This window comes from Vanessa tameamea, chromosome 13, assembly GCF_037043105.1.
Source record: "Vanessa tameamea isolate UH-Manoa-2023 chromosome 13, ilVanTame1 primary haplotype, whole genome shotgun sequence".
Classification (NCBI taxonomy): domain Eukaryota; kingdom Metazoa; phylum Arthropoda; class Insecta; order Lepidoptera; family Nymphalidae; genus Vanessa; species Vanessa tameamea.
In genome coordinates, this window is record NC_087321.1 from 5,317,965 (window position 1) to 5,390,053 (window position 72,089).

Sequence of the window (72,089 nt, forward strand, 5' to 3'; positions counted from 1 at the left end):
ATAAAATTCCTTATCATATTTGAGTTGAACCTTTTTTGAAGTGCAGTGACCTTTGCACGAGAATGGCAAAATTGAATTTTATTTTAGTTATAAGTTATAAATCAATTTCATCAACCAAATGCAATGTATAAGAGCGTTGTAGTAGAATATCAGAGTATAATAATAAGAGTACCAGAATTTCTTTCGATTTAATCCAAATTGCTTATAATCATCTTGTGCTGAAAGGAAAAGTGTTGAAAGGAAACTTTGTGTGCATGTGTGGGATGAAAATCGGCCACGTGGTTATACACAATCCGCTTTGGAACAGCGTGATTTTGGTAGCTTTAGCCTAACAGCGGGAAATCTACAGGCTGTTGCTGAATAACAGTAATAAATAATTTATAAATGGAGATTTTTATAATTCTAAAAAATAATGTATTTTGATGTCGTCTACAAGAGTAGTTTACTTGCTGGTAGTGCAAGCCCGCCTGAGTCCATCCCATATCAGATATTTTACCGCCTAAAAGCAATACTTAGAATTGTTTGAACAGTAAATGAGCAAATTTAAGGCCAATTGCAGGCACAAGGGATATAACAACTTAGCTCCCAAGGTTGGTGTTGCATCGTAATGAATGGTTCATATTTTTTACAGCATCGGTATCTAGCGGCGGTGATGACCACTTACCAGCAGGCTCATAGCTCATTATCCGTCCGGCTACCAAGCGATCAGAAGTAAATAGTATCGTTGTGTTACATTTGGAAGCGTGAGTAAACCACTGTAACTACAGGCAAAAGCTAATTAGACAACACAATGTATTTACTTCTTAACTACCTTTAAGTGCATTATATTAATATTATATTTTTTGTGCTGTGTAATAAAATATTAAATAAATATATTGTATCAATATTAAAGAAATCTCGTTATTGGAATGAAGCTCTTATACGCGGATTACAGTATAGTGAATTGGCAGAAATCGTCACGTAAGGAAAAAGCTTTATACTCCAAGCAACCTTTCCCAATCTTTTTCTCTATATTATATACGGTTTTATATAATATCATTTGGACTTATTTTTGTTCTTTTTTAATTCACACGATATTTTTAGTAAACAATTAATTTCTTGACATTGAATTATTCCCAAGCGTTCGCGTTGTCCATTTATTTCATTAAAAATATAACGAAAGCAACTTCGTTCCAACCGGGTGTCCAACGATACCTCTCTTTTTTTTCTCAATAATGTACTCGTATATTTCGCTTGGTTCAGTTTGTAACTGGGACTAATTAAATCGTACGGATCGATATCATTCAAAAGCCAAGCCGAGCACAAAATTAATTACAATTAAAACAAAAGTTAAACACGTAGAAACTAAGTTATTCTTGGAATAGAATGGAACCTATAGCCTATATATTCCAATCGAGGAACGAATAAAGATAAACAATCTTGGTTAGTAGTTAGTGTTTTTATAAACCGGTGCTACTAACATAACTTTATTATGAAGCTAAAACGCCTTAACTGTGTTTAAATAATGAAAACAAATCTGATATCATTGTAGTCAATTAATATTTTGTATTCATAAATTGTATCTCTGTATTCCTATCGACTTGGATTAAAATATTCGTTTCTGTAGTTACTTACTTATGTTAGAGTTTATTTTTGTTAAAATTTGTATTTATTTAGTTAATTTAATTATATGTTTAATTGAAACTCACTTTTTAATTCTGTCGATAAATCATTAATTATTTTTAATGCAATGGGCTATACTATTGCATAGTTTGAGAATAGTTTTAGTTATTTGTATAAGTTCAACTGTAAGACTCTCTCGTTGGTCTAGTGGCTAGGTTATAAGACTACAGACATCGAGGTCATTGGTTAAAACCGGTCAGGCTGAAACAAACAAAGACAAAGTTATTGAGTTTGCTGACAAATTCTTAGTTAGACTCAAATTTTTCGGAAAACACGTAAAACCGTTTATCCTACATCTGAAATATCTGCGATGGTATCGATGGTATCGAGGTATTTGGAGTACCGATCGGTATCGAATGAGGACTATGTTGTGAGGAAGGTCTTAAGCATGGACATGGATGGATATAGAGGAAGATGACGACCAAAGAAACGGCAGATGGATTGTGTGAACTAATATCGTCTTTCGACTGGAACGAAAGTTACTTGTGAGAAGACGTCAGACAGAGAAGTATGGAAGAAGAAGACACGCTACGTCGACTCCAAATAAAATTGGGATAAGGGCAGGAGGAGGATGGTATCGAATTTGCATAGTAAGTGCAACAGTGCGGAAACTCCTTGCACTATATTATCTCGCAATAGGATAATTTCGTTAAGATTGTCTGTCGTGAACCATTTCGGAGAGGTTACCTTTATTTAAATATATTAATTTATAGCTGCGATGGTTCGCTGGATTTCCTTATTATAACAAATATATAAATTATTAAATAGTTATACTCTAATGCAAGACAATGATAAATAATTTAAAATATTATTTTCAAAAATTTTATTAATTTTTTTAACATATGTTTTTTTGTTTAGAGTTCATTTATACTAAAAAAACGGAGACATCTATTAAATTACATATAAAGTGTATGAACAATAGATTTAATTTATTTAAAAATCGCATAAAACCAAAACGAAGCCTTCTGCTACATTGACCTTTGTATGTTTCAAGAACATTAATAAATTCAAAGGGCATATTAAAATTGACAACGTACTCACCTCAGTTTTCAGGGTTATTAAATAGATACGACATTGTTGCTAGAGGGTTACGTAAGACAATAATAAACAATTAATTATTATGATAGTAAAATAAAAAAAAGGAAATATCAAATTTAAATTGAGATGCATCGTAGACTGCTTATGTCATTTAATATGGTCGATATTTATCAATTTTAAATAATTACCTATCTAATTTATGAGGGATGATTGAATGAGTTTTTTAAAATAGATTTATTTGACATGGATGTAGGTCATTTGTACCTAAGGCGTTGTTAAGAACGTACACATTAAAAATTAAAAACTGTTACAAAGATAATTTGTGAATTTAGGGTGAATTAATAATTATTTTATTTATTTTTGTATGTATTTTTGCTTTCTATTAAGCTTTCCCACAAGGTTATAGTCCCATCCCATTTACACGTGGAATAAGGATGGTGGTAAAGCAGGCAATTAGGGAAAATTCCCTTCATTTCCAAGATTTAATAGTCAAGGCAAATATTTAATCACTTTGTAATATTATGAAAATGATCCTTGTAATTTTTTTAGAAAATTAAAGAAAATTTTTGTTTTTAAGTTAACCTGGTTTAATTAATCTAAAGCAAAAAACAATTACATAACAATTATACCGCTGTATTTTTTTGGACTTTTACTGGCAAAAGGTAGTTACTAAAAAAACGCGTCATCATAGGCAGGGCTGGATTATCCAAGTCAGCTCATTTAGGAAATTATCGGGTCCCTTTTGGCTATTAAGAAATTAGATTTACGTGTATTAGTAATTTATTAATTCATATTACTACTTCTAGTGGTAGTGCCACACTGCATACCTTCGGGTTGCAGCCGAATGGGCCGGCACGCCCGGGGAATTACCACTCTCTCACTCAAAATAGGCGTAAAGTGGTAGCTACGCTACCGCGTTTCGTCTGGTATGTGAGAGTCCCGGAGGCCCGACCCCCTCCCCCCAAAACATAATGGTTGTGCAGAATTTGGTTTTTACCACCCAGGAGAGTACCATCAGCGACTGTGGTGGAGAATATCTCTCTGGGCATCCATGCTCAGGACGTACACCACCTGAGCAGGGATGCCCAGGCTACCCTCCGAATTCTGGGGGGGGGGGGGGCAATTTTGCGTTCGCCACTGTTCGGGGCAAGCCGAGCAGGCGTCATAAGGCAACCCCTACCACCCTTACTGTGGACTTCTGCAACATAAGGGGACTCAACACCAACTTGAACGATGTTCACTGACACCTTGAGACGGCGAAGCCGGCCTTGCTCTTTCTTACCGAGACCCAGATATCCTCTCCTGCCGATACGACTTTTCTCTCTTACCCCGGGTACAAATTGGAACATTCCTTTGAACCACGAGCTGGGGTGTGCGTTTACGTCAGAGATGATATCAGCTCTCGACGCCTCGGCAGCCTTGAAGGGCAGGACCTATCGATTATCTGGTTGCGTGTAGACTGCGACGACCATCCGCGAATCTAAGCGTGCCTTTATTGGTCCCATAGCGGTAATGCCGAAACTGACCGACTGGTTGAGCACGTCCAAATGGCTACAGATTCCTTGCTGCAGCAGTTCCCATCCGCAGAGATAGTAATTCTTGGCGATTTTAATGCTTACCATGCCGAATGGCTTGGATCACGCACTACCGATCATGCGGGTAGATCTGTTCTCGACTTCGCTTTAGCATATGATTTGACACAACTGGTCACCTCGCCAACGCGAATACAAGACGTGGATCATACACCTTCCCTGTTGTACCTTCTGCTGACTTTCCATCCGGATGGCTACTAGGTTATCGTCGATCCCCCTCTGGGCTCGTCGGACCATTATCTCGTCCGGAGTACAGTGCCGGTTGCGCGGTACTCACGACCTCGTTTCGTGGGCTGCCACCGAGTGTTGCACTACAAGTCAGCAGATTGGGATGGGATGCGGTCCTTCTTTGCATCCTACCCATTGGGGCAGATTTGTTTCTCGCCGGATGATCCGAGCATTGTTGCTGACTCTGTCGCCGATGTGGTACTTCAGGGCATGGAACTGTTCATTCCGTATTTTGCGGTCCCCATCGGTGGCAAGTCCCAGCCCTGGTTTGGCCGAGAATGGGAACGCTACCAAGACTGAGCTAACGCATCGGCGTCTCGTGATGTAAATACCAGCGCATTCAGAAAGAAATATAAATCTGCCTCTAGGTCCTTCAAAAACGTGATTGCTAAGGCGAAGACGGAGTACATTGGCAGAATTGGCGAGAGACTGGTGTGCCTCCCTTCAGGAACACGTGCGTTCTGGTCTCTCGCTAAGGCTGTCTTAGGGAATTTCTGTCAGCCCTCTTTTCCATCTTTGCACAGAGACGGTGAGTCATTGGCCCATACCGCGAGGGAAAAAGCTGATCTTTTAGGCTCTCTCTTCGCGGCGAACTCGACTCTGGATGACCAAGGAAAGTCACCATCAACAATCCCGCGGTGTGATATCACGATGCCGGAGTTTAAATTCCGGCAAAGTGCAGTTCGTAAAGCACTTCTTTACTTGGATATTCATAAGTCGAATGGAACCGATGGCATCCCTCCGATCGTGCTACGGATTTGTGCTCCCGAGTTGGCGCCGGTCTTAACGCGTCTTTTCCGTCCCGAATTCCTGGAAGACTGCTTTGGTGCATCCGATCCCTAAAAAGGGCAATCGCTCAGACCCGTCCATTGGTCTATATGATGGTTATAGGCCAGATTATAGGCCTATAGCCATCACCTCCTTGTTCTTCTTCCATTATAAACTGCCAGCTCCTGCGGTACCTGGAGGAGTACCAGCTGATTAGCAATCAGTCAGCCAGTACGGTTTCCTTCGGGGTCGCTCAACCGATGATCTTCTAATTTACCTTACTCACAGATAGGCGGAAGCAGTTGAGAGGAAGGGGGAGGCATTAGGAGCCAGTCTGGACATAGCGAAGGCCTTCGATCGCGTGTGGCACAAAGCGCTTCTTTCGAAGCTTCCTTCCTTTGCTTCCCGGGAAATTATGCAATTGGATTACCAGTTTTTTGGCAGATCGGAGCATCAAGGTCGTTGTCGACGGTGCATGCTCCGACTTAAAATTCGTCCATGCTGGTGTTCCACAAGGCTGCGTTCTATCACCCACTCTGTTTCTTCTGCATATCAATGACTTGTTGCAAATAAGTAACATTCACTGCTATGCAGACGACAACACCGTAAACACCTCATACACCGGCCGTGCTAATATTTCTCGGGAAAACGTCGAAAAAAACCGGAACAAACTTGTGTCTGAAATCGAGTCTTCGTTAAACAAAGTCTCGAACTGGGGTCGGCTAAACCTAGTCCATTTCAACCCCAAAAAGACGAAAGTTTACGCGTTAACTGCTAAAAAAACACCATTTGTCGTATCTCCACGATTCGAGAACATTCCGTTAGCTGCCACAGCTAGTATCGGAATACTTGGCGTCGATTTTTCGTGCCTCGTTCAGTTCCGCGGTCAATTGGAAGGCAAAGCCAAACTGGCATCAAAAAAGCTCGGTGTGCTCAGCAAAGCAAGACAGTATTTCACGTCGGCCCATCGTCTAAGACTATACAAAGCGCAAATTCGGCCTCACATGGAATACTGCTCTCACCTCTGGGCGGGTGCTCCCCAGTACCAGCTTCTTCCATTTGACGGTATCCAACGTAGAGCGGCTCGAATTATCGACGATCAAGCCCTTTCCGATCTGCTTGATCCTTTGGCTTTGCGTAGAGATGTTGGATCGCTCTGCATCTTCTACAGAATTTTTCCCGGGAATGTTCCGAGGAATTGTTCGGATTAATCCCGGGTGCTGAATTTCACCTTCGGACATCTCGTCAAAATTCCAAATATCACCCGCACCACCTAGATGTCCGAAAATCCACAACAGCGCGATTTTTAAGACATATTCTGCCTCGCACAACCACTCTGTGGAACCAGCTTTCGCCGGCGGTTTTTTCGAACCGATACGACTTGGGAACCTTAAAGAAAAGAACATACTCCTTCCTGAAAGGCCGGCAACGCACCTGCAAGCCCCCCGGTGTTGCAGATGTCCATGGGCGGTGGTAGTCACTTTCCATCAGGTGAGCCTCCTGCTCGTTTGCCACATATAACATAAAAAAAATAATACTAATTAGTATATATTCTTTTTATATTGAATACTTATCGAATAGTTTTATAAACCGAAAATTTAATAATACATAAAAGAATGTAATACAAAAGATTTGAGTCGTGAAAATAATATTTAAACGTCAAAGGAACGTTTATAATCTGCGTAGATTATGTTTCAATTAGTTCTTTCAAAGCGAATCACATCAACCGTGCAGTGTGGCTTGTTAAAGTTTCCGACAATATTGCAAACTTAGAATCGTTATACATTTTCATATTATACCGTAGTTTAATAAGCTGTCGCTCGTGGAAATGTTATATTGTACATTTGTATTGTTTGAGTTAGAAAATAAATCCTTTTTCAAATAAATTCACGTTGTTTCAAATAAATCCGAAGTTTATATAATGAATAGTTAGACAAAAAAGGAATCGTTTTATTTTAATTTTAAAAGGCAACATTTATACTAGCAAATATATATTTAGAATATTATTAAAACGTAAATTGACTAATAACTATCGGACTGCCTAATTGTTTGAATGATAAGAATTAAACAATATAATACAGTTAAGTAGTACTAAACATAGTAAACCTCGCGTCTTGTATTGAAAAATACACATCTCAAAGCAAGCCTTCCTTATAAGCGCTTAGATTAAAAAATATTGTAATTTTTCTAAAGTTCTGGGTCAAATTGGAAACAAAAAGTGGCAATTTGTATACTTAACTATTTTGAATAGGATTAATACAATTTGGTTTACCGAATGGTATTTATTACTACTTGTTTCGTTTTTAATTTTTCTTATAGGTATATTACTACTATGTTTAATATGTATACGGAATATTGCTATAAATAAATGTAAATTTCTCTAGAAGTTTTGGAGATCTAGGAATAGCTTACATATAAAGTATTTTGGTCTCCAATGGTTTCGGCACTTGGAAAGCACCACAACCAACAATTTACCCTTGGACTCTCGGTCTATGTTCATTTAATAACTACATTTAAATAAATATACAATATAAATATATTTATGATAATATAATGTTTATACAGAAGAATATACAAAAGTATTCCATAAAAGCTGATATACATACTATTAATACAAGAAATAAGAATAAACTTGTAACCCCTACTTTCCGTTTGCATACGGTAATGAGAACGTTTTTGGGCAATGGTATACGCATATATAATAAGATACTGGGAAATGTAACCAATTTACCATTTACGAAATTTAAAAAGTTTATTAAGATTAAATTAATAAATAAGTCTTATTATTCATTAAAAGAGCACTTTTTAGAAAAAAAGCCTGGATTTAGGCTCGGGTTCCATTACAGGACACTAATTATTGTAAAAAAATAGCATTGTTGATCTGTTTATTTGAAAAGAGCAACTATGCGAGTTTCTTTCCGTTTCTTCTCGCTGGAGGCTGCTTTCCGAAACGGTGGTAGTATTTTAATATTGACGATTCAAAAACGCTTCGTTGTGAAGTTTACTTGAATAAACTTGATTTGATTTGATTAAACAGACAGTTACTTTCACATTAATAATATTAGTATAGATTAAATAATAATAAAAAAAATATATCCTAAGTTTAAAATAAATTTTGCGACCTCAAAATTATCTTTCCAATTTGTATAGCTGAGCACAATAAATAGAAAAAAAATATTCTATTTTTTTTTAGTTTCATAATCTTATAATTTTAATTAAAATTATCCTGGACCTGCAATACAAGTAAAATTGTTGTATTTATTTTATTTTTAAGCGATTTGTGTTTTGTATGTTATATTGTAACGCAATAGTATAATATTTGAATACTGGAAGACTTCCAAATTTCAGTGCAACATTTGCTGCGATTGGCAATATGTTCTGTATAATATATATGCCATTACAGAGCATAGCATTGAAGGCTATAGAATATACTCGTTCATAGTATAGTGGAAATGGAAATGTACCAACAGCAATAAAAAATAACTGCTCGGTTACAAGAGTTCTTGGAATTGCGATAAATTGATCTTTATAAAGTATAAATGAGATAAGTATCAATTTAAAAAAATATATTCTAAAGTTCTTTTTCATTTTGAAGTCCGTTAAGGACTTTATTGTAAATATAATTTCGTTAAGTCTCATAAAAAAAATGAATCAAAAAAAAACCACTCAATTTTTTAACATTATGTACTTCTAATGTAGAGTAAAATACATCTTTTGTGTATTTAATATTAAATAATAAAATTGATTATTTTTTTTCATATTTTTTTTAGGAAATGAGCCGAGATGACCCTGTGTGTTGAACATCTGCATGTTAGCCGTAGATTGTGAGTTCAGACCCGGGTAAGCACCACTGAGTTTTCACTTGCTTAATTTGTATAATTGATCTCGTACATATTCAATGGTAAAGCAAAATATTGTGAGGCAATCTGGATGTACTAGATGGAAACCTATAACACGTATGTATTCCACCAATTCGCATTAGAGCTGTATTGTGGATCAAGCTCTTAACCTCCTAAAATGGAGTGCATGCCTTAGCCCAGAAGTGGAGTATTAACAGACTCTTACTCTACCTTTTTAGTTAACACAAAAAAGCGAAAATTAATAGCACGCGCACTTAGTTACAACGAATAGTTAAAGTACAAGCATATTGAATTACATTATATTCAATTTTTACATTTTTCAACACAATATTTTGTATGCAAGGCTTGCAAGTCCATAATGACGCTCGTACGAGTCACACGTGTATTCAAATGCGTCTACTCTTATCAGGTGCAACTAAGTTGATTAAGAGGAATAGGATGAATGACGTTTGTTCAAATGTGGTGAATTGATAACATTCACATCTATAGACATGCGACCTTTAGACAGCACTACAAAGTACTGTTGTGTTCCGGTTTGAAGGGTGAGTGAGCCAGTGTAACTACAGAAACTTGGGTACAACATCTTACTCTCAGTTAGAAATTGGCGGCGTATTGGTTATGTAAGGAGTGATTACTGTTTCTTACGGCGCCAGTGGCTATGGGTGTCGGTGACCAGTTACCATCAGGTAGCTGATCTTCCAAACCGGAACATTCGCGTTAGAATATGTGATGAGTACCACGATGAGGTACCTCGAGGGCTCATGTATTTGTGAATATATATATTTTGCGTTAGGTTTTCGTAGTTATGATGTTTTTGATAAACATTACAAATAAAAACCAAGTGTTAGCGAACCTCTAATTAATTTTAACACATATATTAATTCAATATCATTAAGATATATAGAAACACGATGATATAAATTGATTTTTACTAAAAAGTCCTTTTTATCGAATATTATATTTTTCTTGAAAAGAACTATTTACTTGATTATGTTTTTATATTCATGTGCTACAAACGACAGTTTTAAATATATTCGATCTTGCCTAAGGTAATTCCGAGTATCAAGTAATTAATAATTGCTATTTGTAATTTAGTAAATTTTATTTGATAAAACTTTTAAAATGTTATCAAGGTTAAATGAGCTGAATAATTTGAACGCGATAAACCTAATAAAAATCGAATACAATAATAGATAACAATTATAAAGTACCCATATGTTGCAGGAGTGTATTTCATTTCAATAATAAAATTCCACAGACATATTAAATATGCCATTTATTTCATAAATTCAAATCATTTGTCAAAAATACAAATATATTGGTAAAGAAGGCTTATTATTCAATACAAGGTTATACAGATGATAAAAAAGTTAATACTTGTTGACTTCCATGCAGGATTTATTACATACACTTATAATTGTATTTAACTCACATGACTGTATCTTTGCAAAAAAATAGTAACTACTGAGTTTCTTGTCGGTTCTTCTCGGTACAGTCTACATTTGGAACCAGTGGTAGCTTCACTTAATATAGTTGTTAAATGACGATTCAAAAGTGCTGGTAAAAGCCTACTTGTATAAAGTATATTATGATTTTGATTGAAATACTATGAATATGTTATATTTTAAAATTTAAATAAATTCAGAAAAAAATAAATTTACCGGATGTTAGAAGATAATGGCTTTGAATTTTAGTAATCAATTGTTATTCATTCAACTTTAAAACATTTTCATAAAAAAAGATTATCCTTAAGATTATCCTTGTCCTGAATTTCCTTACGATCTTATTACAACCGTATAAATAGGGTTTTTTTTTTATTGAAACGGGTTTATTGAAAATAAAAAAGAATAATGATGTTGATAATGTACAAAAAGCTAAAAGTATTTCCATAGTCGTTACACCTCTTTCCGCATCAATCTAGGCCATTGATCAGACTCAAAATTAAAAACGTGAGGCGTATCGAATCCGATAAACTTTTGTAAAACCGTTTAAATTAAAATTAAAATTTGACTTTGTTTTTCTCATTCTATTTAGTTCATTTAGTGTCTCATTATAAAAAAGGTTACTTTTAATAACAATATTAATAATATTTAGGTTATATGAAATCCACCATTTAGTGCCACATGGCAGCCATCTTAGATTTGTAATTATTTTGTGGTTAGCCATCTTGGCTTTACAATTATACTGAATAATGCATAGGTACATTAAATTTGATTGGCATCAGATGTAAATTACCAAGTATTAGATAAATCAGAAGTTAATATTAAAATTATTAAATTTGACCCAAACAACAAACACGGCAAGCTAAATAAAACCGCTCAAAAACGATAAAGTCAAATAAATATTAATTAGTCACATAGAACATCGCGCTTTTATTTTATAATCTGATGCTTTATCTATAAATATTTAAGAGAGTGATTAGTTAAACAATGTTGTGTCTTTTTCATTCTAATGTCAAATGAATTGTGACAGAAAGAGATAATTGTGTGTTCAACCAAACCCATTAAAAAGTCCCGTATAGGTTTTAGTTCTAAGAAAACATGTATTTGACATGTCTTAACATTATTTATATACTTTATAGTATAGATACAATAAAGATAATTCCAAAATCCGAAGGTCTAATTAAAACTTGCGTTATACAAGTGGCAGTCCTATCGCTAATTAGCCATCTCTTTTAGATAACTCAATTTGAATGAGGTTTAATTACATAATCTGTGTGGGTGGTACAGCTTACATAAAAATATTTACAAAGTAATACATAAACAAAAAAATTAAATACACACTATTAAGATTTAAGTAAAATAATTATTGTGATTAAAAAAAATATACAGAGTGAGTCATTGAGTACGCAATATCAGAACTGTCAAGAAAACTTTAAGCAAGAGCTTAATGCTTAGTTCCCAAAGATCGGAGGGATAATTAACAGCTCGATTGCACACCAATGACTGCTGAGTTCTTGGAATGAAATAAATATCAATAAAATTTTCATTGATTTAGTCATTGGTGGCTAAAATAAAAACATACGCGTCATCATGTACATACTTTCGGGTACGTGAAGTAAATTGGCCAATTTATTGAAAACCCTTAATCTTTATAATTTAAGCAGTGTCATGGACAATTAAGAAATTTACATGTAAATTTATTTATTTATTAAACTGCTAATAAGACTCAGCAGCTATCAACATATCATTACTTTTGTCTCAAGACCAATTTATAGCTCACTAGCATATTGGCAAAGTTTAGTTATGTATAATAGAATCACCATATTAATATTCTATTCAGGGTATTCACAAATCATAAATTTTTGATCTCATCTTTAAATTAATATATAATACTTTAATTAATTCCATACTTATATATATTATTATTTATATATATATTTATTTATATATATAGCATAGTTAAGATACTAAAATGTTATCTGTTTGTGTGATTTACGATTTAATAAACTATTTTATTAATGCGTAAATCAAATAGTTTATGTAGTAATCAACAGTTAATGAAATATAATTTATGTAGGTCTGTTTAATAGCTATTATAATTGTATTGCAGATTTTCGATTTTAAGGACGAGTCATTGAAATTATAGGCAAAAAGAAAGTAATAGCTATAGGAGGTTGCGGAGTATTGTATGTGTCAAGAGTGATTGGTATTTCTTTAACTGCGAGTGTACAGACACTGGACGAAGAAATTGTAATTGTTATCAACACTCAAATTATACAGCTGGCAACACCATATTGAAATAATAATAAAAGTATTGGATTTTATATCATAGCGGAACTTTCTTTTAGGTGATTTATTTCGTCTTATCTAAATATTTGGTCACCTCTTGTCAATGTCAGCTTTCTCTGATCCCTACGACGCTAATCTAAAAAGAGGAAAACTTTTTGCTTAATTATATATTTATTAGTCAACAATATATGGTTGACTAATAAATATATGGTTAAATTGAAATGTATGAATTAAATTGATCAACTGCAAATGATTACCGATTAAATTTATTTTCATTGTCAGTATTTGTATGCTTTATATTTGGCTTAACCATTCGATACTGTACATTTTACCTACGAGAAGACTTAATTATTTTATTTTTAGACTTATATAGGTATAGGTTATATTTGGGGTACATGTCAGTCACCTCCTCGTGGTGTACCCTGGGCAACGGGGCCGGCTTGAGCTTGCTCCTCGGCCGCGGCTAAGACTGGCGGGAGGGATGCCGCGGGGTCGCTCCTGGTACGTCCCTGATCGGCGTCAGGGCGGACCATGCGAGTGGCCTCGTTGGCTAGGAGGGAGTGGGAGGGCTCGCTACTCGAGCCTCCCAGGTGTTTTATACCGGCGGTCAGCGGCGGAGCCTACCATCTTATCCGCCGCAGGGCGTCAGCTTCGTTGACGCCCAGCCTCCAGTGGCGGACTCGGGGGAGTTCGCCACATTCCCACGTGGAGGATGAGGGGGAAGGCGCGCACTAGGCGCGCTTTCCATGAATATTCAGCCGCCTTACGGCGGCTGCCGCTGGTGGGGTCGCGGTTGCATGCCCTTGGCGATCCCGTTGCCTCACCACTCGGCGGCATGGTGGAAACCCGAGGATGGTTTTAGTGGGTAGGACAGGGCATTAGCATCAGCGTGCCCTGGCACGGGGCATTAGGCCCCGGTTGAGTCCCACATACCCGTCCCGGTCCCCCGACCGGGCGGCATGCGTAAATGCATTTCCTCCTCGTTAAACAAAAAAAAAAAAAGGTATAGGTTATATTTACAACATGATACACAAAATGTGGTAAGTTTATTCACCGGTCAAACACAAATAAGTTTTCCTTTTTAATCTGTGGTAAGTGGTAGTTCGGAACGTAAGCAAGGCGAAGAAATTTTACGTTACTAATGAACGATGTATATGTATAGTTATAGATTTATTAACTCACGAAGGCGCGCTCCTCCCGTGTGCTTTGTCCTCGTCTTTCAAATTTCGAATTACTAATGACAGAAAGAGAGAAATCGGTGAGTATCTATTCATCCACTAAAGTAGTTTATTAATACGACCGTTAGTACATCAATGTTATTTAACAACTAATGGTAATATTTCCTGAATTCCTCGAAATGTTTTAACGAACGAGGTCTAACAATAGGTAATGTTTATTTACCATGCAGGTTATTTAAACATAGAAGCTAGTTATAATAATAATGATTTATCTTTCAATGATTCATTCACTTTGTACGAGATCTATACCTACTAATATTATGAATGCAAAAGTAATTATTACTTCCGTCTATTTTGTTAAATGATAAAATCTTAACAACTGAAATCTTAATAGTGAAATTCTATATAGAAGTAGCTTTGTTATTTCTGATCATTCTTGAAACGCTTCCCTGTATTTACGTAGAGTGGGACAGTATTTGGAACTCACCGCACTGACTGTACCGGATCACCGCCGCCTATCCCGTGCTGATACTTACCAAAACAGCAATGTAAGCAGCAGTAAGCAGACCGGCCTGTACGTGAGTGGCCACTTCTTCTCGCTACCCAGTGACGGATATTGAGATAGCCTGGGATATAAATTAGTAGCCATAGGCATATAAACTAGTAGATTTAAGGGAAAATATGTGCGGGGAACACATAGTTTGAAAATCATATACAATAGTATATGATTTTCATTATAACAAGGCTTTAAGTGACCTAAAAGTCAAAGGATTATTATATTTTGAAGGGTACCAGAGTAAGTACCATACATAACTGGACGTTAATGTCCAGCTGCTGGATAAAGGTCTTCTCACTTCTTGAGGAGAAGGCTTGGAGCTTATTCCACATTTGTGGAAACACACAGGTGACCGAATCAAAATCCAAAGAGGCAATCTCGACTATGTAGTGTAGTGAGTAGAATTTTATGTTAGTCGAGTTTTTTTATAGTTAGTAGTTTTTTAATCACTTGGCACTTCAGCTCTCTAGTGATAAAAAATCTTTAATTAAATTATCTAACTACTGCTTCGGAATTATTAGTCGCAAATGTGTTCATCTTAATTATTTGGCTCTACAACAAGTATGCTATTTGCGCTCCCATTAAGTGCTATTTAAATTTTAAATACGTCTCCATCTAATAGTTGAAAGAGTATATATAGGTCAAGACGAAATAAGAGTATATTATTTTGTTATTTCAACATTTTTTTTCTACTAGAAAAATATCAACCAAATAATACTTCTGTTTATAAAACATTATTACCACTTGGCCTATTCGTTTATACCTACTCGGTACATTTATACATACTTCTTGAGTTCTTCTTTTGAGTTTAAAAATAATTTACTGTTCTATTAATTAATCGAAACCCTAAAAGTGTCTTTAAAAGTAAATATTTTAAACTTAATTCAAATGAAAAAATAATCCGTTTATATGTTACTAGTTGTCGTTCACGGTTTAGGTTTTGGTTGTCAGGTGTTAAGCATAAAAAATAGCCTATATCCTTCTATGGAGTTCAAGCTTGCTTCATACCAAGTGTCATCAAATTCGATCGAATGGTTTGGCCGTGAACGAACAACTGACAAACACAGACAGAATTACTTCCACATTTATAGACTATATAACATCAGCACTGCAATAGCCCTTGAATCTGAAAATTATCTAATTCAACTTTGGTTTGTTATACGACACTCTCAAAACAGAGCCACCATTTTTTATTTGAAAAATACAATCAATAAGGTTGGCTCAATTATAGTAAGTTGTTAAAAAATAAGCAAACTATTAATTATTATTTTTATATAAGTGTGTGTGGAAAATTTAAGCATAAATTTGCGACTTAGAATTTTGTCATAAAATTCGTCCACATACTAACAGGTATACGTTATGCTACGTGCATTACGATAGGTATTATTATTAGGTAATGTTACGAAATAACCTAAAAATAAAACTCGAGATGTATAAATTAAATAGTCGTATTCTACATTTTATGAAGCCACCCATTTTTTTTGTAGCTTTTTCTTTTGAACAAGTTTTTAATCAACGTTCATTTTTAAGGGCTTTCGAGATTACAGCACAAATTTAAATTAAACGATTGCGTCCAGACTCTTTAAATTAAAAACTAATTGTGAACAAGCTTCAAGCGTGTTTGATAATGAATAAATGAAATGAAATAAAAAATTAAAGAAATATATCTCAACACTTATAAAACAACATAGTATTATTGAATAACAAATAAACATATAATTATAAATCAAAATAATAACAGACATAACTTAAGTAATAACCAACCATCCATATAATAACCACTAACAACATACATATATACCTAACTAATAACTAATCTTGCAATTTGCAAACTATTAAAAATTGCGCACATTCATAGCTAGTTGATGTTTGAAATATATTCAAGGACATAAAACCATTCATAGACTACCTGCAGGATAATTGGTACCGAATGCATGTGTTTGTTATTTATTTAATTCATAATAATATTTGATAATCATGTTGATTTAATATTTCGAACAATTTCACCGACGAACATTCGACGGAAAATATCCAACTGCGTTGGATGTAATATGCTCTAGTGTGTGGGCACACACAGGCGTACCAATATTTTTCTCTTTATCTCATAATTCGATTATAGATATAAACAAATACAAGACATATATAATGTAAAGTATTATCCATACTTTAATAACTAAGAGTGTTCTTAACATTGTCATGTTATGTGAATGAGTGCTTTAATTAAACGTAGAATAATTATATATATCGCGCTCATAGATAATAGCAGCTGTTTCAACGAACATATCGGTTTATATAAATAAATAAACTACTGACCTGTCCTAACGTTGTTCATGATGTAATGATAGCAAGCTTGCATGGTTTCCTCGTCACGGTCATAGCAGTGGATAATTCAGTTTTATATTGTTATAGCTGGTAACGACAAGCGTTAATGACTGTTATGTTTTTATACATATAAGCGATATAATGATGTGTGCGATTTATAAAGATTTATTCTCGTCGAATGATATTGTAACGCTAGGCATATTAGTGAAATGTGTAAATCCACTGGTATTCAATTATTTTTAGTATCAAATACATAATTGTCGTTTGTTGCATATCTGCCTCATTTGTTATTTACTGATCCGGAATTCGAGTTCAATTTGCGGAGACCGTACAGTATCGTCTCTATTCCTAAGACGTGATCCGCCTTATGTAATGGCTTAATCAGGTTTGAGTCAAAGGTTAGTGGAATATCTGGGGGTCCTTGCCAATAACCTGGTGACGGTAAAGGCAACATATCCACAATTTGATCGGATGAATAGGTGACACAACACTGTCACTTTTAGGCAAGCAAGCAGATAGGTTTGAATTGATTGGTAGGTTCGTCTCGGAGATCCTGTACGGCCTACAATGTCTGGATAAGACCAACGCATTGAGTCACTTCCCGGCTTACACATATAATGACTGGTCATGGTTTCTTTAAAGAATATCTGTTTAAGATCTGATGTGAAGCGACGACAATGCGTTACCGGTGTGGCGCAAACCGTGAACCTCACATCATACGCTTAAGGGGTATGCCGTGTGGAACGCAGAGAGGCAGATCATGGTCTGCGAAATCGAAAAACCTCTCTTTGAGAGTAATCGTTTCAATGGCTTCAAAGGATAGGTCCGACAGCGCATTGCGCGCGTACTGATTCTTGAAACCTCGAATCTTATCGCTTCAATGTCTCGATTAAACTCGGAGAGGGCGGAAGACGCATAACTGCTAATAGATTTTTAAATCCATATCCATCAGAATGCTTAATGGCGGAAAGTGCGTTAGGACCTTATAGGATACAATGGGATATCTTCGCATTATGCGGATAGCCACTCTCCGCTACGGACTTATGTTTCTAGTTCTGCAGCGGCGGATGCCTCTGTGACCAAATGGTACTTTAATCACCATCGATGGCACAACACCGTCATAGAGACTTCCTCCCTCGGTCCCCTGAGATTAGTCAGCAATCTATGAATGTCACCCGACAATTTCTCGATCCGTGGGACTAGGCGCTCGTATTGCTTTTCGAAGCCCCAGCGACCATCCAGGACGAGGCCCAGGTATATCATGTACCTGATCACGTGGCCGTTTGAGTCACGACGATTGCCTAAGCCAAGTTATCAATAGAACCTGCGAAAATCGTATCGTTAAGCAGTCCAAATAATATTGACTTATTAGGCCATGCTCTATGATAAACAAGAAAATATGTTTTAATTCGATTCATATTTCCTTCGTAATCTTTTCAATGCACGTGTCACAAGTCAATCTTGGAAATATAACATAATGTCAAAGTAATTGTGAACTACATTGGTTCGACTTACGCATGCCGCAGATCTAATTTGAGAGAGCGTATATCTGTATGTTTTTAGTATCACGAAATTGGTCCAATTTAACCAGTATTGTGTATTTTGAGGTACGATCAATTACGTCTAATATCAATTCGATCTATTCTTTATGTATTTAAAAATATTTAATATTAAGCAAAGTAAACAGAGCGCAGAATGTGTATCTCAATACAAAAATATTTTCATTTGTGATTATTCATAAAATATACTATTTTAAATATGTAGGCTTTGATTAGTTTTAAACGATAAAAATAGGTACTCCAAATTAAAAACAAAAAATACTACTGGCCAGTAACAAATGGAAACTATGTTATGAATGATTTTCACGTTACAACAGGCATGCTTCATAAACAATTGTTAATGTTTCTCAAATATTCAGAGTGTTAGGCACACTACAAGCCAAATAATTAAAAAAAAACTTTTTTTTAATTTATTTTGTTTATAATATTTGGCTTACTAACATTATTTTATTTTAATTAATATAAAGTACAATTATCTACTGGGTATAAATAAATTGAGATGTAGATAGTGAAAAATTTATTTCCTTGTCGCATTCAAGTCTTAATAAATAGTATTTATATAATACTCAGTAAATGCGGAAAAAATATCTAAGACGTTTCACATTTTAAATCGTTAAAAATTGTAAATGATCGAAAGAGTGTAATACTGTTCCGTCTTCTTAACATCGGCCTACTAGACAGATATTTTTGTCTGAAAAATCCAACAACATTTTACTGACACGGGATTTGAACCCGGGACTCTTTTCCGCTGCTTTAGAAACGAGACTAGAACTACTAGACATATTTTGAAGATCGCAGTGACAGCACACGCCTAGCAGTTTAATGAATACATTTTTTATTGTTTGCGAAAGTACATGGGCTTTTGTTTTATTTACAATGTCAACTCATGTCTATTTGTAACTCGAACAATATGTCATAAAGTGTAAAAAAAAACCACATTTATGATAGTATTTTAGATATTGATAATATGATATCATTTGATTCGTTTTCTTTCTTAAATAATCTCAAGTTAAGATTAATCTATTTTATTTATTGGATAGTTTTATACAACAGGATTAGGTAAACGAATTACAGAGTAAAAATTAGGCTATTAAAATATTTTTATTTAAAATATTTGTAACACAATATCATAATGTAAAGCGTAGCACAGCCTGCTTCGGTTTGTATGACCTGTAATGAGAAACCAGTAAATAGTAATCTATGACATGGATTATTGCTATGACAAGGACAACAAACTAGTGTATAGTGTTTGCGGTTAGTAGGAAACAATAAACATTTACATAATCTTTACAATATATACATTTTTTATCTTTATCTTTATCTTTACATAGTATAAAACAAAGTCGCTTTCTCTGTCCCTATGTCCCTTTGTACGCTTAAATCTTTAAAACTACGCAACGGATTTTGATTCGGTTTTTTTAAATAGATAGAGTGATTCGAGAGGAAGGTTTTTGTATATAATAATACATAGACAATATAGTTAAGTAACACTAATAAATTTAAAAGTTTCTAATGTGATGTCGTAAATTTATAATTTTTTTGCGCTTACATTGTAAACGCTGACTGAACCCTACTAGATAGATCAAAATAATGTACTACAGAATTGTACACCTCAAAAATGTCTACAAAAAAGTCCGCGATGGTAGGTTAGGTTAGTCTATCTGTAAGTGATAACCCACAATAACATTTTTTTGTTATTTATTTTTTACCACAAATATTGGCTAATTTTCGAAGCGATTTTAACCTATACAGCATTAATCCTTATACAATGAAATACCTTAAATACATTGTTGATTTAATATTGATCTATATGACCCTTTACAGCATATGATTTAAATGAATATTTTCGAAGATATTACAGATTTAAAAATTGCGGAATATAGCGTTTGCGGTGGTACCGGCCGGCCGGGGCGGCGGGAGCGTGCTATAGGCTCGTCGGGGGCCGCGGTGCTCCCTGTAGCACTTTGAATTTAGCAGCGATCGGACGCGGTTATTATCGGAGCTCTCTAGCGATTGAAATAACAATCCAACCTTCTATACTAATATTATAAATGCGAAAGTAACTTTGTCTGTCTGTCTGTCTGTCTGTCTCGCTTCACGCCAAAACTACTGGACCGATTTAAATGAAATTTGGTACACAAATAGTCTAGAGCCTGAGAAAGGACACAGGCTTTTTATTTGGAAAAAAAGTTCTGTAAAGGGTTGAAAAGGGGGATGAAAGGTTGTAAGTTGTTGAAAGTATTGTCATGTTTAGAATTTTTAGAACTAGAAGCATAAAACTTATATTTTAGGCTGTACATTTATAAAATAACATGTCATGACACCCACTCGGGAGGGAATTTTGGATATTCTACCCCTAAATGGGTGAAATAGGGGTTGAACGTTCGTATGGATTTTTTTAAGTTAGAAACATGAAACTTTATTTTTGGGATACTGATTAAAAAGGAGTAGATACTTATTTAAGCGTTTCTAGATAATCTACCATTAAGGGGGTAAAATAAGGGTTGAAAGTTTTTATGGGAGTCAGCCATTTTTTAAGTAACAAACATGAAACTTTATTTTTGGGATACTGATTAAAAATGAGTAAATACGTATTTAAGTGTTTTTTGATATTCTACCTCTAAGGGGTTTAATAGGGGTAGGACATTTTTTATATAGGTTAGTCTGGAAATCCGTCATTTTTTAAGTTAGAAGCATGAAACTTTATTTATGGGCTACTGATTAAAAATGAATAGATACGTATTTAAGCGTTTCTTGATATTCTACCTCTGAGGGGAGAAATAGGGTTAACATTCCGTATACAGGTTAGTCTGGAAGTCTGTAATTTTTGAAGTTAGAAGCATGAAACTTTATTTTTGCGCCACTGATTAAAAATGAGTTGATACGTATTTAAGCGTTTCTGGATATTTTACGCCTAAGGGGAGAAATAGAGTTTGACATTTCTTATACAGGTTAGTCTGGAAGTCCGTCATTTTGAAGTTAGAAGCATGAAATTTTATTTTTGAGCTACCAATTAAAAATGATTTGATACGTATTTAAGCGTTTCTGGATATTTTACGCCAAAGGGGACAAATAGAGTTTGACATTTCGTATATAGGATAGTTTGGAAGACCGTCATTTTTGAAGTTAGAAGCATGAAACTTTATTTTTGAGCTACTGATTAAAAATGAGTAGATACTTATTTAAGCGTTTCTTGATATTTTAGGCCTAAAGGGCAAAATAGTTGTTAACATTTCGTATTCAGATTAGTCTGGAAGTCTGTCATTTTGTAGAATGTCGAAATTTAATTTTTGGGCTACCAGTTAAATATGAGTTGATTTGCATTTAAGCGTTTCTGGACATTCTACCCTAAGGGCTGAAATACACACCAATGTGGTATACAAAGAGGTATTACATTAACGTAACATTTTAAGTTAATTTGTAAATATATTCATATTCTACGCGGGCGAAGCCGCGGTTAACAGCTAATATCTTATAAATACGAACAATGGACCATCTGATTTAAGTACGTAACAAGTCGCCTCTGTCCCATGGTCCAACCTTACATGTTTTATTTTTGTCCTAAAATTGATATAAGGTCAGTTCGGCAATGACCGGCATACTTTATTAAAATTTTAATTTTTTGATCATATTAAGCCACCTTTACAATATTTGAGACAAATTTTACTTCGGGATGATTAAACATTTAGTTGACAATTAAACACAACTGAAAAAATTAATAAACAATCATTCGTTTATGAAAAAATCATTACTTTTGAAAAACCCCCAAGTGATGGATTTTTCTGTCACATCGGGTAAGTCCGGCTACTGGAAAAAAAATGTATAAACAGACAGTTTACATGATTGTACATATTGGCTATGTGTGTGTTTTTAAATATCAGTTTAAAATATCCCGCCAAATTTTAAATAAATGGTTCCTGGCGGCTTTTACGTCAAAAAAAGTATTTGTCGGATAAGTCCGGTATGCATCATCATTCAGAGTTAAAAAACAATTTTATTACTCAAATATTTTTATTTTTTCTACAATATCAATCTTTATTATTTCTTAAGTAGGTAATTAAATAGAAATAAAAAAAACAGCACACTCAAAAATATTATGACTTTAAAAGATATTATAAAAACTCAAAAGTAGATCGAATTTTCATCACAATTTACAAAAAAATAGGTTAATGTTTCAAGATTTTGTATTAAATCAACTTTTTTTACTATAGATAAGGCAGGAACATCATCACGATCGATTTTTTTTGTCATTTTAAATGTTAGCTTAGGTTTTTTTATTGTTTTATAAAATATTATAGAATACAATGGTTCTTCATTTTCATCCATCGTTTTAATAATATTTTCTATGCGCCCCACGTAGTATGTCCATTTTTGTCTAGTGTAGTATCTCACTAAAACGTCGTCCCCAGTACGGTATGTTGAGACTTCTTCGTCATCATGGTTCGATATTAAATCCATTAGGTCTGAATCGCTATAGCAGCTGATTGAACCAGAAACACTGGTAGTCGTAGAAGATCGTCGTTTACGTATGCTTTTACAGAGTCCCGATGGACCTGGTTTGGGGTTGGAAAAAATTGTGTCTTTAACATTTTTTTTATTATTTATTGATTCTTTATGTGACTGTTGAATAACATTATTGAAATATTTATTTTCTTTCTCTGATAATTTGGCATTCTTATGTTTTTGTTTTCTTTCTTTGACTTTCTCTTTTTCAATATCAGGTTTTTTTATTTGTACATTCGAAATAATATTAATTGGTGTCCGTAAACAAAAAGGGAGGTCACTTAGATTTTTTGCTATAAATGGTTGCAATTGACAATTACTTTTAGACATATTTGATATATTAATAACATCATCTGTAATTGGGGTTTTTGAGCTTGCATCCGTTTTTAACTTCTTATCGATTATTATTTTTTCGTATTTTGTTTGTTCTTCCCTTTTCTTCTGCAAAACATCCTTGTGAGTTATTACTTCAGCACCTGGTGCTACCTTTCGGCGTCGTGGTTTTGGTGAGCTGTCACCACGTTTTAGCTTTTGTAGTAGTAGTTCTTCGAATGTTATATTAAGATTCATTGAAATATTTGTTTTCTCTAAAATAGTCGGTATCTGACGTATTGCAATATCGTTGAAAAATTTTAGTGTTAATGTCAACAAGCTTTTTGGGTTTTTCTTTATATCTTGGTCCATATGCGAAACATCCCGAGTACTTTCATATGCTCTCCAATGTTTTAGTTTTAAGCTATCAAACTGATTTTCATTTATTTCTTCGCGATTTACAGGATTTATACCCGCTTTTCTAAATCCATTACGAAGCATCTGAGAATCTATCCCAGCCCATACTTGTCCAATCAATCTCGCAAACTCAGTTTTTGGCATAACGCTTCCGATGTTCAACCTCTGCCACTGAACCAATAAAGCATCCCACCGATCTTTAAATGGTTTCATTACTGCAATGTCTAAAGGTTGTAAAACGTGACTGGTGTGTGGTGGCAATTTTAAAATTGTTATATTTGCCTTACGGGCCTCTTCAATAATATTCAATCCAACATGTGTGGAGTGTCCATCGTATATAAGAAGCACAGGGCATTTATCTTTGACAATGGGTAAGAAAGTTTTTTTAAAAAATGATTCAAAAACCTCTGTCTCCATCCATCCATTTTTTGTTGCAGCATAAGACGTACCTGGATAGGCTTCAGCAGAGGTCCAAGTGTCCCACACATTTTTGCCTTTATATACTATAAGAGGTGGTAATTTTTCACCCGAAGCGCTGGCACCAAGTAATACAGTCGTGTTGTCTTTTCCAGCAGTTGAGATAACCCTAGTCGCCGCATGGCCTTTAGCACCAACTATCTTCGTTTTCGCAGGGTCCTTAGAGAAGCTCGTTTCATCGACGTTCCATATGGACGACGGTTTGTACTTTAAGTTTAAATCATTTATAGTCTTCTCTAATAGGTCAAAATATGAATATATTATAAAGGGATCTACAGCTTTTTTTCGTGAGTATTCAACTGCTTGTGGTTTTTTAATGGATAGCCCATGGCGTTCTTTAAATGCCAAAAACCAGTCTTTTCCGGGTATACCATTTTTAAATGGTGTAATCAGATTGTTTTTGTTGATATAATCTCCAACTAATTGCAAAACTTCTTTTCTGCTAAGCCCAAAGCCATATTTCTCCATAAAATGGAGATTTGTCGCCAATCTAAATTCATTCTCCGCAGACAGAGCTGTGTTTCGTCCAAGTGTTGTTGATTTAGTTCTTCTTTTATTTACATGATCCATAACAGTCATACGAGGTATTTGGTATATTTTTGAAGCCTTGTAGCCACTCATCCTGCCACTTTCAACCTCTTGTACAGCTTCTCTTAATTTCTCCTTAGAGTATAATCCTCTGTTAGATTTTCTGTTATACTTTCCCATTGTGTATTATCTAAATTACCTGAAAAAAATATTTACGATATTTACACTCTGTGAAGTTATATACGTTTGCAAACAAATAAGGTGAGGCATTAAGTCAGCTTAAGCCTACGTCAAATAAAAACACTCATATTATACAACAGATATTAGTTAGTACAAAAAAAATTGCTTAGGCAGAAAATGTTTACAAAATCTGGAAACGGCGAAGATCGGCGTAAGCCGGTCTTTGCCCTAAACGACTAGACGGACTTCGCCTCTAAACTATTTTAAGGTTATAATGGTTTCATTACAAGTAATTTCTTAAAATATGAGTTTTATTCAATTCTGATATCATAATTAGGTAAATAAATAGATCATTAATGTACTTACTTGCACAGATCCGTATATCACTACATTTAAACACTCACAAAATATTTTTTTTAACAATACGATGTCCTCTCGATGAACGTTGTGAGATAGACTAAATTTAAAATTAAGTTTTTTCTCTCTGGATCGTAACTAATGCCATCTATTTTAATTTTTTAATATTAAAACAGTAAACCATTTTTGTAAATCATGCTGCTATCTGTAGGGCTATTAAGAATTGGTAGTATTCCTGACTATACGGCCTTACCCGCCGGACGGTCTTCCCCGAATTGACCTTACTAATATTATAAATGCAAAAATATCTTCGTCTTAGCAGACGAAAGTTCGTTACCTCGTCATGACTTCTGACCGATCGTAATTGTTATCTATCTATACTTCTATAATGTTCTATATATATAAAAGTGAAATACCACTCACGGATTCATTACGAAATCTCAGAACCTATAACACCTACAAACTTGAAATTTGGCAGGTAGGCTCCTTATAGCGGGTGTACACATCCGCTAAGAATGGATTTTAAGAAATTCTACCCCTCAACGGGTAAAACGGGGTTGGAAGTTCTTCAGTTTGTTGCTCTTTCACGGCCAAACCATTGAACTCAATTTGATGAAATATTAGTAAGAAGCAAGCTTGAGCTCCAAGGAAAAGAAGCCGCGGTTGATTATAGTTAAATATATATTTTACATATATTTTTTTGAAATATAAATATCACTTTATATATACTTACTAACCTGCCCATTACGACTTGGTGTGGGTAAAATTCATATAAAGTTATTTAACATACGGAAAAGAGACCAATTTAATATTTTTTCAATTAAGTGTACAGCGAGCTTATACTTTATTAATATACATTGCAAATCTCTGGAATGTCTAATACAATGTTGCTGGGCGATGGAACATACTCATATGCCGTTATTATTAATAAACTTATTGATTCATATGATTTATTACAATAAGGACATAAATAATATGTATATATAAATTAAAATCGATGAGTCGAGATGGTCCAGTGGTTAAAACACGTGAATCCTAACCGACGCGCGACGTTTTCGTTTTATACCGAGGTAAGCTAAAAGCGATTTAATGTACTTAATTTGTGCTTATAATAATTCAGTCTTACTCGGTGGTGGTAAACATCCTGACGAAACTAGTCCCATACGTTGCATGATGAAATAAGTTCGAAACCTTCCCTTCAAATAGAGAGCATTAGTCCAGTGGGACTAACTATAATCAAAATTATTTTAAAACAACTGCTTCAAGAAGAATGAATTATACCTTCTGTTAACAGTAGATACCACTCATTGCAAGAGTAAAGCCAAATAAACAATTATGACAATGAATTGAAATTATATCTTGGGTAATATTCTATGGTATAAATTGTAGATTCGTGAATAAATGGCGCTTTGAATGTTGGCGTAACTGTTATCGATACTTTTAAAAATAATGTAAATAAATATATATTATTCAAGTACTGTTTTATGTGCATAATAAAGCAAATGTATAATTAGCAAAACGCTTGGAATATGTAAATTTAAAGATTATATATATGATATTTTCTTTGCTCCTTTTGCGATTTTAAGGTCTTTGCGTTTCATCGATCTTTTGCAATGTCCTAGTGCAAATGTTTTTAATATAGAAAAAGCTATTAAGTACTTAATGTAATGAATTTTCATGTAGCGGGTTCAAATTAATCAATCACGCCGGAACGGATGAATGAATCTGGATTCAAATTGGCACAGATACTTGTGAAATTCACCATCTTCATGGCGTCTGATGAACTGAATAATACGTCTGAAGAAGAAGAATAGTTTAATATTTTTTTACTATTATAGGACATTTTTTAATATTACAGGACTTTTCTTTTTATCCGGACGATAACAAATAAAATGACTGGTATTACAATGTTTACGCGGCCGCCTACGTACCACACTACTAGTGTCAGTAGATATGAGTCTTTCGCGGGTTGTTTTTTAAATATAAAATAAATTCAATGTTAACGGTAATTTTGAATCGAACAGCATTTTGGTGCTACTTTTGGAGTGACTAATGAGCGGGAAAAAAAGAAACAGTATAGACGGTGAATTGAGACGTAAAAGGGGCTTCTTGGAAAAAATTGGATTTGTCAAAAAAAATTTAAAAATATTTTTTTATACTATTTAATTAAAATCATAGGATAGATCCTAGGATAGATTTTTTGGTAAATTATTTGACACGTTCTATAACTGCTGGCTATGCTTTTTTTTATATAATCCCTACAGATTACGTCCGGCTCTTGTTTAACTATAATGGATTGCTGGATTTTGTTTTTTGTTTTGTTTGCTTATAATTTATATTTAATTATAAAAATAACATGAATTTTTCCTTTTATTTTATATTGTTGAGTGAAAATAAATACCTCCTTTTTGTGAAGGTAAATCAGAGAAACCTCTAGCTTAATTCCCGCTTCAACCCTCTTACGTTCCTTTTGAAATATCACCCCTGTTAACGGTCTCACGTCTAACTTTAATAACAATAGACAAATATATGTGAACTTTATTTAATTCCAATAATAATTTTAAATTCAATAAAGTTAAAAGGAAATTACATGTTTTATAGATTGAAAATTTTAAATTCGCCGTTAATCACCATAGCTCCCCAATACGGTTTGGTAGATATACATGTTACATGCGGATTTACATCCGATTCCTACAGGTAGTTCCATCATCGTCGAGCACAATTATAAAGTCAAATTTAACATATGAAAATTGAGATTATGAGAACAATATGATATTTGAACCACTGGCTAATTTTCATAAGAAAGTTTTGTATGGGTATTTTAATCTTTATTTTCCCGATTCTGATATGATAGGGTAGATGTACTATAGCTTACACCAGTATGGATTCCACGTGACGTCTGCAACGCTGCACGGACGAATCACATTAGATTAAAATAATTATCCTATTTATAGTAAAAAGATTATGTTTAGATGATATGTACAATAATCTAATTAGGTAGAACAGCTAAATGTACAAGCATGATGTGGATTCACATAGATAAAATTCAACGATAAATAAAATAAGCATAGGATGTGGATTCGCTACCGTCGTCTCGTATTGAAAAAAAAAGTTACAGTTTAATAATTATATATCTAATAAATGAAATACCTTTACCTGAAATACTTTATCTTATTCGTTGTGGACAATATTTGATAGTATGAGCGTTGTCACCTGTGGCGCCACAACGGCGACAGGAGAAGGCCCGCAAAATGGGACATCGCACCCGACCTTTTCCGTCTTTTAAGGCGTGGGTTGTATACCAGACTTCTGGTTGTCCATTATTCTTGCAGAACCCACACTCCTAAAAAAACAAGTTTAACAAAAAAAAATGTAATGATCTCAAGCATTCTTAATAAGTCTTCTATTAAACGTAAATTTAACTTAATTCATTCGGTATCGACGTGATGGTTTTTCGCTTCCATTAAAATACTTTAACATACAAGTTATGTATATGTATATAGGTTGAACTAACGCAGGATAGGTCATAAAGGCCAAAACTCATAAGCAAGGCGTTAAATTAAGTATCATAGTGTTAATTTAAAGAAATTTCCATTTTAAAAATGAGGCTCAATTTTTTGTTGTATTCATAATTTTCAAGACTATGAATTTAGATACAACATCGGTGAACAGTTGCGAACGATAGTTATTGATTTTACAATACAACCGTGACATTGTTAACTGTATAAAGAGGAGACTGAGCAAAATCTATATTAACATTATAAATGTGAAAGTAACTCTGTCTCTCTGTCTGTCTGTCACTCTTTTACTGCCAAACCAATGAACCAAATTTGATGAAATTTGGTATGAAGCAAACTTGAAATCCAAGGAAGGACATAAGCTTTTTTTGCCCGACTCATTACAACCAAGCACCTTATAGTAATAAATAAATAAATATATTTGACAAAACTTAGATATTAAATACGAAATACTTTGTAATTTTGAAAATTAACCTTTATATATATGATATACTAGCTATAAATGCTCGGCATGCGTCGGAATGCCTTTTTAAGGTTTGTAAACTATTATCCGATATGACTTGCGGTAAGTTAATCTACGTGTTTAAATGTACCTACTACTTTACTACTTGTCATGGCCATCGGTTGAGCTATGTTGAACATAACAACTTCTATTTATATGACCATTGAGCGAATACTTGTATCGTTAAGTGGTCAAATTTCAAACATAATTAATATTGATAATATTTAAGGAAAACATAGGTACATCAGTACATGTGGTCGAACATATTTTTTTACTCTATTTATGTTTCCAGCATTTTTAATAACATTATAAAAGCTAAAAATACATAAAAAGCGCTGGATTAATTATTGTCTTTATCTATTTATATATAGATATTAGGTATATATATATTTATTATATAGGTAAGTAGACGAGTAAAAGATGGAAGGTGGTCACCACCGCCCATTGACTTTAAGCGCTGTAAGATATGTAACCCTTTCCAACATCGCCAATACTCTACCAATCTTGGGAGCTAAGACATTATGTATCTTGTGCCTGTAGTTATACTCAAACCGGATTGCTGTTTGGCGGTAGAATATCTAATAAGTGGGTAGTACCTACCCAGACATACTTGCACAAAGCCCTACCACCAATTAAATATATACAATTGTCTGACTATGTTTCTTCTACCTTCAAATATCCTCACCAAATATTTTTGTAATGAAACCCGTTGCTGGCGGAGTGTGTCGGCGTATTTCATTAAAAGATTGAATTGGTTTGACGACAAGGAGAATAGAGCAGCTCGTTGCAAGCACATGGCCTTTTCAAATTCCGATTGATGCTTGGACTCTGCAATTTAAATAATAATTATAACAATAAAACATATGACAATTGTAAGCCGACTTTTATTTAATGTTTTAAATTATTATTTTTCAATTGATTTTTATATTTTTATTAACAATAAAATATTATTGACTGCCGGTAATTATATTTTGTGAATGGCAACAAAATGTGTGCGGGGAAGGAGGATACGGTAATTTGATTCGTTCGGTTTTGAGCGTTGAAGGAAAAACAAAAGAAATGAAAAAAAGAGAAAAATGTAAAGTCAAGGGAAAGATAAAGTAAGTGATTGTGATCATTACGGAGTTTCATTTTGGACATATTTTATTAAGATTACACATTTTTATTCTGTTTCAATGTGTAATTTTAAAACATCAAATTACAAGAGATGTAGAGCTCTTTTGAATATATTTAAGCCCTCTGTCACATCCACGTTATAGTATTAGCAAAAAGATTTTATGTACACAATACGTTTTATTTATCATCTATTTCATGAAGGCTCATTGTTAATACGTTTGAAGACCTTTGTTTAAAAAAGAATATAGAGTCATCAAAAATGTAAATAAAACATTCCACTGAGTTTCTGTTGCCGGTTCTTCTCAGTTCTGAGGTAGTAGAGTAACAGGTAGTAGATAAAAATGAATAAGCAAGTGAAACACTCCTATGAAGTATAAATATTTTAACTTGATTTTTTGTCAAGTTACTTGACAATACATGAACAAGTCAACACTATTCTCACCATTGAGTAGATATTTGATTCGAATTTTATATGGATTTATTACACAGATTTTTTTCCCATACTTTCCTAGTTAAAAATGTGATAAGTTAAAACCATCTTATATTTTTTTTATTTGTTCCTCTTGAAAAGTCGTATCTTGTTCCTACGCTCTGTGTAATCAAAGGTATCGATATTACATATTCTGGTGATATTCACACCGGATCGTGAAAAGGAGAAATAGTGCCTTTATTATCTTCAGATTTTATTTAATGTCAATATTTTGGTAATCGAAGCTAGATATCTCCGCGAGGAGTCAATAAAATGACGTCAAATAACGATAATACATTATATAAGAGTAACATTAATTACATAAGAAAGAAAATCAAGTTCAATGAACGGAGCAAAATAAAACAAAAAGAAAGACAACAAACAAACACTCGAAAAATGGTATGGACACCAAAGAAAGAAGATATAAATTAAAAAAAGATAGTTATATCTCTTGTGAAGCTACTAAAAGCTCAATTCGTTTCGCCGCTTCGATGTAGATTGGATGAAAAAAAAAAATTGTGTACGTATGTATATAACGTTCTCCTCCTGTTTGCTTTAATCAATTTAAAAAGAGGAAGTTTATCATCTGTATGTACTTCACTATATAAAACAATAAAATTATAAATAAATAAGCCTAAAATTACGACTAGAGTCACAGCGCTTAATTTGTTTTATTACTATATTTCCCTCACTACTGGTACGAGTTGAATTATAATCAGTAGGATTTAGGACAGTCGTGGTGCCTACCTAGATTTAATAATGGGATATAGCTAGGTATTCTATTCCCATAGTTATCATAGGTTTTAAACAATATTTTTTTACAATATAGGTTTATTTTTAATTTGACATCTGTAGGTAGACGGGTGAAAGACCCCCTGATGGTAATTAGTCAGCACAGATTATAGATATTGGTTCATTAAGATATATTAACTATACATAAAATTTCGAAATCTCCACGTTCTTTGTAGCCAGTGTAAGTACAGCCTGTACTTACATTGTCTCACTCACCCTTCAAATTGGAACATAATATTACTATCTATTGCTGTTAGGCGGTAGAATATGTTGGTGGTAATGGTGGCACCTACTCGGACGGGCTTGCACAAAGGCCTACCACTAAGTTTAACATTAACATACCGTCTTTCTTATTCATATTCTGCATCTTGTCAGTATAATTTCGTTCATAACCAACATTTTCACCGTTATCAATAGTCACTTGAGCTTCTAATATTGCAGGATCCAATTTAACAGCCAATAAAACATCTGCAAGAAGGCACGTAATTATAAAAGCTAAAAAATGTTCTTATTTCTTTAATCACCTTTTGTTCTCTTGATACTTATTCCTCTTTGTTATAAATAAATTGAATACCGATTATTTACTTGAAGGGTGCTGTAGCTCCACCAGTGGAGTCTGCGCGTAGTATGTCAGTCCGTCAATTTTAAATTTTTATTACGTGTAACGAGAAGGGAATAACATTACGAAAGATTATTGTAGTCATGAAATAAATGAATGCGTGTATTTCAAGAAGCGTTCCTAAGCAAGTAGAAATAAATAAGTCAAAGAACAATAACCATTATATTATTTCCAAGTTCGAATTGCAATATAGAGTGAATAATAAATAATTGTTACTATTGCAATTATTATTGTCCTTGTTGTATATCTAAGGAAAAATCTTGATTCAAAAGTGATTAGAGAATTTCTTTTAATATAATTATTTATAATTGATTGCAGGATAAATACATTTAATTGTAAATAATTAGATATTATGTAAGGGGGTATGTTCTTTAATTAGTAGAGTAAAAAAGTATCACGCAAGCTACTGAATTTCTTTCCGGTTCTCTTTGGGTGAATGTGGTGATTTGAATGTTTGATTTTTTAATTAAGACTCCATTTGAATAACGTATCATATATATATAATGTATTTTGTTAAATTCGTATATCGGCTGATATAAATTCGTTAAATTTTATTTATCAATAATAAATTGTGAGAGGAAAGCAGGATTACGACGGGAATTGAAACCTTGGCCCAGTTTACATATATAATATAATAGTACGTGGATAGAATTTGTTTGAAAGAAAGCTTATTTAACACAAAAACAAATCGCATAATAATTATATTACAGAGTAATTATAATTGATGTTCAAATGCAATTTTTTTATACCAACTTTATGATTGTTGAAATTGAATTGTATTCCGATCCATTTAAAAATAGGTATTAAAAATAGATTATGCACATAAAGTAAAAAAATACTATATTAAATGGCTTGCTAAACTATATGTAAATATGACTTCAAACAGTTGAACTTAGAAGGGTAAAAACGTATAGCACAGAACAATATACACAGAGATGTGCTAATCCTTTCTCTTTTATTTCTTATAAATTTAATAAGCATGCAATATCAATTATACGTATAATTCAGTTATAAAATACTGTCTACAATATTTAAGACTATTTTATTTTTAGGTAGTTATTAATAAGCGGCAATGTAAAGAGTATGTTAAATTGAATTGGCCCATTTGTTAAAAGAGCTTATAATTACTCTTTTAAAACCATCACTGAAAGTAAAAAAATATTAAGTCGTAATCTTACCGGAATGAAGGTTAGATTTCTCTCGAACTAAAGCAATATTGGGAATAGAGGTCTGAAATATAAAAATGACAAATATTCATTATATTTTATACTTTGTTATATTTATTTTACAGGAGGATTATAACAGACCCGAGGAACAGATGGCTCACACATTGTTTAAACACATTAGCTTGTATCTCCGTATCGATAATGTCCGGCAGAGTTAATTCAATTATTGTTGCGCGGACGCTTTTTACAGTGAATAAATTATTAATGATACTTTTACACTTAGAATCGCCTCTAAATCTGTCATACCAAGACTATTTCTATTATTAACTGGTTTTTCTAAAATCAATAATTGTATTTTACAAATTAAATTAAAAAAAGCAGTTAATTTAATCATATCTTGAAATACGTATACAAATCAAGGAACGTTATTATTTTAAGTACATACATAATATGATATCAATATTTGAAAATCATGAAACACTTGTCCAAATAATATTTAAAACATACCTTATAGGATATTGGCAATATTTCTTTATATATACGTCCTTCTTTGAGAGATTCGTTGCAAATTGTTGTAACATCCATTATTATATAGGTTTTTTTTTAAAGCAAGTTGTAACGAAAGGTAACAATATGAAGAAAATGATTGGTAACTACTTATACATATTATGTATATAATATAAATATTAATTACAACCGTATTCGTTACAATATGTCTACCCTCTTTTTTAACATTTTAACCACGTAATAATAATAAACTAGTTTCTTCAAAGATTATTCAAAAATGTGCTAAGTGTGAATTAATTTATAATTATGTAAATCAAAATTACTACTAGGCGAATTAAGTCTTATTATAATTTTGTCATTTGTTATTAAACAAAGATGAACGTTAACGCCATCTATAAAATTGAAATCACACTATCTATGTGTTTCATTTGGTTTCAGTTAACCTATAACAGTTGTTGTTAGGATATAACAGATGGCGTTGTTAGGATATAGCAGATTTAAACAAATAATTATGAATATTATTTTATATGATAAAATTGGTTTTTTATTAATAATAACTATTTAGATAGTTATATATATTTTGGTAACAATTATATTTGTTTTTGACCAAAGCTATATAAAGAAATAAAAGTATTAAAACATTTGTTAGGAAAATTTGGAAACATTTTAATTCTACTAAACTTTTCTTTTATACACACTTAACATTTTAAAATGAAAATAAAAATGGGCAAAACAAAGCATTTTCGTGTTTATTAAGTATGGTTTAATGGCTAGCGTAGATACTAGAGTCGTGCGCTTGCGATCACGACATTTCCGAGCGCGCTACACGGTTAATGTAATCGTCACTTCGATGTAACCAAGTGCGGTCGTGTCTCTACAGGGCTCATTGTAGTTCGCACGAAAGCCCTTTAATAGTGCCTATTCAAATGTAGTCCCCTTGCTGTGACCTAAGTCAAAGGCTACCAGAATTTCGAGAGGAAAATCGATGCAAACGTAAGTTTCATTTTTATAATTTTTCATTAGTCATAGTGGACATATTGCACAACTTTCAATACAAAGGTTTTAATGGAAATAGGTCAAATAGAGTACTAAACTCGTATTATTTTACGGTTTGTCATTATTCAAATTTCACAACATTCTCGTTCATTACTTACCTACACTTTCTCCGCGGCATCCGTTACATCCACGGATATTAACTTGTGGTCTTTATAGAGCTTCTAAGCAAGACTTTTCCTCGTAAATCGTGCTAAATAATCTGTGTTAAACTATAAATTGATCATTACTTCACAGCCAAGTATTCAGGGGGTGTCTTTAAGATTTCAAACCAATGGTCATTTTTCGATGGGTTACTACCGTCTAGACTCTAGACGTGAGGCACTTGACCCCAATCGGATGGAATCGGGTTCCGAACAATGTCCCCACGTACTATTAAGAACACGTGGTGTTATATTTAGAACGCGTTGCGAAGCAAACCTACCTACTCATATAGTACATATATATTTATTTAAAAAAATCCTTTAATAAAAAAATACTTTATGCTTATATAACGGGACAAACTTGGTCCAGCCGCTACAAAAAACAATTGCTTATTTCAAGAAATTGTTATCTTTGTAGTCTACCTTGAAATATTGGAATTTTCACAACTGACGTAGTTCTAGTTGTTACCTGTAATTCTCATGTACGTAATAATTGCACTAACAAATAACTTGCCAAGGCTTAATCATTATCAATGGGTTTTGTTAACGTTATCTGTGGTAAAACTGTGTGCGTAAGATAAGACTTCATGGCTATATAAAGTTATGGAAATGTGTACCTACCTATTGTATTTTTCCATAGTTTAATATAGCAACCATTTAAATGTTATAATGATACTAATATATAATATGAAATTGTTATATATTATTTTATTTACCAAACTTTACAATTATATTATATGCTTACAAAAAAATTAAAAAATATGATGTAACAATAAACAAATTGACAAAAACATTATTTCAATAATTCCACACGGTATGTTGGAGACCGGTTTTTAAAAATTGCTCCTGAACTTGATAATATTTTTAGTCACTGGCAATATTGGCAATTCATTTTTTAAGAATATTACAATTCAACGCCAAGGCATAATAAATTAGGTACATGTTACGTTACAAAATAATGGAAAGTCTTCACTATTATGCTAGGTGTCACTCTCAGAAAACAATAAGATTTCACTGCTCTACAAATCTTAGACATATGATATTGTCCGAACTTTCGCTGGAAAATATGTAATTGTATAAAAACCCTTGAACTAATTTTAACGAAGCTGCTAAAATGATGACGTTTAACTAGACGCGTATATATAATTCATACCAAATAGAAATATTTTCTGTTTTAAGAAGTAAGTAAAAATGCATCCAATAAGTAAACAAGTAAAAAATGGCATACGTACTTTTTAGTTTTTAAAATGTAATCATACTAATTCATTAGAAATTAAGTATTGAGTATATTCTTAATAAATAGAATGCAAAAATTCTGTGTTCAGAAAGTAAAAGTAAAGAAAAAACATTTATACGTACATATACTCGTGCATACTAGAAATCAATATTTAATTTTGCTCTACATATCAAATTCCGGAAATTACTTTTCTGTTTTGAGTATTTTATCAACCTATAGAATACCGCTATTACACGATTCAATAATCTTTCCTTGAATCACAACCTATTTATATTTTTTTTTCTTATTTGTATCCAATATGATACTGACTACAAAACTGTTTACAATTCTGTCGACATTAAATGCAATTATTTACAAGGAAAACAGCTAGATGTAGTTTATGTTTTAGAACATATTTATGTTTAATTATCGTTACAGCAGTAAGTTTCCTGATTTCTTTACAAATAGTAAAGAAATTAATATTGCTGTACTAAAAATTGTGTATATATAACGATAATCGATAATTAGTTCACTCTTTTAATATTTATTATCAATTATTTGAAAGGAATTAATTAAAATTCCTTTTAAGGAAGATCATATTTTATTTATGTCCTTGTTGCATTTTTTTTCTCAGTTAGTGCGACCGTTATTATATACAAATTATGTTTGCTATAAGGCGACACGATGTTTTTATAAGATAGACATCACTAAGTATAGTCTAAATTCATCTCTGGCATGAGACGTACAAAGATTTTGCCACGTAGTCAATTAAATATCATTTTTCTTAAACAAATTTTCTCAGCAGTACGTCTGCTGTACCCTGTTCAAGTTAGCTTAATCTTTTTGACAAGCGGGCTAGTGATGAGAAACAGAAAATATAACATATATAACAGTCGATGTAATGATGGAATGCGTAATTCAAATTAGAATTCAATTTTTTTCAACTTATTTTTCTAAAAAGAGTTATAACAGCTAAAGAGATCCCAACCAAAAGGACCCCCGTTCGTAACAATAACTTAACAATGATCTTTAATAAGGATTTTTGTAATCGATATTTGTAGCAGTTCCTGCCTGTTATTCGCGTACCTACCGTCCGACCGATGTAACATTGTACAAGCGTCTATTATTTTCAGTGTTTCTATTGAAATTTTATTTTGAAGCAATAATATATAATAGAAAAAGTCTTAAAATTTTCGATTAACGCTTGAATCTTTAGGAACTTTTGTATCATATGAATTTTTTAAAAATATTTTTACAATTTTTAAAATCATTAAATTAAGAAAATAATATGTCATTGCAAAGTTATGTCGATCAGAAAAATTTACATCTGTCAAAAAGATCAAGCTATCTTGTACAGGGTATAGCACTGAATTTATTTCAAGTGTAATAATTATTTTCGGGCCTTAAAATACATAATATAAAAAGCTCGTTACAGTGATTTATATAGACACAATAAATACTTACTACAATACTAGGTGCCACTAATTATCTAATTAGTACGGTTAATTCTTATGCGTACACAAAAATATTGCGATAGGTACGCTTTATTCAAATATTATTTATATAAATATAATTTTTTTTTCCATTGTTTATCTTTTATAATGAATATACTCAACAATCAGTTATGCTTTACTTTTTGCATATAAAGAGGTTTCAGAAATGAGTTGTCCATTACAGAAGAAACCTCCGGTATTCACTGGTAATTACTTATATTTATTATAATTATAATATTCATTAGAATTCATTGTTAAATTTAAAAATACTATTACTCATCACTTTTCTGCTTTTGATATGTTGACGCTCAATTTATAAAAAAATCCTGGTAATTATTTCCCACAAATAATTTATTTTATCTGAATAATTATTTGCTTGGTTAAAATTTTTAAATAATTTAATAGGTAATTTCTTAAAATAACTATTTTATTTTTAAATATGTTAGTGTGAATCATTATTTCGATAACTCTATAAATACATAAAAACTTTTTTAATCTGTCACTACCAACTTTTAGATTTTAGTTAATGTTTGATGGATAACGAATGAATAATATAAGTATACTTAGTTCCTATATGTTGGCAGGGGGAAATCATTATTTTATTACTTTTTTTTTGCTATTTTAATTGCTCATGTTGTTGTTGTATCTAGTTTTTTTTTATAATTTAAAATTATTGTATCTTTTAAAAAAAGAGTATCTTTTTTTATACTTCCTGTTTAGTTATACATTGCTCGTTTAAAAAAAAACCGCTGTTCATCCTGCGTTTCCTTTTAAATTCATATAAAATTATTTAGTTATCTTAGTGGCATATTATATGTTGTATGGTATATATATTGTAGATTTTTAACTTAATAAATGTTAGCACAATATTTATTATTTTAATTGATCTTGATTGACTATAGAGTCTTTATATACAATATGACGTTACTGTAGGTATTCAGTATTTAAATTTCACAAAATTTCGCTGAGTTACGAATTTGTTAGGGATTTTGGGCTTTATTGACTGGATTAATTGTTTTAAGATAATTCTTATTCAAAAGTGTGTTGAGTTACACGTTATGATTCACGTCAGAGCCGAAGATAGTTGTTGTCCGAATCAATCAATTTTGAGACTTATGGCGTTAAGTAGTACTATCACATGAGATGGAGAAAACACGAAAAGCAGTTTTGCAAAATCATAGAAGTTATGACAACTGACAAGTCACACAAATTTAATTTGTACAATCCTTTTTATTTCGATATGTCTCCAAATCCTGCTAAGGTTTCATATCGAAATATTTTTATACAAAGTAATATCATATAATATTTAATAAAATAATGATTATCTTTGTCCTACACCGCATTCTCACAAGTTTTTTTCTATAGTAGTATTTATATTGGTAGCTTACCTATTTGCCAAGAAAAAATGTATGAGTAAACTTTTAATGTGCATTAATTATAACTAGTGAGTCACACGCGAGACTTCGCATTTTATCAATCGATTCAATCAAAATCCATCTTTAATTTGAAGCTATCGTCCCATAATCACTGGGACAAAACGTTTTTTGTCTCAGTGAGGCGTAAGGCGATCGTAAGAGCGTAAGGCGATCCTTACGCTATTAATATATAAGATTATTATTATATTCATTGCAATACAAAATATGATACAGATAATAAATAAAATAAAATTACCTCTACAGATAATTTACATATTTTTAAAATATTAATTTACGTATAGACCAAAGGCATTAAAGACTATGTTTTTGTTTACAAAACTAAATTGAAACTGATTGCCGATCTTAAGGTGAAACTAGGGTATGCAAGGCCGGGGTACATGTCAGTCACCTCCTCGTGGTGTACCCTGGGCAACGGGGCCGGCTTGAGCTTGCTCGTCGGCCACGGCTAAGACTGGCGGGAGGGAAGCCGCGGGGCCGCTCCTGGTACGTCCCTGATCGGCGTCGGGGCGGACCATGTGAGTGGCCTCGTTGGCTAGGAGGGAGTGGGAGGGCTCGCTACTCGAGCCTCCCAGGTGTTTTACACCGGCGGTCAGCGGCGGAGCCTACCATCTTATCCGCCGCAGGGCGTCAGCTTCGTTGACGCCCAGCCTCCAGTGGCGGACTCGGGGGAGTTCGTCACATTCACACGTGGAGGATGAGGGGGAAGGCGCGCACTAGGCGCGCTTTCCATGTATATTCAGCCGCCTTACGGCGGCTGCCGCTGGTGGGGTCGCGGTTGCATGCCCTTGGCGATCCCGTTGCCTCACCACTCGGCGGCATGGTGGAAACCCGAGGATGGTTTTAGTGGGTAGGACAGGGCATTAGCATCAGCGTGCCCTGGCACGGGGCATTAGGCCCCGGTTGAGTCCCACATACCCGTCCCGGTCCCCCGACCGGGCGGCATGCGTAAATGCATTTCCTCCTCGTTAAACAAAAAAAAAAAAAAAAAGGGTATGCAAGGCCAAGATATTGCAAAATGCTTTTGGCATTGTTATCATTTCGGTAGATACACGTGAAAAACGTAAAAAATATATAATCTTGTAGTCGTTGTTCCATCAAAACAATTGAAAATTCCGCTGTAGATGTGAGACGTGTAAGAAATTTTAAACAGTAAGACCCAACAATTCTAAAAGTTTTTTCAGAGAGAACCTTGGCCTTCATTTGAAAATCTTTATTTAATAAATGTAGAATCGTTACAATTATCTATACGATTCCCTATTATTTACCTTATCAATTAAACAAAAAGCTTATACTAGGACGACAATAACCCACAGGGACAGTATGAGAAACTTGGCCCACTGGTGCGCTACTAACGCTTAAGTTTTTAACATATGTATAATAACACTCTTCAAGTGTTCTTTTTCATTTCTCTACAAATTATAATATTGTTTTCTAATAGTTTGAAAACATTTAGAATTTCCAAAGTAAATTCTTATCATAGATACAAGGATGACATCTATTCATACGAATCGATTTTAGTTAAACATTCGTTTTGTTACTAATAAACGAATATAAATATATATTTTTTTAATTGAAAAATATTCTACAATAGTTGAAAGATGACAATCTTATTTGCTATGTTCATATTTGTTGTTTCGAATTGATTACAAGTTCACATAAATTGTTTCTGATTTAATTTAATTGATCATTACATTACACTTTTAATCTTAAAAAATTTCTCACTGATGCAATGTCATTATATGTTTTTCTCTATATTTAAAAAAAGTATATTGTGGTTCTAAAATTTCATTAACTCAATTAAAAAATATGTATAAACATGGTCTTGTTTTAATTTTATTCTAATGACCAAAATACTGACCTTTGTTATTTTGTTTGTATTACCTGCTGATTTGATAGAATATACGAGAACTAAGACCATATCGTTTAAAAGACGACCACCTTGGCGCGGGCCGAAAATCGACCACCTTATCGCTCAGTCTAAATGCTTGCAGGCGATCATATTGTTCATTAAATTATAAGGTTACGAATTACCGCCCAGTTTTAAAGTACTCACATAATACCTAATTTCTTGAATCTATATTAATTTTAATGGATAGCGCCAACGAATTTCTTATAGTACAAGAAAATAAAGCGTATTAAGACGCAATTAAAAATAAGACGAATTTCGGCGTTGGAAATATGAAAACTTGCAATACAGTAAAGTTCAGATATCCGCAACAATTCAATGGTAAATAATATAAGATTTATTTTGTTATTAGACTGGTAATACCTTAATAATATCTCATTTAGATGAATCATTTAGAAAAATCCAGGTAGAAACTAGTGGATTTGTTACTTTTGTGTATAACCTATCCTAGTGTAATTGATTTTAATGATTCTATTTTATTGACAAGATGTTTTTATTAAATAACTTTTTAAATAAAACAACACAATTAACACACACACACAAGTTATCCGTCTTTGTTTTAATTTATATATTGTTTAATTATATTAATTCGCGAAGTATTTATTCCCATTACGGTTGCTATAGTGCTCAAAATATATGAAATAACAGTTTGTTGCTAAGATGTACCTATTATTAATATAGAAACACTAAAATAATATGATAAAACGGATTCTTTAGTATATTTTATTTGTTGGTGAGCAGAGGTCTTCTTATTAAGTGCTTTTTTATTGGATGTCACACTTTAGCTTAGTTTGGTCCAAACATCTTGAATAAGCAATACCGTGTACTTACTTGTCATCAACACGTATAAACCAACTATCAAAGTAAGGTCTTTAGATACAATGTTATATATAAGTTAGAAATAAAATAATTAAAATGTATACTATTTGAAATACATACATTTCAAATACATTTAGGTAACTTTCGAATTTAATATGATTTGTCGATCATAAGTAGATTAATTAAGACTACCTAATTTAAATTACTTTTTATTTTTATCAAATAAAATCAATTTTATTCAAGCAAACTTCACAATGAAGCGTTTAAAAATTGTCAATATTTAAATACTACCATCGTTCAGAGATCGGCTGTAGGGCTGAAAAATGATCGTTTACTTGTTTCGCACAAATTTCTAAATTAATACATTCCCCATTTATATTATGATTTATATATTTGCTAAGTGTTTCGACGTAATTAATATATTTTATCTTTTTACAGATCAGTAGCGGTCTAAGTCTATTATCGATCGCCACTGTCATCAGCAGTTTCATTCCGATGGGTTGAGAACGCCTATATTCTGTGTTTGTGGGCTCACCACTGACGCTGTAAGTATCAATTAAATGATGTACCTATAATAGTTTAAAGAAACATAAATATTAATAAAGATGGAAGTAGTACATAGTAGAACTTTTTAATAGATAATTGTATGTGTGTTTATTTAATATTTAACATTATTACATTTGAACAATGTAAAAACAAGCAATGAGTCGGAAATTAAAAAAAACACCCAGAGCTGAGAACATAAGATAACTAAAGTATACAGATATAAAATTTGTTTGTAGAAATATTCATAGTTGACTGACTATGTATTTCATTTAAAAAAAGCAAAAATTCTGACCCGGTAATACCTTTTATATTAAATGTGTTCCTGTAACTTGACGATTCAAAAGTGCTCATAAGAGCCTACTTGTATAAAGAATATTATAATCAGTGAAAAGGAAGAAAGGCTAAAGCGCCAAAATGGTACTTTAGAGAAAGGACTTTTAAAATTGAGATGGTAAACCTGATTTCCGTTTTCGATTTCGTGTAAATGTAGGGTTTTAGGTTTTAAAATAGTACTAATCCTTCAATGTAATCACTAGACAAAACCCGGCTTCGCTCGGGTAAAAGAAATAAAACTAAACAAATACGGTTTATCATTTACTTTTCATATAACATATAACTTTTGAATAAAGGTTGATCTATATAATTGTTTGTGGATACAAACTGCACGAAATTATTATTTGGAACACACTTTCTGAACACACCGTAAACTTCAATCATGGCCGCCCGATGAACTTCATGTCATTGAATTTTATGGATTAAAAAATCGGAATATCTCGATTTTACGAATTTTGCGAATAAATGTTATTGACTAAAAATTAATTATTCTTTAACGATTTATAATTGTGGATAGTTTTCGATCGTGTCTATCGTAGACCTGCACGAAATTCTTAATATAGATGTGTTCGTGGAAAATAAATATCTTAGTAACATTACATATTAATCAATCGGATCGTATGAACGTGACAAATTTGAAATGCTTCTTCTGTTGATCTGTATAAAATATACTTTTATAACATGTTTTTAATATGTACTATGACTATATATATGTATCTATATAATATGTATTTTGATTAGAATCAGTTGGAATATGTTTAAGCAATCAGCATCCAAACACATGTAGTATCGTATTTATAATATTCGTAATATTACCTAAAACTAAATACAATTGAAACGATTGAGGTTAACTTAAAAGTAATTGATTGCTAATTCGAAGCAATTACGTTTTCCTGTAACAGACACAAAATGTTATCTAGTCTTGTCAAGGTTCAAGTCAATATCCGTTTTATAGTCACAGTAGCACAGTGTTTTGAAAAAAAAGCACCTTTATTACACGGCTATTATATTACACAGACTATATAAAAATAATTGTAGATACATATAATAAAAATACATTTTCCCGATTAAATATTAATAGACGATCTTAATAAAAAGAAACAAACGACGAAGGGACTCGAAGATGTTTGTGAATATCACACATGATGATTGGTTGTTTTTAATTTGACGGTGTATGTGACACAAATATGTATGTGCATACAGTGAATTTGTTCGGTATTGGGCAACGTTCTTCAAATCCTTATATAGGCCGTACGTACGAACGCGTATACTCAAAAGCTTTCAACCAATGCAAGATGCATCTGTTGACATTTCTACTACATCTAATAAAATTTCATTAAAACTAAAGTAGCTAGTCAATCTCCTATGTAGGGCTTATTCCGCCTATTCAATTGTCACTTTCACCACTATAATAATAATTAAGAGTGAGATCGGAGATTCAGTAGCTAGGTCAATGAACTTTGATGGTGTTTCGTTCACCGTTGGGGGCATTCACTACATGCATGCATTTAAGTGCATTCACCCATGCAACTTTTTAAAACGACGTCTATTTTAAGCCTGAATGATGTCCTTAATACAATTTTTGCAGAATTATACATTATCTGAATACTACTTCAAAGTTTAATGATGCATATTTAATTAGTAGTACTAAGAAGAGTATATCCATAGGTTTGAAACATTCTTTACTAAATTGAAATTATACAAGCAAAGGTTATATTTAAATCTTATTCATTTAAATTATCAAAAAATATTCAAAATGGAATAACTATTAATTTTTTAATGAAAATATTTGTAACTTGTAATAATAATTTTGTCTTGTCTCACAGTCTTTGAGATATCTCATTAGTAAAGTAGTAACTGGCATGGGTCTGGTTTATACTAATTATTATTTGGCCAATACGGTAAATGATAATTATTATTTGTACTAACCAGAATAAATAGATTAAAGCGAAACCGAGGTATACTATAAAAAATAGACCGTGTCAGACGAACAGACAGACACAAGAGCGATATGAGCCTTCTGTTTTTTAATCGGATGTGCGAAGCCATAAAAACGAAAGTATAAAATCTATTTTTACTTAGTTCCAATATCACGGTCGCCTGCCATTGACCACTATTTTTTTGTTTAAAAATATGCGGCTTAAGCTATGTCGATCCAGTCGGCCGAGATTACAACTCGTCGCGCTTGAAATGTCCGAACAACCTCATTCGTAAACGGTTATTCGCTCCGTCTTCGCGCAGAAGCAATAAGGATTTTTATACATTCAATTAGACATACATACAATTAGAATCAGTAATCGTATAGCGTCATATGGTCAGTGACATATTTAAATTAGACAACGTTCTAGGTTAATACGGAACGCATTTATATTATGGCACCATCCTTGACACATTATTATTCACTACCTCATTCCTTCATCCATATATTGATGATGATTTTCCTTAAGGATTTTGCACACATCCCTTATCTCTTTCTCTCATAATCCGATGTAGCGGCAATCCAACACGAGCTCTCAGAGTCACGGGAGTGTTAATACTGCCATTTAAAAAACACAATAGCATCTAATTGGCCTTACCTGGGGTTTCAATAAATCTCAGTGGTTGGCATATAAATATCAGCTTTTGTGTATGGTCTATTGGTACCCAAGTTTGTATCTTCGATTGCCTTATTTTCCATGTCATATGAAAATTTTTCGACACAAATAATTAAGATCTTATAAAATATATGTACGTCCATATAGAGACTCGGGTATTGTATTTTTGTTTTTGAATGAATTCTTAAAAAGGACACGAAAATGAACGTGTGTACATATTATATTCATTTGATAATATTAATAATATTGAAAATATTATTAATAATACTCAAGTTTAATACTTTACTTTATTTTAAAGTAAATTCCTCGACTTATGTATAGTACCAGTTTTTTGAGTACTCAATCTAAGCAGTTCTAACAGAAGTAACTTTAAAATGTGTTCATATTAGCTACTAACATTGGTTTAATCATTTCCTCTTCCTCTTTACTTTTAGCTAGAGGAAAAAAAACTTGTTTATTTGAAACTGCACTTAATATTTATCTCTCAAGTTTAAATACTTAATTTATGTTTATTATTAATCTTGTGCTGAGCATTGAAGGCAACATGCAAAGTATACATGGTGCGGTAACCTGCACTGTGTCGGCTAAAAAACATGTATTGTGGCACATGAATATCCCGCAAATCGCACTGAATATACTCTAAGCCTTATTTTTCTGAGGCCACTTTGCCCTATTGTAGGACATGTACGGGCTGTTGTTATTTGTTATATAAAACTAACAATAAATTGTTTGACATCATATAATGCCGTTAATTACACTTCTTGACTTGACTGTTAATAATCTGATAAATGATAATTAATTTAAAGGTAAACTTAGTATATTCATACTTTTGTAGATCATAAACTTATAATATTTATACTAAACTTTGATTTTAAATTTTAATTACTATTGAACACTTAGTACATTTGAAATATAAATTGCAAGGTGTTATAAAATACGCATTTCAAAAATGAGGAATATAGTTATTGTAAAATATCTCAAATATGAACACACTTTTAAAAATGTCGGTATGCATCTACCTGCGTCCTTCGTTGAATTCACTTCAGAAAAACCGTTGAAATGCTCCAGATTTTTTTGCTTACAAATTATCTCGGCTTATACGTTGATCCATTCAGCCTAAAATTAATTTTGAAAGGATTTTTGTTAATTTTGTTATGAAATGGCGTCAACTCATTGTCATGATACTAGATGGTTCTTCATAAGGCTTTTATTTCCTGCTTTATAACTAGTGGAATAAGAATTTCTATTGAATATGTGTAAGCAAACATGAAGTATATCTTGAAAAATTATGTGCACATAGATATCAATGTAAATATTTAATTAAATAGTGAATAATTCGTATCAGACAAATATATATCCGTAACTTTAAAATAATAATAATAGAAAATAAAAATGATTTTTGAAACCATGTACATATGTATGTAAATATTATTCTTTTGATAATTTATTTCAAAAATAATAAATCAAAATATAATTGTTTGAAGTTAGCTCTTAGTAATCGATATTTTAAACGAGAGTTAAACAAAGTTAACATAATGTTTAATATTAAAATTGTAATGAGAATTTTCTGTATTTAACAATTAAATAAATAGGTGTATTAATTATTTTTCGCACTTTTATATTAGAAGCACTTTTATTTTATATTGGATGCTTTATTTATTTTATCTCGGTAGACGGCGCCAAAGCAATAAGCATACTTAACATACTAAGATCCTATGTGTTACTGAAATAACACGCAATATCACGCCTGCGCACTTCATTGATCCATTGATCCCGACACTTATTCAATATTATTGACTAGATCACACGATTTATGTTTTCTGTTGAAGTAATAACTGTTATATATTACAAAAATGTATCGTCAGTATACATCACATTGAAGTTTTAAAACAAAAAGTTTAGCTCCTGCAAATATTTGCGCGAATAAATATTTAAACAATCCACAGTGACGTCTTTATCTTAATTCCAATTTTAATCTGTATTTGTTTAGTTTTTCTCTTAAATAATTTGTTGCTATCTCCAATGTTGATGAATAGCTTAAAGCGAGAAGTAGCTGATATATTAATTATTCTTTATTAATAGCATCATTTCATATTTTGTATCGACTAGTTTAGACACCACTGATCCTCTGTATTTACAATTAGATCCTAATATTTGTTCTTATTTAAATTTTTCACTTTATTCGTTTTATCTATGAAATGTTATTTTATTTTGATATATTATTACACGTGAATGTCAATAATATCTTTGCTCGTTAAACATCGTACGCCAGCTCTCAGAAATACATCCTACTAAGAGAACATCATCGTAAAATTTATAAAACTAAATGTATGTTCTGGCTTCGGTCAGTATTGATTTACTTCAGATATGTTTACGTATTCGATGGACGTCCTTTGAAATTTCTTTTGATATTAATATATTTTAATATAAAAGTGTTTACGTCGTATACGTTGCCGGCGAACTATTGGCAAGTCTTATTTATGTTAACTTTAAACGTAACAAACAATTCTTAATATAAATCGTCTATGGTCGATATTCGCCTTTTTCATGCACATCTATGGCGCAAAACCGAAATAATAATCGGCGTTCTTGTATAGATATACCGTAGTATAGACCATAAATAGATATAAATTCATTGATAATTTAAAGTTAAATATTTTTATTACATATATCAAAAAAGTTATTCTTATTAAGATCAAGAATCGTATAATATAATTTACAATTAATCGCTATAAAAAAAATTTAGTTTTTTTTTCCATATTATATATATCATCCTATTTTTTATATATAATATAATAATTAGATACTCATTTTTGGGTAAATAAAAAATCTAACTCTCTTAGCAAGAAAAAAAGATTTCTCTAACCTGGAAAGAAAAAAAACCCAATCTAAAGATAATTGTATTATAAATTGTAAGATATATTATATTATTATTGTTTCAAGTTATAATGCCGTTATGGCCCGTGCACTAAGTAACCTCAAAAGAAAATCTTAATTTTAGAACTCTATGTCAAATTTGTATGCAAGCTCTTAAATAACAGTTGAAGTTCAAAATTAATATTTGAACAATTTCATATTTTTATTTCTGAGCAAACGTTAGCACATTAGATCTTTATAAGTTAGAGTCGCTACCCCGGACAAAAGTACTAGCCAATATTAAATTTATAGATAAAATATGATATTGTTGCAAAAATGTATGTATTAAGTTGATGTGTGTATCTGGCTCAGTGGGAATGATACGATATTCTTTAATAAAGGAAGTGTTATATTATTATAATTTGCAACGCGGCCTTGTTGCCATGGCGCCTAGAGGCGGCTAACTATAGGCGACGGATCAGATTACAGATACCGTATGTCAAAGTAGAGAAGCACCGTACTTGTACTTTGTTCGAACTAACTTTCACATTTATATATCTTTTTATAAGTAAATATTGTATACTATTGAAATTAAAAAGCTTTTTTATGTTGAAATTGAAATAAAAATAAAAAGTAACGTCTCTAATTGCGTAATCTAACCTAACAGAAGTTTATTTATTTAGAAGTTCCTTAAAATTCAATAGTTACCATACATATGTTGTTGCGAGGAAAGCGATTATTACACTTTTAATAAAATAATACACTTATATAAATAATATTATTTTATATTATAGAAAGGTATGTTGTATATATTATTGGTATGGCTACATTTACCTAGTTTTGTTTGTAACTATTAGTGAATAGGTTTTATGATGTAATCTACATGAAGCGACTATAAACGACTCCAAATATTGCGATCATGTGGTATACATCATGCAGATAATGATTTAAAATAAATGGTAATGTGAGGAAAAATAGAACGTAGTGACTTGCAAAAAGGTTTGGATAGATTCTATATTGAAACTAGTCATAATACGAGATATTCACTTATTTAATACGATTACAGTAATACATATAATAATAATATATATATTTTTTAAATAATAAAATATTCAAATTAATATAATATCAAAATAAAAACCAATACGACTCCCCTAATTACTTCTCTTTATTAATAATTACTACTACTAATTACTAATAATTTAATAAATTATCATATTTAAATGACTTAAATTGAATTTAAAGTATTCGAGATTAAGTTTGCCTTAAACATATACTTTCTAAAAATTTTACTATTTAGTTGATGTTAAAATAAATCGATCAATAATGTTTACAAATAAACAAGTATGCTAAAAATTGTTAGTTACGTCGTTTAAATTTTTATACGTATAATAAACGAGCTTGTAGTGACACAGCACTTGCTCCTATTTATTACGTCAAATCAGTAAATTACAAAGTCAACAAAATATAATTACACAATTATAACATTGTTTACAAAGATCTTTATAAAATATTGTCGAATTTAATAACAAAATAATTTTCGTATTGACTCTAAACTTAAAATTATTTTATAATCATGCTATTTGACTAAGTAGTTGATACATACCCAATGTAATGTGTACATTGCATTATCGTCTTTATAAGTGTAGAAACCGACATAAAACCGCAAATATTACATTTCTGACCAATAGTGCTTGGCCATATTCCAAGGCTTCGTGTATCTGCTTATATTATAAATAAAGGCATAATCTTCTTAATTTATTTTAAATTAAATTGATTTATTCTTTAATAAGTTCTTAAGTAATATAATTGATTTCTGAACGACGATGAAGCTACAACATAATTATTCGATTTATATCCTTGTGCTTTATTAATTGAAAATTGGTTTTAGATCACTTTGCACAGTGCAAATAGAAATGAAATAAACAAACTTTGATTTTTTGAAAATAAAATAATAATTTCTATAATTTACCACAAATACAATATTGTATTCAAATTTTTTTTAAACACTTTTAGATAGCTCAGCTAATTCATGTCTAAGGTCTCAATATTTTTGTAGTAGATAAAAGATCATATTATTGTTAGAGATAGTAGAAATAGGGTATATATTATTAGGCGATTGTTTAAGCTACACGTGTAAAATCGTAGGTACAGTGTACGATTTCAGCTACGGGCTTTGCTTCTAGTGTTAGTTAGGACCAGACTAGGCTGGCCGCTTTCGTGCCGTCCAGTACAGTTACCTCACGTTAGGAGTGAAGTGATAATGAAAAACCAACTTTGTTATTAAATACTCTATTGAGTAGAAAATAATAATAAATATAAGCAAAAAAATATATTAACTAGCAAAAAAATTATTCGAGCAGGTAGGCTCATTTATTTTTTTTTTAAATACAAGTTTATAGCCAAACTTTAAAAAAATAATTAATAATTTTAAATACGAGTGCTACCTACTTATTTAATTTAATTATAATATTTAAATTACATATTATAAAACTTTAGAATCTAAATCTAAGGATACTGAGTAAGAATCGTAGCTAATATAATAATATTTAATTCCTGTTTTAGTTACGTTCAATAGATAACATAGAAAGCGCAATCCCAAGACTATCTTTTATTGATACTATGATAACAAAATATCAACCGACTACTGATGTACAATAAAATTGTTAGTTGTATTTGTGAGAACATACGAACAAAACATACGAACTATTTCATCATCGTGTATTGTTATTATTAATAAATTAATTCAAAATCCTAATATATGTTTAAAACAAGTTCAAATAAATATAAAGTAAGTATATGAAGTTCTGGGAATTACAAATAATATAATTATTACAAAAAAAAAACAATTGTGTTTTACGATAAAACGTAATGAAAATTCCTATTGACACTGAATATTCACTTTGTTACATTATTTCCTTATTTGAGCTGCTTGATCGAGTCAAATAGAATGACTATTTTTAATTCGGAATTTGACCTAACTAGCTTAATTTCGGATATACCTTAATTTAAGGTTTCCAAAATGTATTCGCCGAAAAATAAAATTACCTATTTAAAAAATATATAATATATATTTTAAAATTATTTTCGGTTTTTATTTTCTTGCTATTTATATATTATATACTTATTTATATGACAGTAAATGATAAATATATTAAGCTTCGTCTTAAAATAAAACCTTTGTTGTTATCTTATAAAATATTAAAATAAATAATTTCAACGTCAAACGATTAAACGATTTAATCGCTGACAGACAAGAAAACTTTTAAATAATAAGATTTGCCTACGCATTCTAATAAATTTAACAATGGTTTAAAATTTTCCTATTGCTTATTAAGATACATTGTATGATGAATAAGATAATAAAAAAATTTTTTCGTTGTTCCAGGGTTTAAAGATAATAAATATAATATCGGGTGTGAAAGTTCACCTCAACGTTACAGCGGAATCCAATGTCGACTCCGAGCGCATCAGTCGGAGCGATATAGGAACCTTGAACGCCGTGTAAAACAACAAATTTGATGGTCGTTCTCCTATTGGAAAACATCATCTACACGCACTGTCACTTCATTATTATTAAATTTCTAAATATTTTCTTCATATTATAACTTATTTACACTTCATTCTTTATTTAATAGAGCAAAATGAGTAAAATTTTAAAAGTCGTAGGCGCGTCTTGGATGCAGACAAAAATAAGCTCTTACATTTTGGGATTTCTCGGAGTACTCGCAATCTTAGCGCTATTCGTTGGACAAATAGAAAGGTAAGTTATCTTATAATTCACTTATAAACTTAAAATTTATTTAGAGAGTCAGGTTTTTTGATGTATTTTGTTTTCAGTTAAGCTAAAGCTTGTATTGGGACGTAACCATCTTAACTTGTCAGGATCAAACGTGTTCGTTTCGCATCACTAGGCATTTATCACGTTTAATTTACTGTCAATTATTGCAATATATATTGCATAAACACATCGAATACATTTTACTGTGCTGTTAAAATAGCTTTACAAATAAACCGTAGATCATATTTTATATCCGTATTGACGCAAACTGCGCCTCGTATTCGTGTAGGTAATAATAATTTATTTTTAACTTTAAAATAAATATAAAAATATCAGATCTATTTAATAATATTTTTAGATTTTATAATGGACTACGATGACGGAGTATTATGATTTATACTTTTGCGTCAAACCGAATTGTTTACACAAATATACCATAAATTTTTTGTTAATAAATCAGTTGCAGTTCAGATCCAGTTTAATTTCGGAAATGACGAAATATGTTTTAGGCCTCTTAATGTTTAAATGTAGCCTGAAGATTTGAAGTTTTTAACATATATTTATAAGGAGTCATTGCTTTGATGGAACACCTACCTAGTTGAGCCTGGTAGACAAAAAACATAGTTTTGCTGTTTGGTCGTAGAATGATAATTATGATATTCTCCGGACCAATATCGGCCACTGTCAATATAGTCAAAGGAGACTAGTAATAACACATGAGTGCATCGATATTTTGTTTGGTTTCGTATTTTCATATCATAATCCGATGGGACTGAAAATTCGCCACGGCCGAAAAGATTTCAGGCGCAGAATCAACGCCTTTACGTGTTTTCCTGGGCAAGGGAGTGTAAACACATCAAGACTCCAAATAGCTACTTTTTTAATAGCCTGACTTGTATTTTGAAACCAGGATATTGGGGTTTGCGGCCTTATAATCCACTAGACTACGACCAGACGTGCTGGTCTTTACCTACCTACGCTGTATAATTGTTCATATCATACTTGTGTTTTAATAGCAAAACGACATAACTGCGCATATTATAATTAATACGTTGTCTTATTTATTATTGTTATTTTAGAATTCAGGAAGACGGAAATTATGCAGCAACCGTGTTCTATTCAGAAAAAACCGGATATCGCATTGAGTACTGGGGTCAGAGCAACGATTTAAAGGATATCGCGAGAGGAGTGGCTCGAGCGTACTTCAGAGCGGACATTGAGACAACGGGGTCAGTACAACTTCAAAATGCCTTCTCCATATTACGAGTATTTTTTAATGATTAAAGACTAAGATACGATGAGACTAAAAAGTCTTTACAACTTCAATAATTCAGAATGTCTTTCAGTCGTGTATTAATGACTTATATAGTTTATTTAATGGACTTATGGGATACTTTATGGAAGTTTCGATGAAACGTCAAACCGGCGACTGAATTTACTAGGATTTATTGTTGTAAAAGTCTCTTTTTTACTATTAATACAATATTTAAAAAAAGAAAACTCTTTCTCTTTTAAGTTTTTCAAACAATTTGACATCCATTTAATGTCTTTTTCAATTTTTTGTGAAGATGGTCGCTCTTAGAAGTGGAAACAGATGGTTCATATCCTGACGAAATACAAGCTTACGCGGCTGGCATAGTAGAAGGAGCTCTAACTTGGTACTTAATCCACATGCATCTGGAAAACACAATAAGAGCTAAATGTGAAGACCAACCATTAGAAAAACAATGTGATAAACTTAGAGATGCTTTAGATAAATCAGCAAATATATGGAAAACTCAGGCCGCAGAACGCAGTTCGTCTGATCCTTTCTGGCACCACGTAAGTTTTTATACGAATAAAATTGTTTCAGATTTTGTTGGCCACATGAATATGATCATATTATTAAGTCGATTTTAGTATAGATTTTAGAAAATTGTAATATTAAAAATATATTGTAAATTTGAATTTAAGATAAGTACGTAGGTATATCATTAAACTTTTCCTATTTAATCGTATATACTAAAATAAATTAAGTACTTTGCATTGTAATAGAGAACAACAACACTTACAGTAACATAAATTTATTTTTTTAAACAATTTCTGTGTTATTATATTTAATACAAGTATTATCGGTTTTAAATTCGTGTAAAATACCTACGAGTATGACATTAATTTTCATTGATGATTCCTTTAAGCGCGTTGTTATGTTTTACTGATTGTATAGTATTGTTAATACCACGTAAGTTCATTGTAACGATTCCATGTTTTTATACTAGAACGGTCTGAGATTTAAACATTGTTTTATCAGTTACAACCGGAATGAATCACATCGTAAACTCAAAGAAACAAAGATTTTTTCAAGGAATTTTATTCTGTTGCTTTTTAGTCGTTGTTCACGTCAAAGTATGTAAACATATACTTAGTATCTTATGTATCTACCAAGTTCCATTAACCTAGTAGGTAATATGTGTTCTTAATTTATTGTTATACATATTAGTAGTATGCGCTATTTATTAGGTTTACTTTTTAATGTTTCATATATAATTTCCTTTACTATATATATATTTAGGCATTTTAGCTGAATACGTACGTGGCTTACCACTGGATAAAGATTAATTACTTTAATGTGTCTAAATCTAAATGATGGTTTATATTTAAAATTAGAATTTATTTATTGATACGTTTTGCAGGTATCGCTGTACTACACGCAAATCGGAGGTATATATACTGGTTGGAAACATGGAGTAGAACGCAGCATGAATGAATATGACACCGATATATCCGACCTATATTGGCTAAACTCCATTGCAGAAGTGAATGAATTACAGCACAAATTGAACATTTCCATAGAAGATCCTGAAATAAGCGCTATGCCTGGATTGTCAAGTGCATTTTTAAGAATTGTCAATGAAACATCAGAGGATGGGACAGCTATGAGGAAGCTGTTTGTAGCACAGGATGTCGCTGGCAGGTAAGACAAAGTAACAATAGAACAATAGCAGGCATGGTGCACGCATGTCTGTTTCGGTATGTTATGAGTTTCGTGTTATGATTGCATCGTGTACTTTATTCGTTTTATTGAAAAACGTGACTTTGATTTTTATCGGAAAACTTTTGACAATATATTAACTGTGGACAGATACTATATGAAACCTTGAAAAGGCACAAATTCAGGCCAAGACCATCCCAATGGTACTAATTTAACAACAAAAAACAATTTTACCATATAAACATGGTCGAGACAAAATTTTCCTTAATCTCGTAACGACATAATTAGTAGTTTTTAAATTTGGTAGATTTTAGGTTGGTGTACTGGTGACTGGAAATTAAGATCAAAATAAAAAATATATGTATATATAATTTATATAATCTTGTATAAAAGATTTCTTGAAAAAATACATTTATTTTTTACAATGACGTACAAAATTATATATTTCTCTTTTTATTTTATATCTTTATAATAAGTTCTATTATTCTCAAATACCGTCAGTTTTTGAAACGATAATTAAAACCACTGATCTTTTAATACGTCCTCGTGAATCCATGAACATTAATTAATTAATCTGGCCTTAACCTACTACTTTTATTTTCAGCTATTCATCAATGACCAGAATCATGAAGAGGTACAAATTAAATTATCATCGTACGTCGAAGGATTCTGTTTTAGCGCCTGGGTCATCAGTGGATTTCGCAGGTTACCCGGGTTCCGTCACCAGTCAGGATGAACTGTATGTCATCAAGGGGGTGGATCATCGCTTAGCTATTACCGGAACAGCATTGAAAAATTACAATAATAAACTGTGGAAAAATGTTAATATTACCGAACAAGTAAGTGTTATTACAATTATTTAGTTTGAATAGAAAGTATAGTCATAATTGTAAGTTTGTACATCGTAAATAGCGTTGTTAGTGTTCTTTATCTTGACGTGTACGACGTGTCATTTTGTATAACGTATGACTACGATAAACTTGATTGTGTCGTCTCGATGTTAATAATATCTGGAAATTATTGTTTCATAATACGATTAATTTCTGTTGTTGGTCTAATTGCTAGTTTATACGGGTGCGGGTTAATGAGATTCTAGGTTATATATTTGGGTTCAGGTAAATAAAAGTTTGAATTCAATTTTGCTGTCACGAAATTTTAGTATTTTTGTAGTGTTACTTTCTCTTGCCTCAGACAGTCTGTAAAGTCGTTTATTTTGCGCCTTATAAATCTTTAATCGGTTGTCTTCACGTAGATTAACTCCCTCACTATAGTAAAAGTAGAAATTGCACGATTGTTTGTGCAAATCTCCCTACATTATAATATCCACAGCGTGGCTTGGAGGTATCTATTAGGGCCAGCATTATTAATTTATTTTGATTATTATTATAATTAGTATAATTACATAAAATATAAAATAATCGTATTTTTAACGTAAATAAATAAATTGACAAATTACTTTTACTTTTGCTTTGTCTATTATATCTGGACGAGTAAATATATTTTCTACGAACAACTGTTATTAACTGTATTCATATTTCAGGTTCCTATCGGTCCTCGCATAACAGCCGCTAATCATCTCGCTTCGAACGTCAGTTCCTGGGGCCGCACTCTCGCTCGCAGTAACTCCGGTACAGGCTGCAAACAATGGCTCGTAGTCGACTTCAACAAGTTCAACCAAATCATGAACACGAGCGAAGAAATTAATGTACCGAATTCTGAGAAGAAGGAAATGATTACGGAAAGCAAGGTTAATAAGTAAGTTTTTCTATTGAATACCTTCAACATATTATATTATTTAAACTTAATTAATCAACAGATTTTCATTCGCAGACTGGACCTTCAATTGTGCAGGTTAAATTGTACAGTATGTTTAAAAGTCAACGTAGCCTGCAATTAACAATTTTTTTGAACTTGTTAATATAATTCGTAGTGTATAATGTGATACATTTAATCATGCATTCATATATTATTTGAATTATTTCTTTCGTGAATTATATTTTATTATTTAGACACAACGATATGTATATAGGCTGTCTCGCAGTGTGAAAGCTACTATCTAATCTTCGACCTAGACCCCTTTAACAAAAGCATATTTAAACAGAAAATAAAAAATAAGTTGAATTATTATTTTAAAAATAAAATATAAGTTAAAGTTGTGATAGAATCAATTCTAAAAACAATCACAAGCTTAATTTTTAAATGAACGTGGTTAAAATAATTATTTGGAAAATAACAAACATTTTTTATTTTTTTATATTTCGCAGAGACATAAAGCATACAATTGTCCACCGTGCCGGCAGCGGGCGAGCTAAAGGTCTTCTGTGGCTGATAGAACAAGTGCCTGGAAGGACCCACTCTGCTGATCTTTCTGACGCCTTCCTGGAAAAAACCTATTGGGCTACTTATGGATTACCATTCTTTATGGTAAGACTATAAATTAATAGCACTTGTTAGCGAGTTACTACTACTGGTGAAATAAGATAATAATTCTAAAATGATGACGATTGTTTTTAACGATGTACCTATATTGTTTACAGGACATAGCAAACGACACTCACATCCCAAAAATGGAAGAAGCTTACGGAAACATATTTTCTGAATCTGAATCACCGAAAGCTATTATATTCCACAAAGGCTTTAAAAATGCGTCAACTTTAGATAGCATATTAAAACTAATGCGTACTAACAATGTATCCGCAATCAACGACATTAGTACTATCAACTGTAAAGATAACAAAAACTGTATATTTAAAGAAGCAGAGTATTGGTCAGTACTTGGAGTTCGCGGAGACATCGCAAAACAATATAAGGAGGCATATGGCATTATTGATACTAAAGTCGTTATTGGTAAGTTGAAAACCAAAAGAAATAATTAAGACCACAAATATTATTATCATTATAACATTTGCAAATGTTTCATATATATATAGCCTATTTCAATCGAAGAAGATCTTATATCCACTGTAATTTTACTTCCAAAATTCCGATAACAGTTTCGTCGACGTTAAAAACACTATTTTTCGCAAAACCATAGTTAAATTGCTGTCAAATGTTGTTTATAAATTCGGATCTTTTTCCTGTTATGGTTGGTAGAGTATATATATATGTAGTTCGCTTGCCTCAGATAATATATATTTACTAATTCGATCGAATGAATGAGATAATAAGAAAACGCATGAAGCATAAGTTATATTGAATTCTTATTTGTATATAGTTAAGGTCTTAATGTAGATAATGATATGAATTAAAATATAAATAATATTAAACTTATTTTTCAGGAGAAGCCAACAAAAAATCATTAGAATTCATCGCAATATCAAGTCCACCGTTTACAGAAGTTATGAAATCCAATAAGACCGATGTTCCTATAAATAAAGGCAATGTTGCTTCCATATACACAGATCAGTTTGATGATGTGCCAATGATAAATGGTTTAGAAATCAGAGACCTTGTGAAACATCAACAAGAAGAAGCTGAAAAGGAGTCACTAGAAATGCTTAAAAAAAATGAATTAAAACCATTTCAATGGTCCGAAAGTGATTTTAATGATGAAGCACATGAAGGTCTTCCGGATATATGGAATTTTGGTCCCTTCAGTCCTAATTGGTCGTGGTAAAACTAGCGATTCTCAAATGATTACCATAATAACTAGATATATTCATAAACATTAAACCGACCAAATACGTGTTTATAATCAAATTATTATAATAATATCCGTCCTCATTTCATTTGTGTACGTAGACTGTAGAATTATTTTATTTTGGAAACATGTAAAAATATACGATGCCTATTGCAAGTGACATTAGTTTGATAATTATTTTAACTCATCATCTTCGTTTTCATTGATTTTATATTGATGATAATATAGTATTTATTGAATTTATGTTTGTATTGGTCCTATATTGTTTCAAATCTGTGTTTTTTTCTTGAATGTTTTATTTTTAAAGTAATCATTATCGAATAATTGTTTTGTTTTAATTAATTGACGAATATTTAAAAATCCATTATTGGCTGATAATACTTTCATAAAAAATATTTCTATTGTTTTTTTTGCAATGTTTACACATTATTTATCAATAAGAATTAAAATATATAATATAGATATCTAATAAAATGAAGTGACGTAAAATATTTAAAAAAACATTTCGATTTTTCTCTTGAAAATAAAATGTTTTTTGAATAATAGTTGTTTTATTTCGTTTCAATTAGTTATATGGGAATATTCCCATATGGGAATATTTATTTTGTGTTTAATATTTAAATAAAAATACAATGCTTAAAATTCTTAACAGTGACCGAAATGAACTATTACTATGAGTAACGAAAATGCAATTCTAAGTATAATTTTGATTGGTCTTAAAATTAATTACTATATTTTACTACTTTAATTAATATTTTTAGTCGAAGCTAATTTTATTATTCTATATTTAATCTTAAGCAATTCAACTGTTCTTCAGCATCATTGGGAATCACACAAATTTTAATAAATAACCATCTTTGAAAAAGATTACAATGCCCATTGAAAAAGGGACATCATTTATTATTTTTATAGAACACAAGAAAAACTATTTATTCATAATCGATAGTTTCAAAATAAATAAAAATCTTACATGTAGATCATGAGGTCATGAATTAAAGTTTTTCTGCAATTATTGTAACTAAAATACTCAATTTTAATTTCAACCAATTGCAATAGCCGAGCAAGCAGGCCCAATTTACAGGTATCAGATAATTTTCAAATAAAAAAATCTACCAATTAAATCGTTACTTTAACCTAACAACAATACTAAATATGTGACTGTATAGTACAATATGTTTGCCTCATCTAAAATATGAGAATAAAAAATCAAAACTAAATAGTAGACACAGTTAGTCTATAAAATTCAAAATTGTCGTACACCTATACGTCAGAACGGAGGGATTCGATGTTTTAATATTTTTTTCATTCTCTACAAATTTTACTTTAGCTTGTCAATAGTTTTATATATAAAGTATTTCTATTATATAGTTTGTGTTTTTTTTAACAAACTAATGTCATAAATCATTCAATTATTGAGGTAAGTTATTTTAGTTCTATATGTGTATGTATTCTTTTTTTTTTCAAATTGCATAAAGCTTAACTCTTGATGCTGGTGATGACGTTATTATTCGCCCATAAATTATAACAAGGAAGCAACGCGAAGATATTCAGATGAAAACGCTTCATATTATTTTTTGTAAAAATAATCTATAATTGATCCTGTCATTTTCTAATCCACTCAAGCTATCTTCATTAATTCTGTGGTAATTATATTGTTATATTTTTGATAATTATTTGATTTTTATGCCAATGTTTTATTCAATGTTTCATTCGAATGAGGGTTCATACCCTTCAGTTGATACATCAATAAGGCCATTAAATTTGGTTCATTTAAACATCTATAATCAATAATTATCGTTATTGAACTGTTTCAGATATCTTCTGATATATCCATAATAATAAGTTATTATTGGAACTAATCTTCTCGTACGTGTCTTCTATCTTATTCGTAGCATTGGCAGAATATTTTGCACCAAACTAGAGCAAAAACTTCAAAAGAAAAAAGAAGAAAAAAATTGTTATGGGTAATCCACTGATCCCTACTGTTTTAAGTTTCTGAATTTATTATACTCTATAATTATATAATCTTAACAACCTTATATTTACATATTCCATACAATTTGCTTATTTATACTAGTACTACCTACTAATCTATATATTTTCTTTATTAATATTATAAATGTGAAAATGACCCTGTGTCTCTGTCTATCTGCCTGTTACTCTTTCATAGCTAAATCACTGAACCGAAATTGATGAAATTTGGTATGATGGTATGTTATTATGCCTTACACCTGACGCCCACCCCTTAAAACGCCAATGAAACCGTAGGCGACAACTAGTTAGCTATATTATGCAATGTTAGGAATATAGCAATTAATAAAAAGTAGTAAAATTGTCTATGTCTAACTATTGTTTAAGTCGCAGTCTCTGTAGTAATAATCAGAATATAGTATAAATTGTAACTGAACAAGACTCGATGGCTCATTAGTAATAATTACACATGCATTTCAAACGCTTTCGATATAGTTAACAGTTATAGTACAGACGTCAACGTAATTTCTCTTATAATATAATAATAATATATATGAATTACTCTTACATACATTTTGCATTGATATTTTTGCAAAACGAATGAAATGTAATGACTTTAATAGTTAAGAACCGAATTTATTACAACACTACATTTGTTATCGGAATTTTGGAAGTAAAATTAAAGTGGAAATGAGTACTAAGTGTAATAGAGTTGTATATATAATAAATATATATTAATCATGGCCTATTCCAATGGAAGTTGGAATAAAGATAAATAAACCTTAGATTTACGTATCATATTACTCGTATTCATACGATTTGCTAATACTCGGCTATATTGTGCACTACTAAGACTTTATGATTATTATATATTTATTTATAATTCAACACTATTACACTTAATTACTTATATCCTCTATAATTTTACTTCCGAAATTCCGATAACAGTTTCGTCGACGTTTAAAATCCAAAGTTAAGACCATAGATTAATCAAACTCTTGACCATTAGGCTATTTGATAATGCGAAAAATAAAGTGTCAATTATTGTTATCAGTATACAGGTTATTGGTAATTCGTATTCTCGTTAGAAGGTGATAGGGGTGATTATTTGCGATAATTTGAACGCCCATATGCATGATACGAAAGTGAACTATTTTTGAGTTATCGCGTTTTTTAGATTTTTTCAAAATAAGTCAAAAATGCAACTTCAAAAATGTATTTAAAATAAGTATCAATTAAAATCTATTTTTTTCTTCTGATTTATAAAAACGAATAAACACTGGTTATTTGTCAATATTAAACAATAATTATCGCTCCAAATTTTAAAATGCGAGACGGAAAAAGATATTATTTCAATTATTTTTATTTTTTTTCCACAAAAATGCCTTCAAAACAAAAAAAACCGTTATGAAACTTGTTCTGCAGATTATTTTAAAAACATAACCGTTTTATCAGCTCTCCAAAAATATATAATAGCTAGGAACTTATTTAAAAAAAAACGAAATAAAATGACCACAAAGGACGCTGGTGGAAATTCGTATTAGCAAATATGTACTAGAATTAAAAAACACAACTTTTACTGGGTTCCTTAACCTCTACTAAATAATATAAAATGGATTTTAAAAACCAGTCAAATAGCCTATTATATTGCGGCAATTTGCTGTCAAATCTTCAATTCAATTCAATTCTTAGTTAAAGACTGTCAAATGTTCAAATCAATTCAATTCTTAGTTTAATGTATGACTGTCAAATCTTGTTTATTTGGCTTTTCTCCTGTTATGGTTAGAATCGAGTATACATCTATAAACATATTAAGCGTAATGTTAAATGTCAATCTGACATGTGTCACTGTCATCTAAACAATTCATCAGATTGATTGTATGATCACAAGTTACAGCTAATTTTTTAAGCCATTAGTCATAACATTATTAATGAATATTATTTTGTTTTATAATATATCTTTGAACCTATTTTACGAAAAAAGTGTTAAATCTTAAAATGAATTTCTTTAGAAAGGCGCCTACTGTTAAGGGTAAGTGTTGTAATGTAATCTACAGACAGTTGTGAAATGGTATACAATTTATCCAAAAAGTAAGAAATCGTAAATTTATAAAACATTTTACAAATTAAATTTAAGAACAACAAAGGCAAAATGATCGTGAGCTACGCAAAGCAGGCAGAGATTTGGAGCGAGATAAATTAGCCTTAGAAAGAGAAGAAAAAAAATTGGTATGATAGTTTTCCCTCTTTATTATTACAGTTCTTTCGTACATATTTAAACACGTAATTAAAAAGTTTAAAATAGATTGTTAGGAAGTTTCTTCATGATCTATTTAATAGTAAATTAATTATTGACTCAGATTAAATTGAAAAACTTGACTTAAAAAATAATATTAAGATATAAACTATTTCAAAAGTGACCCTAGATAATAGTCAGTCTTATATATTTATTATTGTAGGAAATGGAGATTAAAAAAATGGCAAAAGAAGGAGACAATGAGGGATGTAAAATACTTGCTAAACAATTAGTTCAACTCCGGAAACAGAAGACTAGAATATATACAGCAAATAGTAAGGTAATCATTTAGACTTCATCAAGTGTAACAAAATATGTTGCTATTCATTAATGTGTGGATAGCTTATTCCAATTGTACCTTACATACTTAGATTTACATTTTCAATGCAAATTGCTAATTATTGTGCTATAGTGTCCACTACAAATAGATCTTGATTAATATATCTTTATTTATTATACACCACTTTTCCATTTAACTATATATGTATATAAATGTACTTTATTTTCAAAGTTCTGAAAAACAACTGTAATGACAACTGATTTTTGTAAATCTGTTTTGATTAACATATATTATTCAAATTCTAGTTGAATGATTTCCAGTCTTTGAATGTCAAATGATTTTTATTAGTCTTTATTCCTCTTGTGGTTTATCTATATATTTAGGTTTCTTAGGTCTTATTATACAAATGACTGACTAAGCAATAATCCTAAAATTAAATAAAAAGAAAGCACAAAGACAAAGACACAAAAAAAGTATTCATAGAGGTCAAGGTTAAGAAATCTTTTTCCTTTTATTCTGAATGTGTATAAAAAAGCACAGAGATTAAACAATTTTTACCATCACACGTGTTTGTGTTTTGTTTGTTATTATTAAACATTTAGTAATTGTTGTATGTTAATATTACAGATAGCTAGTGTACAGATTCATAACAAGGCAATGGGTGCTAATGTTGCAATAGCTGGAGCGATGGGTACCACAGCTAAAACCATGGGCAGTATCAATAAGATCCTAAATCCACACCAAGTTGCGAAAGACATGGAAGCATTTAAATATGCTAGTGCTAAAATGGATATGACAGATGACATGAGTAAGAGAATTATAATATTTCTTATAGTTTTTATGTGCATAATGTGCACTATAATATAAGAAAAAACTGACTATTGAATGAGGTTTATACTTATACATAAATCATAATGGAAATATAATACAAAGACAACATTTTATCTTACACAAACGGTTTTATTAAGTAGAAAATTATTCTAAGAGAAAATTAGTTAGTAAGTAAAAGTTTAATAGATGTACTTGTTGGTCGTTTAGTCAGCATCATACAGCTATACTCTTCAGCCCGAAGATATTTTTAATCTCTATCTAATATATATATTTTAATGTTGCTTGTACATAGCATGCTTAATGTAAAAAAATTAAAACTTTACTTATTTTTGTTTAAATTTTAATAAATATTTTAGTTTCTGACACATTGGACGATATTATGACTGAATCTGGAGATGAAGAAGAAACTGAAGGCATTGTGAACCAAGTGCTTGATGAAATAGGCATCGAAATTACTGGAAAGGTACGAAGATTAATACTGAAATTTACCCTAATGATTTCGAACCTAAATTTCCTATTTCCTTTAAATGGTTATCTTTTTAATTTTTATTGTTTTCATTTTAAGAATATATTCAAGTTATTATAAGTTAAACTAGTCAATCAATCATGCCTTTTTTATGGGTACATGTAAAGCATACACAAAAGTAATATAATGTTGAAAGTTATGGTATGTTGTTTTTAACACATCATATACATAAGTGTCATAATTTGTGTTTCATAGGTTTGATATAGTTGTAATCAGTCCATTTATTAACGTGAAAAGTATTGCTGAATTCCTTAAAAAAAACTCATGGTCAGTAATTACCATAAAACAAAAACAAAGAGTCAGAGAAGAGAGACGATAAACATCAACTAAGCCATGTATATTATTACAATCACATATGTATCTTAACACCCTATGTATGTACATAATATTTATATATAAAACTATTAAAAGCGAATATTTAAGTTATGTAGTATATAATATAGGTAATTTTATAATACATTTGTATTGTTTTAAAATTTCAGGTCGCAAATGCACCTTCTGTATCCCGTAATAAGGTTGGCGAATCTACATCAGACATCGACAAGGAACTGATGGCTCAGTTAACAAAACTAAAGTCATAGAGCTTATTCATTTAAATATAAGTACCTCAAATAAAAAACAAAAGTTACACTGTCCAAAAGACTTTAAGCAACAATACACTGCAACAACTCTAAGAAATATGTTTTGGCAGTTAAGGCCAACCTTAACCACCAGTGTTTTGTTTAATATAACCAATATAACTTATTAAAATATAAAAATCATTATTTTTATAAGTATTTATTTAAATTATCATATTTTTGAAACAATGTAAGACAAGAAAGTTTCTGGTTAATTTTGGAATTCAAATGAGTGTTTAAAAATAAATATTACAAGGAAACGAAAAAAGATTCACCTTTCAGATTTCAAAAAATTATGGTAATTGTAGTGTTGGAAATGTTACTTTTGTTTTGAATGTCAGTTATATATAAAAAAATATATATTTTAATATTGATAATGTATTTAAGATTTGAGGTTATCAGACACAGTGTGTCTACTAAATATGAAGGATAAAAAATTACAATGAATTCTCATGAATTAAATATATATTTTCTAAATTAAAATCAAATATTGTCAGAAAATATCTCGAACTCTGATAAATAAAGGATTATATGATTGTCTTTAGTGTTAATTTGTTTATACTAAACATACAAATGCTTTTATTAAGGTAAATCAATTTATGCACATTATCATTAACCCTTTTCTAGGATAAATTAACTTAAAACAATAATTTATTCATCATTTGTTTTATTAACTTTAGTAAGATTTGTTTGTATATATAAGTGTTTTATATGAGAAAACTGTGATATCTTTGTATTTTGATTAAATGGTATCAGGAATGTTATACTTATTGTTTTTTATTAACCGACTTCAAAAAATGAGGTTCTCCATTCGTCATGTATGTGTTATTGTTTGTATGTCCGCGATTTTCCCAAAAAATACTGTTTCGATATCCGATGGATTCCGATGGTTGGGGTTTTTGGTAATGATCTGACACATATAAGATATTCCATTGCTCTTAAATAATTGTAAGCATATTCGCAATTAAAAAAACGAACATATTTAAATAAATATATTTCGTATTTAAATAGTATATTGAATAGAAACGAAATTACACATATGAGACAATAACTTGGTAGATCTTTTTTTGGGCTTTATTTTTACAACAATATCTCCCGATAACTCAGCCTCAAAGACCGCAGATATGAGGAAATTATTCAGTACCTTTGAAAGTAACGTAAAAACCAAGCGATGTAGGAATCTACTGAATTAAATCGGTCAGTATTGATTTTAAAATACTATCGATTTTTTTTTTTTCAAATAGGCAAATGGGCAACCAGAGAGAAAGTGGTAACCACCTCTTAAGACATTGACACTAAAAATATATTTGTTATCCCATATGTCAACATCGAAGCGCCACCAATCTTTCGATCTAAGATATTTTTATATCATTTGTGTCTGTAGTTACACCAGCTCAATCATATTTAAAATGAACACAAAAATACGTAAGAATATTATTTATTTTCGCCAGAATAGTTACATATATGATGAGTGGATGGTACCTATACAGAAGGTCTTGCACAAAGGTCTACCAAGAACATTAAAAATATCAAATTATAGACTTCAATGCTCTTTCTATAGGAAAAAATCGATCTACTACAAATTGTTTATATTAAAACTCTTTTGATCAATCATCAATTTGTTAGTACCTACTCGTAGTTCAAGGTTTTTAAAACAACTACTACGTACAGTAATTATTAAAACGAGTTCATATAACTTTTAAGTACTGTGAGATGTTTCGGGGCTTAACTTACTTGATGATAAGCCTTTGTGCGAACTATTTCGGGTAGGTTTCGGTTTTGTTTCGGTTTCATGAATAAGTGAAGCTATGAATTTCAAGAAATTTAACGTATGTATTTAATTATATCATCTTAAATTCGAATTCGTTATAATGTCTTGCAATGATAATATTTTTTTTGCATCGGCTACAGCTGAATCCTTTCCTATTTATTTATTATTATTGTTTATGATTGACTTGTTTAGTAAAAACGTTAAGGACTTTAATTAAACTATCGAAAGTATATAGTAAGGGCTGTATTATAATAAGTTGACCTAGAAAAAATCTTACCTATAAATTATTAATAATTTAAATAAAAAAATGTTTTTATATTTTGTCCTCTATGGTTTTCTAATCCGATATATCCTTAGGCGTTTGTCCGTCGATAAAAAAAATCTACAGAAACTCTTATTCTACTAGTGCGATGGCGAGATTGGGTAGATAAATAGAAAAACCAAATACAACAATTTAGGGAACATAAAATAAAATTTGTTGGGAATACAAAATGTTTAATAGGAATTAAGTAAGTAATACGTCCAGAATATAAAATCGACAAAACACAACTTGGTAATGACTTTTGCCTACAGTCGTTAACTATAGGACATTAAAATTCAGAAGCTTCCGCCGTTGTTTGCTTTCAAATTTAATGTAAATATGCCGCGATATTTCACGCCTTGTTTACTTATTCGATAATGTCACCTTGCCTATATAAGGGACGCCCATTTATTAGCCTCTGACATTTCATTTGCGCTTTTCAGAGATAATTTTTACTCAAACATGATACCTGACCACTTATTTGATGAGGGAATAAACAATTCTCTTTTATGTAACGACATGAGACACGTCCAACTGAATAAAGTAATTTATGAAAAATCTCAAAAGGATTACGTAAGTGAAAATTGTATTTTTTATCCTTTTTAAGTATCGATACGGGTAATATAATAGACGATTAAATGTAAAAATGTTCAAGTATATTATTAAGTATTACTATTGACTTTATTGACTAATTATTGGTATTTTTATGGCTCTACATATTCTCGTACAGAATTTTTAAGCGTCTAAACATCACAAAAAACCTTATGCCCAAAGAAGTGGTAGATTTGATGTCTTGACTACCCCAAACCTGTTAAATATTGAATGTTGTATAAGATTTAAGAATTAAATTAAGTCATTTAATTTTGAGAAGCGCTGTTGACATATACCTAGATTATTAAATTTATAAGTGTGGATTCCCATGAGGATACGATTTAGGCACTCCCCTAAATTTTGCCACCCTAGAACTCAAGGACCTAAGTAAATCCATCACGGGTTGTGCCGTGACTGAGTTGACGACGAGATAACGGGTTGGCTGTTAGAAGGTTAGCTTTAGCAAAAGTGGCACTCGAAATAGAAGAATCGATAGCATGTATTTACCATTTGGTAGATGCTGCTAAAGCCTGAATATTCGGCGTGCTATTATTTTGAAAGTAACATTCAGAGAAGAATATGGGATCGTATCGTTAAATACTCTTCTTTTGTATGATATATATCATAAACGGCGTAAACGGCGGTTACCTTTTCTATTTTTAATAGCATAGGTTGCAAACGGGCTGATGGACCACCTGATAAGAGGCCATCACAGGCCGCACATATAGGTGCATTAAGAAATATTAACTATTCCCTACGTCATCGTCTCGTATTGATCGCCTATGACCCGCGCGTTCAACAACGTAACTATTAGAAGAAGAAATATAGTAGATTGTAGATGTCCTATCGAAGAGAGAACTTTAGGAGGTCAAATACAAAAAAAAGAGAGATCATTTACGATCGTAAAAAAAAAATATGAAGATGTTACAAGTCATATAATTATTACATTCGAATAGAACTTTTTCAATTCGTATCAAAGTTCTCGACCGCTGGCTAGGTACTATAACCATGGAACGGCAATGATCGGCCGATCCGTAGAACGTGTCAGAATTAACGTAATCCGCCCTGTAACATAAATAAAAATGTCTTATGTATATGTATTTAATAAAAAATAATATGTATTAAGAAACCCTAGAATATTGTTTTGTAATTCTATCTGCCCTAAAAATCAAAATCTAAATCTAAATATTTTTTATTCAAGAAATCTTCTACAAGCACTTTTGAATCGTCATTTAAAAAACTATTTTAAATAAAGCTACCACTGGCTCGGAATGTGGATGCTACTGAGAAGAACCGGCAAGAAACTCTTTAGAAGTAGTTACTCTTTTTCGACATCTAAAAATTCAATCATGTTAGTTAAATACAATTATATATTTACATATATAATTGTATTTAACTAACATGTCTCCTGCTCTACCAAGACTGGGCTAACGCATCGGAGTCTCGTGATGTAAATACCAGCGCATTCAGAAAGGAATATAACTCTGCCTCTAGGTCCTTCAAAAACGTGATTGCTAAGGCGAAGACGGAGTACATAATCAGCCTGTAAATTTCCCACTGCTGGGCTAAGGCCTCCTCTCTCGTTGAGGAGAAGGTATGGAGCATATTCCACCACGCTGCTCCAATGCGGGTTGGTGGAATACACATGTGGCAGAATTTCGTTGAAATTAGACACATGTAGGTTTCCTCACGATGTTTTCCTTCACCGCCGAGCACGAGATGAATTATAAACACAAATTAAGCACATGAAAATTCATTGGTGCCTGCCTGGGTATGAACCCGAAATCATCGGTTAAGATGCACGCGTTCTAACCACTGGGCCATCTCGGCAAGACGGAGTACATTGGCAGAATTGGCGAGAGACTGGTGCGCCTCCCTTCAGGAACACGTGCGTTCTGATCTCTCGCTAAGGCTGTCTTAGGGAATTTCTGTCAGCCCTCTTTTCCATCTTTGCACAGAGACGGTGAGTCATTGGCCCATACCGCGAAGGAGAAAGCTGATCTTTTAGGCTCTCTCTTCGGGGCGAACTCGACTCTAGATGACCGAGGAAAGTCACCACCAACAATCCCGCGGTGTGAGACCACGATGCCGGAGCTTACATTCCGGCAAAGTGCAGTTCGTAAAGCACTTCTTTCCTTGGATATTCATAAGTCGAGTGGACCCGATGGCATCCCTCCAATCGTGCTACGGACTTGTGCTCCCGAGTTGGCACCGGTCTTAACGCGTCTTTTCCGGCAATCCTATGCATTCGGCGTCGTCCCGAACTCCTGGAAGACTGCTTTGGTGCATCCGATCCCTAAAAAGGGCAACCGCTCAGACCCGTCCAATTATAGGCCTATAGCCATCACCTCCTTGTTCTCCAAGGTAATGGAGTCCATTATTAACTGCCAGCTCCTGCGGTACCTAGAGGAGTACCAGCTGATTCGCGACCACCAGTATGGTTTCCGTCGGGGTCGCTCAGCCGGTGATCTTCTAGTTTACCTGACTCATAAATGGGCAGAAGCAGTTGAGAGCAAGGGGGAGGCATTAGCAGCCAGTCTGGACATAGCGAAGGATTCGGATTTCTCGCCAAAATTCAAAATATCACCCACACCACCTAGATGTCCGAAAATCCACAACAGCGCGATTTTTAAGACATTTTCTGCCTCGCACAACCACTCTGTGGAATCAGCTTTCGCCGGCGGTTTTTCCGAACCGATATGACTTGGGAACCTTCAAGAAAAGAGCGTACTCTTTCCTGAAAGGCCGGCAACGCACCTGCAAACCCCCGGTGTTGCAGATGTCCATGGGCGGTGGTAGTCACTACCATCAGAAGAGCCTCCTGCTCGTTTGACACAAAAAAAAAAATGTTTACCTGAACAATGTCAACGAATAAACATAATTTGCTGTATCTAAAACTATTGAACTTTACAGGAACGAGAACAACGTAACCTGCTCTCGTCACAAGATGGCGATACTTGTGAGATACACGATCAATTTTACAGGGATCACAAATTGCTTTTAGTGCTATTCAGAGCTTTAGCTGTGATGCCCATTACTCGATCCAGGCCTGGTATGAATTTTAATAATACATATTTATTTTTCTTTTATAATATATTAGTTTAAATTCCGGCTCAGTGGAGTTGATACTAATTGATATACAATTAAAAATGTTATAATTACTTTCAGGTACAATAACATTTAGCTGGAAATCTCGAGCGACCGCTTATGCTATATTTTTTTACATAGTAACGACTGTTATTGTTCTTATAGTTGGTTACGAACGAATTACGATTCTACGTTCTATTAAAAAATTCGATGACTACATTTATTCCATTCTATTTGTCGCATTTCTGGTCCCTCACTTTTGGATTCCTTTCGTCGGCTGGGGCGTCGCACATCAAGTAGCCATTTATAAAACGAATTGGGGAAAGTTCCAAGTAAGGGCCGTATTTTTTAACTTAGTTACGATTCTTGTCAACTAAACTTACATATGGAAGAGTAAACGTGACTTCAATTTATCTCGTATACAACTTAGATATTTTTCTGGTATAAAGTTAGCAGTTGCTAATAATAATATTTAATCAACTTAAAAAAGACAGGAGGTTCACAATTTAGATGTATACGTATTTATTTTTGTATATTCGAGTAAACCTCCATCATAAAGAGTCGGATTTGAAAATTATTTATTGGTTCGAAAAATGTTTTTGCCGTAATGGTCCCAAATAAATTTTGTCAAGATCTGATGATCAGTTTCAAAAATAGACAACGGAATTCCAATAAATGCCAGTAATTCAACCGCGTTTGCTGCTATATTATTGCTATATGCTATTTGAATCATTTTTTGTTAAAATTTTATACTTATTTTCATATTATTTTTAGGTGAGATATTATCGGGTTACTGGCGAAAACCTTAAATTTCCAAACTTGAAAACGATTATAATCCTCATTAGTGTTGGCTGTTTGCTTTTGGCTATTTGCTTTCTTCTAAGTTTATGCGCTCTACTGGATGGGTTCCTGCTTCAACATACTACGGCATATTATCATATTATAACCATGATAAATATGAACTGTGCTTTATGGTACATCAACTGCAAGGGAATTAAAATCGCATCTCAAAGCCTTTCAGAGTGTTTCCGAAGGGTAATAAATTCATTTAAACGAAATTTAATGCTTATATTA

At 31.8% G+C, this 72,089-nt stretch overlaps 4 protein-coding genes across 4 annotated transcripts in view; 3 read left to right on the plus strand and 1 right to left on the minus strand.

The window, feature by feature from the left end:
- Nucleotides 1–19,533: 19,533 nt before the first annotated feature.
- LOC113397854 (uncharacterized) lies at nucleotides 19,534–34,138 on the minus strand. The gene is made up of 6 exons (XM_064216610.1): nucleotides 33,958–34,138; nucleotides 33,463–33,514; nucleotides 32,008–32,133; nucleotides 29,974–30,116; nucleotides 28,425–28,611; nucleotides 19,534–19,664 (listed from the first exon to the last, which is right to left on the minus strand). Exons 1-5 carry the CDS (start codon nucleotides 34,033–34,035, stop codon nucleotides 28,435–28,437), a joined length of 576 nt encoding a protein of 191 aa, XP_064072680.1. The 5' UTR covers nucleotides 34,036–34,138; the 3' UTR covers nucleotides 19,534–19,664; nucleotides 28,425–28,434.
- A 596-nt stretch (nucleotides 34,139–34,734) lies between these two features.
- Nucleotides 34,735–59,287, plus strand: LOC113397853 (putative phospholipase B-like lamina ancestor). Its single transcript, XM_026636374.2, has 11 exons — nucleotides 34,735–34,950; nucleotides 42,462–42,568; nucleotides 51,741–52,115; nucleotides 53,213–53,362; nucleotides 53,702–53,954; nucleotides 54,806–55,086; nucleotides 55,709–55,943; nucleotides 56,645–56,859; nucleotides 57,369–57,528; nucleotides 57,642–57,951; nucleotides 58,383–59,287. The coding sequence occupies exons 3-11, from the start codon at nucleotides 51,997–51,999 to the stop codon at nucleotides 58,718–58,720; spliced, it is 2,061 nt and encodes a 686-aa protein (XP_026492159.1). The 5' UTR covers nucleotides 34,735–34,950; nucleotides 42,462–42,568; nucleotides 51,741–51,996; the 3' UTR covers nucleotides 58,721–59,287.
- Nucleotides 59,288–62,529: 3,242 nt separating this feature from the next.
- Nucleotides 62,530–65,443, plus strand: LOC113397976 (charged multivesicular body protein 2b). The gene is made up of 6 exons (XM_026636515.2): nucleotides 62,530–62,747; nucleotides 62,853–62,944; nucleotides 63,175–63,291; nucleotides 63,919–64,099; nucleotides 64,479–64,585; nucleotides 65,131–65,443. The coding sequence occupies exons 1-6, from the start codon at nucleotides 62,714–62,716 to the stop codon at nucleotides 65,227–65,229; spliced, it is 630 nt and encodes a 209-aa protein (XP_026492300.1). The 5' UTR covers nucleotides 62,530–62,713; the 3' UTR covers nucleotides 65,230–65,443.
- A 2,356-nt stretch (nucleotides 65,444–67,799) lies between these two features.
- The window catches only part of LOC113397970 (gustatory and odorant receptor 22-like), an 8,417-nt gene continuing 4,127 nt past the window's right edge, over nucleotides 67,800–72,089 (plus strand). The window contains exons 1-4 of the mRNA XM_026636508.2: nucleotides 67,800–67,910; nucleotides 70,842–70,980; nucleotides 71,097–71,347; nucleotides 71,790–72,050. Of these exons, the coding sequence (XP_026492293.1) occupies nucleotides 67,800–67,910; nucleotides 70,842–70,980; nucleotides 71,097–71,347; nucleotides 71,790–72,050 (762 nt within the window). The remainder of the gene's footprint in view (nucleotides 67,911–70,841; nucleotides 70,981–71,096; nucleotides 71,348–71,789; nucleotides 72,051–72,089) is intronic.

Excerpts from the sequence above, each read along its gene's own strand:
- LOC113397854 (XM_064216610.1), bottom strand. The coding sequence starts at position 34,035 with ATGGATGTTACAACAATTTGCAACGAATCTCTCAAAGAAGGACGTATA. Across the intron at positions 30,117-32,007 it reads GAATATGAATAAGAAAGACG|AGTCCAAGCATCAATCGGAA; the intron begins GTATGTTAATGT and ends TTTAAATTGCAG. Across the intron at positions 28,612-29,973 it reads TTTCATTACAAAAATATTTG|GAGTGTGGGTTCTGCAAGAA; the intron begins GTGAGGATATTT and ends TTGTTTTTTTAG.
- LOC113397853 (XM_026636374.2), top strand. The coding sequence starts at position 51,997 with ATGAGTAAAATTTTAAAAGTCGTAGGCGCGTCTTGGATGCAGACAAAA. Across the intron at positions 56,860-57,368 it reads ACGGAAAGCAAGGTTAATAA|AGACATAAAGCATACAATTG; the intron begins GTAAGTTTTTCT and ends TATATTTCGCAG. Across the intron at positions 57,529-57,641 it reads ATGGATTACCATTCTTTATG|GACATAGCAAACGACACTCA; the intron begins GTAAGACTATAA and ends TATTGTTTACAG.
- LOC113397976 (XM_026636515.2), top strand. The coding sequence starts at position 62,714 with ATGAATTTCTTTAGAAAGGCGCCTACTGTTAAGG. Across the intron at positions 62,748-62,852 it reads AAAGGCGCCTACTGTTAAGG|AACAACAAAGGCAAAATGAT; the intron begins GTAAGTGTTGTA and ends ATTAAATTTAAG. Across the intron at positions 63,292-63,918 it reads TATATACAGCAAATAGTAAG|ATAGCTAGTGTACAGATTCA; the intron begins GTAATCATTTAG and ends TTAATATTACAG.